The 72089-nt window shown below is 38.6% G+C and overlaps 1 protein-coding gene and 1 long non-coding RNA gene across 2 annotated transcripts; one reads left to right on the plus strand and one right to left on the minus strand.

Annotated features, from left to right (window-relative positions):
- Positions 1 to 29934: 29934 nt before the first annotated feature.
- On the minus strand, positions 29935 to 33213 carry pou3f1 (POU class 3 homeobox 1). Its single transcript, XM_038301258.1, has one exon. The coding sequence runs from the start codon at positions 33149 to 33151 to the stop codon at positions 32024 to 32026; it is 1128 nt and encodes a 375-aa protein (XP_038157186.1). The 5' UTR covers positions 33152 to 33213; the 3' UTR covers positions 29935 to 32023.
- Positions 33214 to 34498: 1285 nt separating this feature from the next.
- Positions 34499 to 50220, plus strand: LOC119793939. The gene is made up of 3 exons (XR_005282157.1): positions 34499 to 34965; positions 44345 to 44406; positions 46791 to 50220. It is a non-coding gene; the product is annotated as an uncharacterized LOC119793939 (long non-coding RNA).
- The last annotated feature ends 21869 nt before the right edge of the window (positions 50221 to 72089 follow it).

Genomic DNA, 72089 nt, shown 5'->3' on the forward strand with positions numbered 1-72089 from the left:
ACCTGTGACCCCTGTTTCCATCCAGGGGGTTCCTGTTGACTCTGTGGAGGAGTATAAGTACCTGGGAGTGTACTTAAACAATAAGTTGGACTGGACTAGAAACACAAGAAGGCGGTCTACAAAAAAGGCCAAAGCCGACTATTCTTCCTGAGGAGGCTGAAGTCCTTTAACATCTGTGGGGCAATGCTAAGGATGTTTTATGAGTCTGTTGTTGCTAGCACGCTCTTCTTTGCTGTCACATGCTGGGGCAGTGGGCTGAGGGTCGCTGAAAACAACAGACGGAACAAACTGATCAGGAGGGCTGGTGATGTTATGGGGGAGCAGCTGGACACCCTGACCACCGTGGCAGAGAGGAGGATGCTATCCAGGTTTCAGTCCATCTTAGACAATGACTCACATCCTCTCCACGACACATTGGTCCAGCAGATGAGCTCCTTCAGCAGAAGACTCCTCTTACCCAGATGCACCACAGAGTGCCACAGGAAATCATTCCTACCTGTGGTCATCAATCTCCATAACGCCTCCCTCAAGTGATTCAGCACCCCCCCGCCCGTAATTTACATTTATGCACTATTTTTGCACGCCACGCAACACTTTACTTGGATTTCTCACTTTACTTGGATTTTCACTTTATTTGGATTTAGTTTTTACATATGCATAGATATACATACAGATATATATACAGAAGAGCTATATGTATATATATTTTATCTCTTTTTATTCTTCTTTTTTATCTTTATTATATTGTATAGTTGGATGTGTGTATATATTATATAAAACTGTAAATGGAGTGTGTAACAAAAGTAATTTCCCTCTGGGATTATTAAAGTATTTCTGATAATGATTCTGATTCTGATAAAAAACTTTTAATCAGTTTGACTGTATGATCTGGTTGAATTGTCTCTGTAAAGTGCTTTGAGGTGACATGTGTTGTGAATAGGTGCTATATAAATAAACTGAATTGAACTGAAATCATTCTTTAATATTTTGTATTTCTATTATGTAATGGATACCAAAATGCTTTTAAAAAGAGTATTTTCTTAAAGTATTAATTGATATTTCTGTGATGCCTGGAAGGACTCATACAGAAGAAAATCAACAATTAGAAACTTTTATTCACATGAAAAATATAACCTTTGTTACTTAGGTCCCAGTGGAAGATGCAATCATAGAGCATTATGATGCTATGATTGAGCAGATGAATTAAGATAGATACATCTTCCTTCCTGGGGCCTGACATTGGTGTTATACTGAAAGCAGAACAAGTAAGGGAGCCAAATGGAAACGAGGATCATAGTCGAGATGGGGGAGGATGGTTGCAGATAGATGGAGCAGAAATACCATTAGTGGAACAGTCCTTTTAAAGCAGAGTTTTAGATGATTATTGGCCATAGAGGAGGCTTGGACTGGGCTGATAGGGTTGCAACAGCTGAGCTGAGCATCATAGGGCGGCTAGATGAAAGCTTGAGCTGATTTACATATTCCTGTCTGAATTTTTGCCAAAACTTCCAATTGACCCTTTACCAGTACATTGCATATATGTCAGGGAACACTTAATTCACTTGCCTGTAAAACATCAGGACAATGATCAAGCAAAATAACAAAGACCATCAACCAAACCTAACTGATTTTATTAATTTTTTTTTGAAAGGAATGCTAAAACATGAAATAAATTGTTAGTGTTAATTCATTTTTAGTACTCTTATGGCTTGTTAATATTTTGACTTTTGCAGATTGATGCATTAGAGATGGGCAGTTTGATTACAGTTTTTAATTTATAGTTCAGAAGAAGTCCTCCGCAGATGCTCTAGATATACTGTGAAAAAAGGAGAATACATTCAATGATTTGAATCACATCTGTTCACAAGCTACATGCATTTATAAACTCAAACTGGCCTGAATTATGAAGTAGAAATTGGTATCACCCGTTGCACCTAAAATTTGTAATGATTCGCAATAAATAAATGAACAACAACAGAACTGCAGCGTTGAAGCAATTGTTCACTTGTTTTAATTTTGGGTTTTCTTCCTTTTGACACCCATCCAACCCACCCTTTGCTCTCTCTTCCTTTAATGTTTTTCTCTTTTAACAGCTGCAATCTTTCCTCTTAGTGGGTTGAAATTTTTTTGGGTTGTTCCTTTTATTTACATGATGTAACTTGTGCATCAGGGAAGATATTTTCTCTGAGGCCTTCATAGTGGTGGTCAAACGAGCCCACAATCATATTTTTTATTTGACGCTCAATGTTCAGCCCATCATTGTGTGAGTGTCATGGCCATCCTAACTCTGTATTAGTACACTATAGCCAACCAGATCTGTACTGTTTGCACAGGCTGTCAGAATAGAACACATGTAAAGCAGCATGACAGAAAAAATTTAATCTTTTTTAGTTCATCGGCACATTGGACTATTTTTGTGTGTAATTTAGGCTGACTTTATCTGAACGAAATCTATGACACTTTTTAAAGTTGGTGTTTATTATCATCTATGCAAGTACTTCACGTTCAATCCAAGGTCATGCCACCGAGTCCCAGAATCAAACATTAAGCTCAATACAACAGAATAGAAAAGTCAGCAGCAGAGGTTGTTAGACTAAAAAAAAAAAGGATCAGAGGACAGGGAGCATAGGGGCAGGCTACAGCGGAGTAGTACAATGTACCTTTCAATGCTAATCACTGAGTCATCTATCAGAGTTAATATGTGGGCGCTAAGCAACCTGTACATGCATTAGACCTACCCAATTATCATAATGGGTTCGTTTTTAATATGGTTAATAGGTTGGCACGACCTTGCCCATTCACTGAAAAGGTACATGAACCCCGCTGATGTGGTATAGACATATTTAGAGACTAAATGACCATTAGAGACTTAGCTGTTATGTGTCTTAAGTAATGCATGTGGAAAGGGGAAGCTAGATTGAAGGACTGCCTGGTAGATGACAAACAGAAACATTTATGAGATAAAGTCGATGAAATGAAAGTGGTGGAAAAGCAAAAAGAGTGACGTCTGCTGAAGTGAAAGGATACTAGGGCTGCAACTAACCATTATTTTGCAAATTGATTAATCTATTAATTATTTTTTCGATTAATCGATTAATAATCGGATAGCCAAAGGTTCCTTAAAGAGGATTTTTCATAAAATTAAAACGTGTGAAAATTAAACTTTTCCACTTGAGAAGTTACGGACACAGGTTATTGACAAATTTTTTTTTTTACTTAAATGCAAAATTTTTATATATTGTTTTATATATTTTTTTATATTATTACTGCTCTAACTGGGTTGCTGTCAGCTAAAGGCCTAATTTACAGTCTCTATAATCCAGTTAACGATTAATTGATTACTTAATTAGTTGACGATTATTTCAATAATTGATTAATCATGATTAATCCGATTATTGTTTCAGCCCTTAAGGATATTACTGTTAGTTTGCTTTTCTAAGACTAGAACAAAGTTTTTACCCTTCAGCCATCTTCAGATCTGAGACTGCTGCTGTAGGAGCAGCCTGTGGGCACCAATGGGTGATGTACGTCAGTGTGGGTGCAATGTGGTCCTGAAAGGGCGGCTGGGCACAGAGGAGAAGTGGCAGAATCTGAAATATGTGCCTACGCAAATCCCCGGGAGGGGTTAACATTTTGGTTTTCTCTCAGCCTTTGTGTTGGTGAAAAAATGATCCCAGGAGCCGGACAATAATGTTTTTTATGGGACTCTAAATGTTGAGCTCAAAGAGGTCATTGTGGGAGTGTAATGACCAACACGTGGCCAGTCTTGAACTCCAGCAGTCTTACAGTTGGTCTGGGGGGCAGAGGGGAGGAGAGCAGGTGGGAGTGGAGCACAGAGTCGCCCCTCTGGTTTCTCTAACAAGTCTTCACTTTGTTCTTAAGGAAGACAAGAATCACTCAGAACAAAGTACATGGATGTTAAAACTATGCCAGGCCTGAGTAGACTTGGTCTCATAAACTACTCCAGAGAGATAATGTTTCCCTGTTGCTGATCTGTTCCTGGGGGCCCACGCATTGGTAGCTGGTGAACAATACCCCTTTCCTGCTTCAAACAAAAATCCTTTTCTCAGTCTCTCTTGTCAGATTTTACTGCCTATCTCTCTCCTCTCTCTGTGTATGTGATTTATCTGCTCGTCAGCCAGGATAAAAGACCTCACTGTAGTTTTGCTATCCACTATCTTCCTATCCACTTCACAGTGATGTAAGGAAGCTTTGTGTACACTGGATGGAAGGTGTTGATGCGCCTCATTATTAAACAGAAATGCTGTGTCAAGCAAATTAAGGTTTAACTTTGCTGTCAACTCAAACAACAAACAACTCCTTTGGCATTCCGTAAAATTCAAAAAATATCCACTGGACTTGGTTTTCAAGATTTGAAGACGTTTCGCCACCTCTCCAGGAAGCTTTCTCAATTCAAATGTCTGGGTCCGCAGTGAGTTTGAGTCTTATATAGACAACGCCTTGTATCGCTTGGAAGCATGCAATGGTAACCGATGAATGGGTCGTTAGTTCCATCGTTAGCCTGTAATATCTGAAACTGTCTATGATTCTAGGGGTCAGTCGTTAAAGGGGGGATTGCCATTAAGGGGGGGGGGATTGTCTCCTGTAATACCTGAAACCTGTCTATGATTGTTGAGGGTTGGTCGTTAAGGAGGTATTGTTCACCGGCTGGGGCGGGTAGGTCCCTCGTTCCTCTGTGATGGGGTGGGGGGTTTGGTGATATCTGAAAGGGATCATGTCTATGATTGAATTGTATGTTTTTGGAAGCTGGAATCTGAGTCCACCACCTCAGATTCCTCAGATTCCCACCCCATCACAGAGGAACGAGGGACCTACCCGCCCCAGCCGGTGAACAATACCTCCTTAACGACCAACCCTCAACAATCATAGACAGGTTTCAGGTATTACAGGAGACAATCCCCCCCCCCTTAATGGCAATCCCCCCTTTAACGACTGACCCCTAGAATCATAGACAGTTTCAGATATTACAGGCTAACGATGGAACTAACGACCCATTCATCGGTTACCATTGCATGCTTCCAAGCGATACAAGGCGTTGTCTATATAAGACTCAAACTCACTGCGGACCCAGACATTTGAATTGAGAAAGCTTCCTGGAGAGGTGGCGAAACGTCTTCAAATCTTGAAAACCAAGTCCAGTGGATATTTTTTGAATTTTACGGAATGACTATGACCTGGATGACTGAGAACCTTCATCAGCAACTCCTTTGGCAAGATCCACCCTTGTTTTTCATCTGGGGAGATCTCTCTCTCTCACGTTCCCTTTTGGGATCCTCAGACAGGGTCAATTCAAATTTATCAATTTATAGCACCTACCTCCTTTTCCTAGCTCCAGTTTCTTTATCTTTCACTACACTTTAATGCTTAGTAAAAGAACTTTGGACTGCTGTGCCTTAGGGACTCTCAGTACAGAAATACTTGTGGATGCTGTGAGTCAAATCTGGGTCTAGAAAAAGAATTGCTAAAAAGCAAAAGTAGTAAACGGTTGAAGCTCTCCATTATAAAATCCAAAACATAAAATGGTCTGTACATTTGCTTGTGTCACAAAGAGTACATGTGAATAAAATTTTAATTTTTTTCAATTAAGATGGCTGTGTCTATATGTCCTGTCACACAACAACACAACACAACAGTTGGCAACCATATACCTCCTATTCAGGGGGTAGCAGCATTGGGTCCCTATGCTAAATGCGATGTCGGCAGGAAGCATTCTATATCCTTTTCCTTCCTCCTTCCTTAGTGCCAGCCCTATCCAGAGAGCACTATTATGCTGTGTGTCCTTAACCATTAACCTGATTTGGATTACCTCAAATTTTCCTCTTTTTGCTTTCCTCTGGCATGATAACCTTTAACACAATGATAATAGAAGTAGAGTATGTATGGTTGCTCACTTGTTTAAGGGGAGCACAGACGGTTGTAAAGTGTTGGTCTGGGTCACATGACCCATTCAGTGATTGGAACAACCCTATTAAGTTACATAAGAAAGTTTTTTAAAGCACAGAGCATCGATATGCAATAAATGTTTTGTATTCACCTGAAAAATCTTTAAGATAAAACTTGGGTCTAAAGTTCCACGGTGCTTCATTAATGTATTTCTGAGCTTTTTATTGATAATTTGTAATCACCAAATTACATCAAGTATATAAAAGTATCTATTTACCAGATTGATATAAACAGAAATTACTTTTAAAATAATGTTTTCACGAGAAAGTAAATATTTTGGAAGTGGACTGTCTTTGTTTTTTAAGGACCTTGGAACCAACAGTCCTACTTAGACTTGTACATATTGTCCTGTCCCTGTCTCGCAGTTTCAACTGCTATCAGATTTAAATCTCCCCAGACACCCCCTGTAACTCCTCTGGGGGGAAAACGAGGCATTCTAGGGCTAGCTGAGAGCCATAGTCCCTCAAAGGTGTGCTTGGCCATCCCCTGGATCTAGAAGATCTCCTGATGGAAGCTTCCAGGGGGCAGCTGAAACAGATGTCAGAGGCACCTCAGCTGACTTCACTTGGGAAGGTCTAATCAGAGACCCTCCTGGATGGCTAAGTTCTCCCCTCTATTTCGTAGGGAGCGCCCAGCTCTCCTCTGACTTGAAGTGGAAGGTCACCTTTTCTGGTCCAGAAGTATGGCCTCAGACTTGGAGGAAATTATTCTCTGTGGAGTTTTTTGAACACTTTATTGACTTCAACATGGGTGAAGGAAAGGTCTGGCTCTTAGCACCCAGTTTCTGCTTCCACCACGAAAGGCATGCTGGGGAGATCTTCAAAGTATTCCTTCCACCGTCCAACAATGTCCTCTGTCAAGGTCAGCATCTCCCCGCTCCCACTAAAATGGTGGATGGTTTCCCATAATTGCTTTTATGTTGACCGATCATTCACCATTGTCTCCTTAAACTTCTCCTAGGCCCAATGTTTTGCCTCTGTGATCATTCGTGCAGCAACAAGATCAGCCTCAACGTACCTACTTGCAGCCTCAGGACTTCCACAAGCCACCTGGGCTCAAAAAGTCTCCTTCAACTTGACAGCACCCCTTACCTCATCCCTACATACAATACACTGCGTGTCCAAGAAGATATAAAACATTTAATAAACAATCACTGCTTTGACCAAAGTAAATACGTGAAATTCTGCATGTTAATTCTAAAGAGTTTAGGAGAAAGGCTCTTGAAACCTAGTACAATTCTTACAGGATATCTGGCATTCTGGATGAAAGCAGTAGACTTTATACATTGATTAGTGAGTGAATACCTTCCAATATTTTTACTTTACAGCTCTGAATAAATACAGGTATTGATAACTTGAAAATTAAAAATTATCAAAAGTTTGACTGTATCAAGCAGATATGACTTCTGGTATGGGTATAAATTTGCCCAAAAGTTGGACTACTTGTTGGTGGACACAAAATTGCTAGGTTTTCATGTGTCAATTCAGTCCATTCCTAAACACATCTGCTTGATTGTCTGCCGCCGCTTTAGAATTACCCACATTAGATACAAAGACAAGATAAAGATCAGTTTGATGTGTCCTGATCATTTTAAGTCTTTTAGCTTAACACTGTCTCATAATGGCTAATACTTTCAGATAATATCTACTTTATTCCTGCTAAAGTTGCTGAAGGTTCCATTATGTTTGTAATTCCCGGTAAGATATCATCAGCTGCACTAAAACTATTTGTTTTCATGTAGCTAATCATGTGACGGGAATCAAACTATACAAATCCAACAGAATTCCCCTTCCCTAACAAGGCTACTGAGATGAAGAAAATAAATTATTTCTTTATATCATTATTTCAAGAGTCTGTTTTGTAATGTGGAAAAAATGTGGATCACAAAATAATTCTGATCTGATGGACTTTTTCCATTTTCCTTGCAGAACTTGGAAATCTTAGGACAAAATTTCTTGTTGTGAAGGTTTGCTGTTCCACTAATAATCAGACAAAGCTTAAATTTGTGGCTTGGCAGGTGTGCCCATTCAAAGTCATATGAGGTTATTCCTGTGATCAGTCAATTGTTTATTTGTATTGGTACTGACCAACAATTAATCAGGACGAATAATGCCAAAGAATTTATATTGGAGAAAACCACATATGTCTTTGTATGTTGAGACCTCTGATGAAATTATTACCTTTTATCATTTCGAATTAGACAGTGCATAACATTCATATTTCTCCATCCCTGACTGCTGTCTCCACTGAGAGAAGAAAAACAACTAGCTATTTTCACAACAATTGTATTTATAGCATATTAAAAGCATAGAAAATCTCTGATACAGGTGCTGGTCATAAAATTAGAATATCATGAAAAAGTGGATTGATTTCAGTAATTCCATTTAAAAAGTGAAACTTGTATATTATATTCATACATTACATACAAACTCATATATTTCAGATGTTTATTTTGTTTAATTTTGATGATTACAAATGACAACAAATGAAAATCTCAAATTCATCATATCAGAAAATTAGAATATTGTGAAAAGGTTCAAAATTGATGGCCCCTGGTGCCACACTCTAATCAGCTAATTAACTCAAACCACCTGCAAAAGCCTTTAAATGGTCTTTCAGTCTAGTTCTATAGGCTACACAATCATGGGGAAGACTGCTGACTTGACAGTTGTCCAAAAGACGACCATCGACACCTTGCACAAGGAGGGCAAGACACAAAAGGTCCTCGCTAAAGAGGCTGGCTGTTCACAGAGCTCAGTGTCCAAGCACATTAATAGAGAGGCGAAGGGAAGGAAAAGATGTGGTCGAAAAAAGTGTACAAGCAAGAGAGATAACCGCACCCTGGAGAGGATTGTGAAACAAAACCCATTCAAAAATGTGGGGGAGATTCACAAAGAGTGGACTGCAGCTGGAGTGAGTGCTTCAAGAACCACCACACACAGACGTATGAAAGACATGGGTTTCTGCTGTCGCATTCCTTGTGTCAAGCCACTCTTGAACCACAGACAGCGTCAGAAGCGTCTTGCCTGGGCTAAAGAGAAACAGGACTGGACTGCTGGTGAGTGGTCCAAAGTCATGTTCTCTGATGAAAGTAAATTTTGCATTTCCTTTGGAAATCAAGGTCCCAGAGTCTGGAGGAAAAGAAGAGAGGCACTTCATCCACGTTGCTTGAAGTCCAGTGTAAAGTTTCCACAGTCAGTGATGGTTTGGGGTGCCATGTCATCTGCTGGTGTTGGTCCATTGTGTTTTCTGAGGTCCAGGGTCAACGCAGCCACATACCAGGAAGTTTTAGAGCACTTCATGCTTCCTGCAGCTGACCAACTTTTTGGAGATGCAGATTTCATTTTCCAACAGGACTTGGCACCTGCACACAGTGCCAAAGCTACCAGTACCTGGTTGAAGGACCATGGTATCCCTGTTCTTAATTGGCCAGCAAACTCTCCTGACCTTAACCCCATAGAAAATCTATGGGGTATTGTGAAGAAGAAGATGCAATACACCAGACCCAACAATTCAGAAGAGCTAAAAGCCACTATTAGAGCAACCTGGGCTATCATAACACCTGAGCAGTGCCACAGACTGATCGACTCCATGCCACGCCGCATTGCTGCAGTAATACAGGCCAAAGGAGGCCCAACTAAATACTGAGTGCTGTACATGCTCATACTTTTCATGTTCATACTTTTCAGTTGGCCAACATTTCTATAAATCCTTTGTTTTTATTGGTCTTCAGTAATATTCAAATTTTCTGATATGATGAATTTGAGAATTTCATTTGTTGTCATTTGTAATCATCAAAATTAAACAAAATAAACATCTGAAATATATGAGTTTGTATGTAATGTATGAATATAATATACAAGTTTCACTTTTTAAATGGAATTACTGAAATCAATCTACTTTTTCATGATATTCTAATTTTATGACCAGCACCTGTACACTTTGAATTAAATTATTTAGTTTTAACCTCATTCTGAGGCAGTAAAACTTGAGTTTAATATGCCATAACATAATTCAAGTCACATAACTCAATTCGATAAAACCAAATTTGAGGTACAGTTATGTAATTTTAATTAAAGTGCAAAAGGTAATATGACAACGTTCTGAATTGACCCAAATCATCTATGGGTTAATTGAATAAGTGGATATTCCTTACATGAAGTCATCCACGTTGAAATTAAATCCTCAACAATCCCTCACCTCCAAGTACCGGTATGTTTAGTCTACTTTAACCCTAGTTTGTTACTATTTTGAAATGCACCTGAACTGAATGCAACCAAATGCCCTTTTCATTGCTAACAAGCATTCTAATGAACTGGCTGCAGGCCAGTCTGTGAAAGCATTATAATGCTTTAGTATCTCAGCTTCTTTTGTTTTGTTGCTGTTTTAACATTTTGTATTTGTTGTCATTCATTGATTCACAAATGTTTAAGAATCATAATTTAAAGATTAACTATATGCTGTACAATTAGCCCCAACCTGCTACATTAATGCTGTGGTAATGATCTGAAAATAATTATTGATTCTATGTAAGGTTATGTAGAATTTCTAACTGCACTAAAGAAGATCCAATCTTCTTGGTGTGCCTTATGTTCTAAGTGGCTCCAAAGGTAGGGAAATAATCATTATATGATTATCTAACATTTTGTGACCACTTGAGGGCACTAATATACTCATTTTATTGAAGAATAGTCAGGTGCTTATTGTGTATTTTACTAGAACAAAGCATGTAGCAGAATATCTCTGAGGCATATAATGGGCAATTGAATTTTTTTATTTCTAACTAAGTCAATGTGATCATTATCACAATAAAATGGTGACAAACACCCCAAAATCCTATACTTATATTGTGTTTCTAAACTGAAGCATTTTGTCGTATAGCTCACATGCAATGATATACTATCATGGGGTCTTGAGTTTAAGCCCTATCTGCTCAGCTCTGGTTTTATGCTTGTCAATCTTGGTTAAAATAAGAAGAACTTTAAACTAAGTGTTGTCTTAAATGTAAAAAAAAAAACTTTTCTTTTTGAACCAAAAAAAAATATCAGTTTTTGCCCAGATGCCTGGGGACCATTTAGACATTGTTAGGCATCTTTTTAGTGATTGTTGGGAATGTTTCTTTGTAACTTGCACGTTTTATCGTGTTTCTGTGGTGTCAGATCCCTAATGACCTCTACATTTTAGACTGTTGAACTAGCTATATATGAGCTAATGGACGTACCTGCCAGTCTTTTAGTTTTCCTGTTTCCGTATATGCCTCTGGACCCCCTGTTTTAATAAAAGCTTCTTCATCTATCTCTGTCTATTTTACCTGTCTCCAGCTATTCTATTACATTTTATATATGTGCTTATTCATTGGTTTGCTTAAATATGAAAAACCCAATTCGTCTAGAGCTGTCCTCATGCCTGTTCTTTGCTTAGCATCTCCTATCCCCTTGAAAGGATTTAATTTGAAGAGATGTTTTACTTGTTTTAAACTGCAATTTTTTTCCATTTCAAAATCATTAAGGAAATATATTTTTTTTTAAATTGGGAAAATCTATTTCTTGTGTCCTTTCAGACACCTGTGTCCGGGAACAACCTTGCTGCACAGGTGCAAAAAATGTTCCCATCCTCAAGGCCTGTTTTGAGGCTATCAAAAACAGTTTACTGATGGAGCCTATTGCACACATATCATTGCTTAGTTATGTTTGCATCAGAAAATGGATTTCATGCTTATATATGTTCTGTATTTAGTCCATCCAGTCACACAACTGCTCTCTGAACAGCAGTTTAACATGACATCCTCTTTTTGTCTGTCCTTTGTCTTTTGTTCCTGAAAGTCACATGTTAAGTAAATGAGCCAAAGCATGTCTGTGTGCTTCGGAGGCCCCCGCATTGAGGTCCCCAAGGTAAAGTTGTATGTCGGATGTTAAGATGAGCTGAAGCGCAGGACAGCTAATCAATTGATCAATCATAACATTTCCACCTCAGATCAATTACATTTTGACTTGCTAGCCATATCGGTTTCAATTGGCTGTCCTTTTTTTTCTTCTTCGAAAAATGACCACCAAAATCTAAGGTTTAATTAAGTATCAATTTATCTATTTGTCTCTTTACCTAATTTATCTCTTTCTCTTTTAGCTATACACGGTAAAAAAAAATTAAATGTAAAAAAGTAATTTTTTCATAAAATAAAGGATTTTTTTCTTGAATTGAGGAGGTAAGTGAGACACTTTGCCAATTGAACAAGACAATTTACACTTAAAATAAGAAAAAAAATCAATTGCATTGTGTTATTTCAAGTGCATACTATCCAATTATCTTTTTTTAAGACTAAATATATACACTCCGTTGGCAAATCATCATAAGGGTACATTTTTTTTTACTTATTTCTAGTTTTTTTTGCAGTGTATGTAGATCTAACTGTTCACATCAAAACCAATCTTTGCACATTTTATATAACTGTAACAATAACCCTTATAGTTCAGACTGGATTAAAACTACAGTTACATTTTTACAGATGAAATGATTCAGATTTACAGAAGAAAGAGTGACAGTGACAGTGGTACAAAGAAAAAGACATAAAGAGGCCACTTTGTTTCCAATCTGCACGCATGAGCTTTTTCTCTTTGACCATGTTAAATTCCAGCCATTCAAATGACTGAAGTGCGTAGGCCCGGCCTCCGACGCGTTTCCCCGTCACCATCACAACGGCGGCCATTCATGAGGCTTGACTCGCTGCTGGGACATCTGCACCACAAGTCTGGTCACCTCAGCCACTGTTCCCCGCAGCATACGACTCTGACGAAACAAAACACGCACGAAAACACAGGCTAACACTGCTGCTTGCATGTATACATAAAGCAAACCTCTACTACTAAATGTCAGCAGAGAGAATCAGTGGTTTTCTCTTTTAATGCCATCCAAGCCAGAGAGTTTGCTCAGTACACAACAGGGTTCCTGCGGGGGCGGAAAATTGTTTGGCCCCCTCGGGTGTTTCACAATGTTTTGAAGGGATCTTAAAGTTTTGAGTTGCCCATAGTAGTGTAGGCAGGCCAGGTGACCTATGAGCTGATGCATTTCTCTAATATTTCTTCAATCCTGCAGTTACTTCATACATTTAAAGACATTTGGTTTTTTAATGTATAAACTAAATTTTATATTTATACATAGAAAAAAATCTTTGGCTGCATCATTTACTGTTAATTTAGACCAATTTGTTATCATTATTTAATTCCTATATAAGTTCTACTCTTCTGCTCACATCAGCTGAACAGCTTCATTTAATCGCTTACAAAATTAGGTGTTTTGGTAATGTTCTAAAAAAATTTTTTTTTGGGACTCTTTCATTAGCCAGTAAAAAGAAATTCTTTATCATAATCAGGAATTAATTAATTCATTACTTTTAAATGTAGATAAATAAATAAATGCATTCAGCGCAATAAGAGGACTGCAAATAGACAACCTTAAGGTGTATGGAAATTTGATCTTTCTTTTAACAGAAAAAGCTATAGAATGTAAGACTACTGTTAAGACACCCCATTCCACCAGAATGAAAAGCATGACAATGTTTTGGGAAACAGTTTTTCTGCGGCTGTTTACATTTTAACCATAGCTTGTAGAACAAGTATCATTTACACAAGCACGTAAATAATGCAGCTCCCACTTTATCCCAAACATTATTTTTGTATGTTTTCGTTTTTTTTAATCGGTCCCCGTGTTGGGAGCTGGAGTAGTACCATCTTTCTCCAGCAGAGTCCGCCGTGGATCCTCCTGAGCAGAGCCTCCTGCACAGCTGCTGCTCATTACCATCATCAGAGGATCCACTATATAAGCTGTCTTCAGACCTTACCTCAATGCCGCAGTGTTGTTCCAGTTGGTCAGCTCTAAAGCCTAGATCTTCGTTGTTTCTCCATGACTTTGAATCCAGGTTGGATTCTAACCACTATCTCTGTTTTTCCAGGAAACCCGTGCCTCCTCTGTGAAAGCTCAGGAAGAGCTAACCAGCCGAGCCGACCCTCAGAGCCAAACCCTGAAGATTCTCTGAGAACCTCCAAGCAGCTCTGGACAAGAGCTGGGAAACCTAAGCCAAGGTCTGTTCAAGCTAGACGTGAGACGCTGAAGCAGCAAACGGACTCTGCTGTTAAACTCTTCTCCAGAACCAACAGTGACTCTCCTAAAGAAAACCTCAACGGCCCTCGAGACTCCGGTGAAACCAGAATCCAGGCCCGAACCAGAATCTGTACATTCTGTGTGTTTGTGCTAAATAAACTGTCAAACTTTCCATCCCTGTGTCCGTCAGAGGTGTTCTGCATAATTGGGTTACCTCCGAGTTCCAATCATGACACCCCGTTTAATTCATTGGCAAAATTCCCCTATTGTCCAAAAAAGAACTTAGAACAATCCAGGTTTTTCGATCCAGCTTTTCACCATGCTCTACAAGATCTCTTTTAAAGGTTAAACTTTGGGAGATGTAGAAATTTACAATTTTTTTTAGACACTTATCAAAAGAACACACATAAACACAATTCTAATCCAAAATGAAGAGCTCCAGACATCCAAGTCTGGATCAAAGAGGACATCTGCCAGTGTTCTATCTGAACGTGACCTCTGTATCTAGATGTGTATCTAACCAAAAGAGATGGCTCTAAGCAGCTGATATTACAACATGTTGTAAGACCTACATACACTGATGAGGATACCAGTAGATTCTCTGTTGATCTGTTACCATCTCTTGTTGTACAGCTTGAACTTCCCCTGTAGACTTAAAAAGGTAAATAAGAAAAATGCATTACTTGATTAAACATTCTTTCTCTTGAAATCTCATAATCAAACACTTCAGAATATTTACATCTTTAACCAGCTTGTTGCAAGCTTTTTGGACCGATTATTCCTCAATAGGTGTGTAGGTTTGAAATATTTTGTTGCAAAGCAATTAAAGCAATAATGCGTAATGTTGACCCAAGTATCAGCTTCATTTAATACATTATAGGAATAATTGATCCCATTTGAAAAGTCAGGAATTCATCTTTAGGTGAAATAGATTTTATCAACAAGTCCTAATATTTATCTTTCTGTGTCCTGGTTAAGTTGTGGTCATTAAAGTCTATCAAAGTTTTGTGAATTTCAAAGCTGGCTCTTTGGTCGGTATTTCACAGTTTTGAGCATTGGGCGTAAACACAGAGGTTTGCTGGATAAACATCCAATGCTGAGTAGGAGCGGCAAGCATCACTGTTATTGTTACTGCTTAATGCCATGCATCGGCATTGTTGTTTTGCAGCAATCAACACATACATATGTAATAAAACTGAGAGGCAGTGAGACAATGCAAGCAATTGTGACGCCTCCAACTCAGATCAGCACAGAGCTTTGCCTTGCTGTTTTTTTCAGGGCTAGAAGCAACAAGTTCCCTTCTTGAGATTAACAAACAAAAAGATTTCCTGTTTAATCTTGCTGGGTTTAAAACCATCTGTTGGAAACTCTGAAATTTTGTAAGCAAAAAAAGCAGATTGATGGTGTTTAGAGTTGAATGGAGAACAGCAGAGGAAGTGACAGGACATTTTGGACTCATTGCTGTACATGTGCTATGCTTGTGTCTTTGTGTGTGTGTTCCACATGTGCATTTCTAAGGGCAAACATTGATGGCAGTGTCAGCAATGAGTGATAACCCAAGTCTTTTCAACACTACAGGCTAGGTCAGAAGGATGTGATGGATGGTTAGCAGTCTGGCCCTTTCTCCACGCCTCCTACCAGCCGGGTGTCTGAAGCTCTGGACTGAATAGCCTGGTAGTTGGGGGTGATCACAGTTGATTGTTTTTTTAGACAAAGGTTGTATATCTGTCTATAAGATATAGTGTTTAACTGTTTTAGCTAAAATGTTGATATCATTAGCCAATCCATTGAAATGTTATTATCGTAAAACTTATCAATGAAAGTTCAGGAGCTGTATTTTTTTATAAAGCTGAACAGCAAGCGTCCTAGAAAAAAATTAAATATAAAGATGATTATTTCAATAATTTTGTTATAAGTTTCACCAAAGGCACAGAAACTTTGTAACAACAGAGGATTAAGCTTTTTAAAAGAGAACAGGTTTGGGAAATTGGAATTAGTAACTCTGTGGAAAGAAAAAACAGGTTAATAACTGACTAACTAACATGTGCAGCTCATGACAAAGAGGACAGAAGTATTGGAAGTATAGGATTATTGGAAGGGTATGAACTTGGTCTCAACAACTTAAGACCAAGGAAAGAAAATGTTGGATCTGTACCGGAACAAGGCTAGCGATAATCTGGCAGTGATGCAAGAACTTTTGAAAGCTTTCCTAACTTGACTTGTCCAACTCATAGCCTAGACAAGCAGACAATTAAAGCCGGGCATACACTGCGATTTTTTCAATCGTTGCACGCAAAAACAGCTCGCACTGTACAACAAAACCCTGCGGTTTCGTCGTACAGTGTGAGATCACAACTCACAACGCATGTTCAGTCCGATGCTCTGATGCAATCTACCTGATAACACTGTTTGTCCAAAAACCACGTTGGACTCAGCTCTGCAGTGAGATGGAGATACTCTGACTCATCTATCCAGAAGCCAAATGAGTAGAAGAGGGATATGAAGCTCACTAGAGAGAAACATGCTGCCTTGGCAATTTGTGCAATTTTGTGCTGAAAGCCCAAAAAAGAAAAGGCGACGATGTATTTGGACAAAGGCATGGCTGAGCAAAAGTGGCTACTACTGTCTGTCAATTTTACCGAAACTCCTTTTTACTTGCAACCCCACCATGCTTCTATGTTTACATCTGAGAGGGAGAAGAAAAAGAAGAATGTTTGATTTTCTCCCGACCTTAAGATTCCTGATCGGGAGGTGGTGGTGAGAGGCTGATCGCCCCTCATAACCCCCTGTATACTACACAACACACGATGCACGATCAGGCTGAAAGACGGCCAAATCGAAAAATTGTCGCACAACTGGAAAATCGCCCTGAAAAGGGCAAAAAATCGGGCATTGTAAGCCCGGCTTAAGCATGGTTTAGATGGGCTGAACATGGCTATTTAGAGAGACTTGGCAGGGATGGCGAGGCAAAAAGGGGAGTCATTTTATACCATAAATTGCAGACGTTCAAATTGCCACCGGATCTTAGAGAAGTAATTTAATGGAAAAAAAATATGCAAGATATACAACTGTAAAAATAAGAGGAAATAAGTTTGAAAAAAAAATCCAGCAATAGAGAAAGGTGCTTACAGAAATCTGCCATGGAGAATAAGTCTCTGCCCCTTTGGTTGCACAGTTCACCTTTAAGCACTCTTATATTTTGTTCTATCAGCTGTACCAACAGCAGGAGCTGTTCGGTTACTAGGCAGTCAATCAATTCCTGACAGGTAAGTGGATATTACTATTAAATGAAAGAAGAATAAGTAGTAAATGACCAGTGTGGTTAGTAAATATATAAATAAGTAAATCAAAACAATGATGAGAATATAAATATTATATGGTCAATAAAACAGCTTGATGCTGTGTGACAATTATGGTAATTTTGCTCAGTTTCATCTTCTTGGCACACATTTTGTGAATTAAATTTTTGCGGTTTGTTGATCTCTGTATGTTGTGCTCAGCAGTATCACGTAAATGTTTAAATAAAAAATTTAAAAAACAGATCCCAGAGTATCTGTTCAGGTCTGGGTCCAAAATAAGAGTGACTATGCTTTCTGCTGACCCCAGTGGTCAGAGACTATTTAGGCTTCAATGGTAAGAACTGGCCAACACAGAGACAATTGGACAATATGAACAGCTCACAGTTAGTGTAGTTAAATGTTCTGCCAGAATATAAGCCTTTTTACATTTTTTCATCCTTCCTTACCTCTGTCAGAAAAAATGCCAAGTTTGAGCAAAAAAAATACAAAAACATGGCAATAAAGTTCTGATCTTGATATTGATTACATGTGAAGTGAAGTGAAAAGTAGAGAAGGCATTGCTTTAATATTAGAAAAAACTTTTCTCATGACTCTACCTTAGTTTCACCAATAATATAAAAAATTAGGTCCCTTTAAGAATAATGAAAAACAGGAAACTATTTCTGTGAAGAATGGGTAGGACCATGACTGACCTTTTATCTTATTTAAAAACCAAGAAGTGTCACTGCTTTGTCCAAGTGGGAATCAAGCTTTGCTTGGTAGAGGACGCAGCTCTGATGGAGCTTGTCTTTGAGCAAATCCATGAGACCAAAGATGACCTTTGAACTCATGGGGCGAAGGGTTGGTTCCTGCCAAAATTTTCCAGTAGAAATCAAGCTTTTCTTCTGTGGTTCAAACACACAAAACCTCCCAAATCCTCCTCCCTGTAATGATTTATGGGGCAGGGTGTGATCGACACTCCATTAGCCCTTGGGATGAGCCTAAATGGTAGTTTTGACACCCCTGAGAGAAGAGGTTAAAGGTGATCAATAACAAGCCACTGAAGGAGGGAAGGAAAGAGGGACAGACAGAGCTCAGAGGAACAAGGGAGTTAGAGGGGCAGCTCTTTTTAATTGGCCCCTGCTCATTAGTCAGATATTTGTCCATCATCACCCCTCTTTATGTACATCTCCTCCTTCAGTTATGGAGCAGATATATGAAGGAGGGTTTTCTTCTAAAGCTGAACACTAAATGTAATACTGCAATCTTTGCACCTGCATGGAAAAATTAAGCTCCAACTTTTGCTTTGACTATATTCCAAGTCATTTTTCAGCTCATGATAATCAACTCTAATTTCCCATTCTGGTTTTCACTGTGGTTCTGATACCAAGGTTAATATAGAGAGCCTTATAGAAGTATTATGTAAGGCTATTTAATGTTTTCTCGTATTACATATTGACAAACTCAGATTGTATTTGTGTTATATTTGATATACCAAAGTAAGGTAATACATAATTGTATAATCTAAGGATATTAATGCATTTATAATTCACCCATTCAGTGAATTATAATAAGGATCAGCTTTATTTGTTGTTGCAATCATGTTTTCTAGTAATTTCTGTCCTCTGTATTTAACCCATCCTTAGAGAGCAGAGGGCAGCTTTTTGCAGCACCCTCTGGGGCCAAGGTATACCCAGTGTAGACTACAGTATGCCTTGTTCCCTAACCACTAGACCACCTCACCCATTGTCTTGTTTTATTCTAATGCAATTAGAATGTTAATAAAAAGAAAACTTTTTTTCCAGTAAATCAAACCACTAAAAAATGTTTAGTAAAATTTGTTCTAATTCTAGAGCATACTATGTGAAATAAAACCCTTTTGATAACAACTCTCTACCCACTGATGTAGCCACAGTGGGTAGAGAGTCATAACTTTGATTTGGCCATTCTAACATATGAATATGCGCTCCATAATCATGTACTGCATATTATGCATTGATCTAAACCAAATCAATATTGATATATCCAAGTCTGAAGTCTGTCAGTCTTGTTTACTGTGTGCACTTTCGGTGCTGTTTTAAATTTTCACTCTTTTATAATGCTTTATGTCTGCCCGTCTTTCTGCTTTGTTTTATATGTCAATGTTTAGCTGTGTATGCACATATTTCTAGTTTATAATAAGTAAATTGCTATTGTGGAAAATAACTTAAACGGGGCAGACACAGATTTAGCCCTAAGCTACACTCATTGTATAAATAAATTGTGTGTTTTCGTTTGTCAACATATGCTGTCCATTATTTAATAATTCAAAAATATCCACATATTTTTCTGAGTTTTTAAGAAATGTTCTCCTAGGATTGTGCTGTATTTTTCTGCATCTGTCTTTCAATTAGATATGACCAGTGTTCCTATCTTTGCCAAGGAAAACATTCTCCCACCATGATGCTGCCAAGACAAAAACTTCACATGTTATCTTTGCATTAATAATCCCTTTGCCTAGTCTATTTAGGTTCAATGTCTTTTCTAGGTTGGCTTTTCAGTTAGGGCTTTTCAATTTGATGGATTAAACTGTGATACATGAGATGCCCTGATTTAAACTTCTCCACAATTTTATCACTGTCCTGTCTGCTCTGTGCCTTGGTCTTCTTCATTCTGTTCTTAATGTTCTCTAACAAACCTCTGAGGCTTTTAAAAACAGCTGTTTTTTTAGAAACTGAAAATTAACCATCCCAATTTGGAACCAGTTGCACTGATTTTTATTGAGGAGTATCAGATGGAAAGGATACTGAATAACACTGTATTTAGCATGTATCACTTGCTTTATAGACATGCCAACTGCAGTATCTAAGAGCACTGCTTATGAGTCATACTGAATAGAGTTATTACCTCTATAACGAATTATACAAAATTGCCACCATAAACAGATTTCCAGTAATCGTATCCATGTTTCCTCTCACTCTTATCTTCATCTCTGCATGTTTAACTGTCTCTGTAGAGGTTTTTCTGGCATATCCTCCTTAAACTTGTTGTGATAGTAGAGCAGAAGTGTGTAAGTCCCTCTTTACATACACACTCACACACACACACAGACAGCAGTGAAGCAACTCTCTGAAGTGAGCTGATTAGGCCCAGTACTGGGGACTGCTTTGCCTAATCATATCGCTGCATCCAAATCATCTGTGTACATTTCTAATTACATGGTGGCATGCGGTGTCCTTGAGCACAGTGGCAGGCCTTCATTTCATCACTCTGCTGTGTCTATCCCCGCCTACTTGCCTCGCCAAGCCCCCCTTACATGATCCTTATTTATTCCCATCATTCTTATCTTGTTGTTTCGGTTGACTGTGTGGGCCGAGCAGCAGCACTCATTTGCCCACCAATCTATGTCCTTTGAACTGAGCATCATGGGTAACAGCCAGCTGTCCTGGGCAGTGGAATCATTTTTCTGATCTTTTCTAGTCTGCATCCAATTTACTGTGGTTCAGAACATTACCATCTAGTCTTACATGCATAAAAAGAGGTATTGGTGGACAAATGTGAGGAATGTCAATTCTCTAGTAAATTTTCCATAGGCATACTCAACGAAACAACAGGCTGCTTAATGTATGCAAAACTATATATATAAATTTTTTTTCAACTGATATGACTTCTGAATAGGTATAGCTCTCATTCTTTTCACAGGCGTTTGATAGAAGGAAGACCCTGAATATCTCTGTGAGCTCTGGGGTTAGCTGACCTTCATTTTTCTTTGCTGGTGTGTGTCTCTTTACGGTGAGGCCACAGCTTTTCTTTTCCTTTCTGCAGTAAACCTTGTTACTGAAGTCAAGAGACATTGCAGTGCCTTTTGCAATAGTTGACAAAAGGAATATTTGAAGGTGAGGAGAGGGGACAATATTTTACATGAGACTGCCACGTCCTTTATTGGTGCCACAATTATCTTTGCAACCTTGTGCAGTAGTCTTAAAGGTCTACGCCTCAGCTGTGTTGTATGATTTCACATGTGGCACAAGGTCCCAAAAAGATATTGCTAAATGACAACTTTGTTGTGAATTGTACCTCATGTTTCCTAACAGGCAAAAATATTTTTGTTGTGTACATTTACCGTCGTAAACTTCACCAGCAAATGTTTATTTTAATGCGGTCATTGAGATAAAATTCCTATCAGATATCAGCAATAACTTAAATAATCAAAACATAAAAATAAGTCAAAAAAACTTTTTGAATAAATTAACTGACATATAATAAAGTAATTGAAAATATTCCACAACATATATTTTATGACAAGTAAAAGCAAAGTTTTTGCAAGACAGTGATGGTTTTTGTTAAGGGCATACAGTAATTCAAAACTTTCTTTGCAGGAAACACCTTCAGGTTATGTTATGATAGCCAGAATTTAAAAGTGGCAGGCAGACAAAATATTGCGTTTGATGAAAATAAGAAGTCAAAAATATGACATCAAAATGCCCCAAAGGATCATAGCTATGGGCTTGACTTTAAATGGGACTAACTGTACGTCCTCTCTTTCATCCCTTTGACATGAAAATAGGCTCAAAGCTTGTCTGCTGAACATTTTCTTTCCCTGACAAAGCCACCTATGGAGCTAGTTTACCATTTCCTTCTCTAACATAGAAAGTGTTTTAAGATCAGTGCTTCCATGTTTGTTATTTATGTCTGTTTCTGTCTCCTTAAACCCCAGCAGATAGCTGCTCATGATGAGCCTTGTTCTGCTGGATCTTCCTTCCTTTTAAAAGAAAGTTTTTTGTCTCCACTGTTGCTACATACATGCTCCTAGCGAGGGATTGTTCTAAATCAAGTACAATCAAAGCAGATACCTACTGTCACCACATGCTCATCCAGATAGAGTATGTCCTCCTGGATAAGTCAATAACTTCATGCAATCAGATGGGCTTCATTAGAAATTTTATTAACTGGTAACCAATCTGACCATGGCTGTGTCTGAATGTCTGCCCTAACCCTTAAATCCCTCAATCACTATATAGAGCAGGGATTATATAGTGGATTTTATACACTACTCAAAAAAATTAAAGGAACACTTTGTTATCAGAGTACAGAATCAAGTTAATTAAACTTCCGGGATATTGATTTGGTCAGGTAAGTAGCAAAGGGGGGCAACAACGAGACAACCATCAAAACAGAAATGGTTTTCCAGGTGGAGGCCAATGACATTGTTTTTCCCTCCTCATCTTTTCTGACTCTTTTTCACCAGTTTTGAATTTGGCTAGGGTCACTGTCACTACTGTTAGCACGTGGCGCAACCTGGACCCTACAGAGGTTGCACAGGCAGTCCAACTGCTCTAGGATGGCACATCAGTACGTGCCATTGCCAGAAGGTTTGCTGTGTCTCCCAGCACAATCTCAAGAGCATGGAGAAGATTCCAGGAGACAGGCAGTTACTCCAGGAGAGCTGGACAGGGCTGTAGAAGGTCTACAACCCATCAGCAGGACCTGTAGCTGCTCCTTTGTGCAAGGAGGAGCAGGAGGAGCACTGCCAGAGCCCTACAAAATGACCTCCAGCACGCCATTGGTGTGAATGTCTCTGACCAAACAATCAGAAACAGACTTCATGAGGGTGGCCTAGGGCCCGACATCCTCTAGTGGGCCCTGTGCTCACCGCCCGGCACCGTGGAGCTCGATTGGCATTTGCCACAGAACACTGGAATTGCAAAGTCTGCCACTGGCACCCTGTTCTTTTCACAGATGAGAACAGGTTCACCCTGAGCACATGTGACAGACGAGAAAGGGTCTGGAGAAGCCGTGGAGAACGTTATGCTGCCTATAACATTATTCAGCAAGACAGGTTTGGTGGTGGGTCAGTGGTGGTCTGGGTAGTCATAGCCATGGAGGGATGCATAGACCTATACAGGCTAGACAACGGCACCCTGACTGACATTAGGTATCGGGATGAAATCCTTGCACCCATTGCACGAAAATGCCTGGCCTCATGTGGCACCCTGGAGGATGAAGGAATTGATAACATTGATTGGCCCCAACCCTCGGCTAACCTAAATCCAAGAAAACACCTCTGGGACAATATATTTGATTCCATCCAACGCCGGCAGGTTGCACTTCAGGCTGTCCAGGAGCTCAGTGATGCCCTGGTCCAGATCTGGGAGGAGATACCCCAGAATGCCATCTGTCGTCTCATTATGAGCATGCCCCGACATTGTCAGGCATGCATGTGGGGGCCATACAAATTATTGAATACCATTTTAAGTTGCTGCAATGAAATATCAGCAAAATGGACTAGCTTTTTTCACTGTAATTTTTCAGATGTCTTTCAATTCAGCTCTCTGCAGGTTGATCATTTTCATTTCCATCAAATTATGTGGCATCCTTTTGTTCCTAACACATCACCCAGTCCATATCAGTATAAATTAACAGCATGATTTTTTCCCCGTTGAGATCTGATGTGTTTTCAGTGTTCCTTTAATTTTTGGGAGCAGTGTAGTAAACTCAGTTAACTGACCTTTCGGACAAATGATCACTACTTTTCGCTCCCCGTTGGTCACGTAACTCCACCTCCCCGCATGCCTGTGCCATCTTTGTTATTTGTTGCCACTGATGATTACTACTTTTCAAGGTGTATTGTGGGAAATTCTAAGTGTACTACTTTTTCATCCACTAGACATTTGGACACTCGTAAAATGGCATAACGACTATATAGTGCCCTAAATAGTTAGGGCAGACATTCAGAAGAAACACTTCTCCAAATTCATAAATAGTTTTAATAGGTAACATATATATATATATATATATATATATATATATATATATATATATATATATATATATATATATATATATATATATATATATATATATATATATATATATATATATATATATATATATATATATATATATATATATATATATATAAACGTGTTAGACCAGACTTAAAAAGGCACTCTCTACATATTCTTCAACATTTTTCTGAAATTCAAACAGCTCATCTGGATCTGTTGAAATGAACACCAGCGCAATAAAACTGTGTGTAAACTGGAAATATCACTTTAACAAAGACTGTATGTGTAAGTCTGTTGCATTTTTGTGCAAAATGTGCTTGTTCTTCATTCACTGCCGTTACCTGCATTGGATAACGCACATCTCAACAGAGGAGGTGGTCTTAGACATAAACTTTCATCAACGTACTTACAAAGCACTTTTACAATACTCAGAAGATTCACCTGTTACCTGCCCTCACTCGACTCACACCTCTTTGAGGCATGTGACCAAAACCTCTCTGACGATGGAGTTAACTACCCATCAGAAACCCCTAACGACCATCAACCCCCCAGGTGACCTCCTTTGCCAATTCAGTGGGAAGGATCAAAGCCACCTTTTGTTCCCCCTAATTCTTTGTTACACCTACACTATATTAATCTCAGTGCTCCCCACCACTAATTAGAACTGAAGAAGCCTCTTGGATGAGAGCCGAAACATCTTCTAGAAAACTTCACGTCCACCTGCCTAAACTGAACTTTTCCAAGCTTGATCTTGACCTGGATGACTAAGAATCTTCACAGATATGTATTTAGAAATATAATTTTAGTGAGAATTGTTGTAATATAAATGTACTACCCCCTCATATTGGAGCTCATTTATCAAATGCCACTGATGTCCAAACAATGCAACACTCCCCTAAAAGTTTTAAGAATTTATTTATTTATTTATTTATTTATTTATTTATTTATTTATTTATTTATTTATTTGTATGTCAAAATACTGTGTTTCTTATGAAATTCTGGTATATATTTAATACCCTTACTGAAAATACAAGGTAATTAAAAAATATTAAGTTCTTTAATGCCTAGATTCCCTACTATTTCCCTTCTGTAGTCTTGTTGCCCTTTGTGTTTAAATGAGCTCCCACTGCTCTCACAGCCATCGTGTAATATCAGCTAAATCAAAGAATTTTGTGATAATTACATTGCACTAAAAGTCTTCAAAATACAACTTCTTTTCATTGTAAGACCACCAATTGTAACATCCATGTGCAGTAGCCTGAAGGCAAGTTCCTGAGATATTAGCTCTCCACTCTCAGAACTGTTAGTCACACTGACAGCCACCTGAGGCGATATAAAATGTCCCTCAAAGCCATGAAAGAGGGAGACGGGCTACTTCTTTTCTTTTAAAGCTCTGAGTGAGGAGCAAAGAGATACAGTGAGAAGGGGAGAGTTGCTGCACCCACCCCCCCACCCCCCTGTATATGGGGGCCATACCTGGGAGCCAACATAAGGGGGGAAACCATATAGCTACACGGTCCAGTATCATAAATAACACAAGACTTCTCCTCTGCCTTCTCCATCTCCTTCACTCCACTGCTGGAGTGTTTCATATGGTAACTAGGTGTTCACTGTGTGGCCACATTGTTGCCCATCTTTCAAGTGGCTCAGAGGAGGGAAACCTTGAGGTAGAGGAATAGAGGGAATTTTTGATGAAAAAATGCATTATTCTGTTCTTCTTTTCCAATCTCCAACCCGCTCTTTTCATTGCCACTTACTGTGGGAGAGGAGTATTTATTACATAAACGGCAAAAAAGGAGCGTAGAGCTCAGTGGGAGGAGGATGTGGTAATGGAGGGGCAGAGAAAGCTCCTGGCTCCTTTACCTGTTGGACTGATAAAGAAATATAAGAACATTTAAGGAAATTCCTTCTATAAGTATCGGGTTTAGTGCCAGCTAAAATGTATTCATGTTTTATTGCAATCAAACTTTTAATCTCTGAGTATCAACCAGAAGGTTACATTTTTTTATGTTTCCAACTGCTCTGCCTGTTTTTGTACAATAAAGCCTAATTTAACAAAGTGAAGACCAGTTTTAATTCGCAAAGCTTACACAGAGGGATTCTCCATGGTATCTATAAGGGAAAAACAACTACAAATATTTTAGGACATTTGCACAGAAAAAGATGAATGTAGCACAGAGAAATGCAAACAAAACTTAAAAAAAAGGAAACAAACAGGCAAACCAGTCCACTAAGAGATGGGATGAGTCTCTCTGTTAGAGGTTTGGCTTCCAACTTCACCTGTTCGTAAGAGGCCACGAAGACTTGTCCACCAATTAAAAGCTAACTTGCAGTAACATTATATCTTTGTCACTTTTTACAATTGCTAAAAAAAATAATTTAGTTGTTTAGTTGCTAAAAAACACCTTTTACTTCGGAAGGACACTTCTTTTCCCTTCATAATGCTGATTGTTTTAGTTATAAGAACTTCTGTTTCTCAGGACTTAGGCAGTTTTAATAAGAAATATATTTTAAATATGAATAGTTTTTAAATGAACCCAATTTCATTTGTAAGATATCTGTATTTTTAAATGCAACAGTGTTAGTGTTTTGAAATGGGAGCTCAATATATGTGAGATTGATAGTTTGCTTCAACTAATTATTAGTCTGCTAAAGTATCTAAAGTGATAAAAAAAAAAAAAGGAAGCTCTTGAAGAGGTATGGTTGAATCCAAAGTGCGTGTACTATACATAAAGCAATCAATCATTCTGGCTACTTTTCACATACAAACCTTTACATAAATGGCATACAGATGCCTGACAATCACAATGACTGAAATATTTCTTTTAAGCCTATTATTTCTGACCTCTGTTGCATCATTCTTCTTTCTACATAATGAAATGAAAAATCTAAGAGTCCCACAAAAACATAAATCATCTGCTTCTATTATTTCCATAATTGCCAGCATTGTAGTCCCGTCTGTAATGTCATTAATAACAAGCGTTTCCTTATAATACGCTTAATGTTATTTATCTGTTGGCAGATAGCTTGATGCTGCTAATCCTCATTCATTTGCTGTGGATCAATGCAAATCCGCTAGCATGAGTGAAATCCCGCCCCTCCCCTTTGCCAGAGCTGACGGATCCTAATGTATTTTCCCACCATTAACCAGCCATAATCCCTGCTAATCATCACTAATCCACATTCTTCTGTGTGCGATGATACTTCCCTGATGAAGGAGGCATTGGTGCTCACTGGTGCACAGGCAGTGTTGAAGCTGGAGCTCCTCTAGAAAAACTGCTGAGGGCCCGTTCAGTGCAGGAGAGCAGGTTGCAGGGATGAGAGGACAGGAGAGGATGGACTGATGTGATTAGAGGATTGAATTTTTGAAGAGTTTTGCAATGTGCTCTGCTCATGAATTACAGCTTTAATGGGACAAGAAAGCTTATGTACCTCTACAAAGTGTAAGCTAACATACTGCACAGTATCAGAAAATAACAGCTAGTGAGTATAACAATAATCTATTTAATCTGTTCCACTGTACTCCGCCATGGACTCGTTTTCTTTAACCATTTAGTCAGCTCTGTAGTACTCAAATGTTTGCTATCAGCTTAAACCCATTCTTTTCATGTTACAGTGATACACAAAGTTTGAAGGCTTGTCCTTCATAAATAAAATATGTAAAATGTCTTCTTAGACTTAATGCCAATTAAGCTTCACTGCACCTTTCCATGTCACTGCCTTTTGCAAAAGGACTTTAAAGTGGTTTTCCTTTTCTGTTACACTGTCTACATTCTGATCACAGCTGCACTTTATGAATAGTAAAGTCCATTTCACTGTTGAAGCTGCTCATTCGCTGTTGAAAAGCTGTATGCTTTGAAATGTTGTTTTGTATACACTCTGTGCAAGCAAGATGACAATAAAGTTGTCTAAGTCTAACAACAAGAATAGAGTATAGTTGATGTTCCAGGTTCCAGGTTTTTGCAGATGATAAGCAGATATCTAATATTACATTTTTCTACCGATTCAAAGAATCATTGATGACTGTTTAGAGTGTCTCAGAAATCTAGACATGCTCAATTAAGAAATATAGATCAGACATGGACCATGTGATTCTCTGAAAGGAACATTAGGTGCTTAAGAACTTAAATGTTTTATATTTAGAGCACCACCAAAATACAACTAATTATAATTCTAGTAACTTTTACTGTAACTTTAAGATTTCTGGGCTGGAGTTGTGTCTCTTTCAGGAATAATTATATTATTTTACTGGTTAATGAGTCTAACATGTCTTTAGGCTGAAGTCTTTGTTTGTTATTACTTTGACTTTTGCACATCCCAGACCACTCAGACAGACACATTTATTTATTTTATTGACAAGTAAAAAACAAAAAAACAAAGAAAACTACCTTTAACTATTATGAAGGATTATTATGGATTGTTTAGGAACCTGATGACAACCAAGAAAATTTTAAGTTATACAAGCAAATCTCTAGTTTTGCACACTTTATATATTTCTCCTTAGTTTAAGGGCTTTGAGTAACATTGTTAATAGATGTATGAAACTAAGATAGCTAAATAAAGGGCCTGCTTAATTGGCTTGCAGCATCAATTTATGATGATGATGATAACAGTTACAATTTATATCAAATTATTCATTTTTATTTTTTATTATGGTATAAATTACAGAACAAAAGTAAAAAGAAACTTAAATATCTGAATGGATGTGGCGGTGAAAATGCTGCCTTTCAAGAACCTGAGATTCAGGTTCATTCTGAGGAACCATAGTTTACCAGAAGGTGGCGCTTTAGACTCGCTGTTGTTTGGAAAACTGGCGCCCACCTTAACGTGGCATCTTTAGGCAAACTGACCACCTCACTCGTTTAAAAAATACGCATTTTTAAAACTTGGTTTCCAGAGACATAAACTGTAGGGTGTACCTTTATGTAGTTCTTTGGAATATCAACTTGTTGGCCCAAAAGATGAGCAGAAAACCAACTTTGAACATAAATAGAGCAGGGCCACCTGAATGAAGAAAAGATCCGCGGATTATGAGTTTCATTTCATAGACGCACAGATAACTCCTATATTCAAAATATGAAGTTAGTTCCAGATACACTTTCAGCCAATTTTCCGGTCTGAAAATTTGCGGAGAAATAAAACAATAAATGTTCACTTAAACCCCCCAAACTTTCCGAAATTCAAAATGTCTTTTAGTTTACACGCTTCTTTTCATTTGTTTATGTTGCTGTTGCTTTTAGTTTGCTTTATTTTAATATTTATATTTCCACCTTTGCGATTTTCCCCCCTTTTGTGTTGTTTTTGAATGAAAATTTGAAAATGTGCATGAAGAAAAATAAAAAATAAAAAATAAAAAAAACGAGCAGGGCCTGTAGTTTATTAAGTTTGGTGTTGTTTTTTGATTGATTGTTATCTGCGCTTATGTATTTTATTAATTTGTTTTTCTTTTTGTATCTCTTTATCCAATAAATAAATAGAAAAACACCAGGCTCTAACGTCGTGCTCCTTTAATTTAAGGTAAATGATTTATAAAGTAGGCCTACTAGAGTTAAAATCGCTACAGATTGTAAATCCCTCTTTAAATCCTTTAGAAACTCCAGGCCTTTACTTGCCTTTTTCTCACTCTTTGTCTTATCTGATTTAACGCCTCGAGGTATTTTTCTCTGTCAGATCAAAGATTCATCACAATTATCATTTAAAAGCCTAAAACCTATCATTTGATTGTTTATAGAGGGAGAAAAATACTTACAATTGGAGACTGTCTATCCTGGCCTTTTCTAGAGGATATTATTAAAAGCAAAAGAATAAGACAAAAAAAGACAATAATTTCGTATTAATATTGCACAATTTAATTCTGCGTTTACACAAAGATTTGAAGAGCGTCACAGACTGAAGTTAGCAGGGAATGCCTGAGGTCAAATACTGTTGTCAGTTCCCTTAAACAGCACATGTACACACAGCTTCTGCTTTCAAACGATGCCTTGTTACATAACCAATCACTGCTACCTAAAGAAAAAAAAAAAGGAAAAAAAAAAAGTCTGATCTGCCTCAGCTTCATGTTTGCCTGCTGATGCTCTACAATAAACGGCAACAAAACAGCGACTGCTTTGGATCCCAATGAAGACAAAAGACCATTTCTTGTATATATGTTTTATGTAAGTAATAAAATATTACTATAACATAAATATAAACGTGACTTTGCAGTCTACATTTAGCAATCAACAAACAACCAATGTCATTAAGAAAAAATAAAACAAAAAAAGGAAATCCACTGCAACAAAACCATCAACAGAGCTAAACAAACAAAAAGAGCTCCAAACACTTTTAAGAAATAAATATTTATATATATAAATGGTCAGATTCATAAAGGAAATCATATTAAAATATCTTCTTGGAATTAGTAAGTGTACAAAACTGCCCGGAAAGAAACAAACAAAAGTAAAGAACAAAAACAATATCTCAGAACAAATACAAGTTTACATATTAGACATATTTACAGATCGGAAATAATCCTGACAACATTTTCTCTAAAACGTTTCTTTTTAATTATTATTCTCGTTATTTTTTCTTAAAAAAAAAAAAAAGAAAAGAAAGTATCTCTCATCTGTGTTGAAAAGAACTGCTGTATTATTTATTTTCATTCATTTGTTATATTTTTTTTCTTTCTTTTTTTTTTTTTTTTTTTACTGATCCAACACTGAGAAATGACACATCGCATGAGAATTCAGATTTCCTTACAAGTCAGAGGAGAAAATAAAGGTTAAAAAAAACAAACAAACATTGTTTTTGTCGACTTTTTTTCCCCCAAGCAGATCCTTTTAAAAAATTGCTAATTTTCTATGGAACAAAGTTAATTGTGGAAATGAAACCGGACCCAAACGGCAAAACATGTACAGGCGTGATATATTCTGCAGTTACCTGAGTTAGTCCCCGTTTTTACTGTTAGACCAAATGTTTTCTTGAAACGTTTGAATTCCAGCTGATTAGCAGACAGTGTAAGGGGTGACATAAAGATTATTTTTATAAGCAGTCAATAGAATAACAATAATAGAAAAAATGAAAGAATAAGTGCTTAATTTAAAGAAAAAACAATAAAACAATATAAAATACGAATTCAAAGAATTATCCATTTAGCGTCTGATGCAATTTGCACATTTTGACAAGATCAGCTGAAAAATGTTATTATTTTTATTTACTTCTAGCATATTTCTTATTACTAAGGCATGCCTTTGCAACTTTAATCGTTCTGCATCGGGCTTTAACTGAAATGTATCTGACATTTTTAACGAGCTGTTCAATATCGAGAAACGACTTCCCAACATGTATACACCATCAAGGATACAAACAAAAATAAGACAGAAACAGGATGCTCTGATGAACAAATTATGAAGAAAATTCGAAACACTTGCAGATAAAGACACTTGGGCAATTATTGGCAAAAAAACAAAAACGTGTGCACTCGTATTTAGAAATCTGGTTGAGCAATTTGAGCCTGAAAAAAAGCGCAAAAAAAGTTAATTCATCTCCAGTGTTGATCATTTTAAATGATCACCTCATTCTGGTGATGTCCAAGAGTTCATGGTGCACCAGGAGGAGGAGATCAGGTTCAATATTTCAAAACTGCAAACTTTCCATCAGATACATTTCTCCTCTCTTTGATTTTTGTAAATATATCTTTGATTTCATTTAACAGGAAATTTGATTTATTGATTTTATTTCAGTTTTCCTATCATGATCCCGTCTGATATTTATTTTATTGGACTTAATTTCCGAAAACTAAAAGGAAAAAAAAAATTGATCCAGTGTCGTTTTTTTCTGTCTCTCAGCAAAACAGTTCAACTTAAATACTGTAAAACTCCACGTGTCCCTTTCTCTTTTTTTTTTCTTCTTTCTAAATGCTCGGATTGTTCATGAAAACAGTCACTGCACAGGACTCTGTAGTGTGCGGTGTAGAGGAGGGGTCTCTGCCTGGGAATAAACGTCCTCCATATTCGGGTGCGGGACCCCAACTGGTGTCATTCTTTTCTCTTTTTGTCTTCTGTTGCAAAACCAAACGCGGACCACTTCTTTTTCCAGCTGCAGAGTGCCGGCTAAAGTGCTGATTTCATGAGCGGATGGCTTTGGGCATTTCAAGAAGTGGTTCTCCAGCGCCCCTTTCACCCCCACCTCAATGGAGGTCCTCTTCTTTCGTTTCCTGCCCTGCGCGGCGATCTTGTCCAAATTGGTGGGGCTGCCGGTGTTTGAGTCTGTCTCCTCCAGCCACTTGTTAAGCAGTGGCTTAAGTTTGCACATGTTCTTGAAGCTGAGCTGCAGCGCCTCGAACCTGCAGATAGTGGTCTGAGAAAAGACGTTTCCGTACAGGGTGCCCAAGGCCAAGCCCACGTCCGCCTGAGTAAAGCCCAGCTTGATCCGCCGCTGCTTGAACTGCTTGGCGAACTGCTCCAGGTCGTCGGAGCTTGGCGCGTCCTCGTCCGAGTGGTCCTGGTGGTGACTGAACGCTTGCTGGGGCGATTCCATCTGGTTATCGTGGCTGCCCGTCTCGTCGTGGAGCGGGTCCCGCATGCCGTGGTGGAGGGCACCAGGCTGCGGGCTTAACATCGCGTTGAGGTTTGTGTATCCGGGCTGGGAGTAGACCAGCGACTGGTGGCCGTTGGACGCAGGGGACAGCGGAGACAGGTGGTGCGTCGTGGCGGGCGCCCACGAACCGTGGTGCGCGCTCTGCGTCTGCTGATGCACCAGGTGAGATCTGTGGTGGAAGCCGCTGCTCAGGTCCTCCCTGCTGGCCTGAACCCCGGCTTTGTGCTCTTGCTGGCCGATGTGAGTACCGCTGGACCAGTCGGTGTTGGAAGTGGGCAGCCACTGGTGGTGCGTGAGGCTCATCGGATGCCCCGTATTGGTGGCCGCGAGCCCCTGCAGGTACTCGTGGTGCATCATTTTCTGCACCTCTCTGTAGGTCGTACCCTGGTGCATCCTGTCCGAATCCGGATGCATGAGCGGGTTGGACGGTAAGGAGTTATTCCTCGGGATGTACTGAGCTGTTGTCGCCATGGCTCTAACTTGGAAAACTGACGAGCGCTTCGGAGGTCTGCGGACTTTAGAGCCAAAAACGCAACAACCTGCTCTGGGAGGTCTTCGGGAAGAGCGAAGACACGCCTCCCCTCAGCTTGTATTGGCTCCTCTCCGACTCAAACTCACTGGAGAGATACTCAATAGGCGCACGCTTTCAGAGGACGGTGCGCGATGGATGGAGGTCCGGTGTTACATATGTTATAGAAAAAACATATGTTCTACTTATGAAATGTCTCTTTGAGTTTCAATACGCACCTGCTCACATACTCTGCGTGTCTTCTAAACGTTTGCAGTATAGTAGTTGGGCAGGAGCTGTAGCAGCGGTGTCTGATTGGGTTTCCACAGGTTTGGATCGGTTGTTTTGCAAATAACCACGTGGGGGAGTAAGGAGATCTTTTTGAACCCCCCCAACCACCACCCCCTGTCTCTGAAACACACTCACACACGCGTGCACCTTTACAATAGGTCACTGATGATTATAGCGCTCCTCATTTGAACCAGATTATAAGCGCAATCCTCTCCAGCTCTGGAGCCGACAAAAAAAGCGCACAAATAAGCTGCTGTGATGCGTCTGTCTGTGCTTTTTGGAAAAAAAAAAAGAAGAAAAGCATGAGAGCATTTGCTCTGTTTAAAAAGGCTCAGCGCTGTCATTTATTTGTATTGTCTCCAGTAATTTTCAGTGTTGTGTGATCTGATGATCACCACCCACTTAGAAATGATAGGCAAGATGCTTACTCTGTTTTGCGCTCTTCCCTCTCTGCGGAGAGCAGGTGAAATGTTTAACAGGAATTAAGTACACTATTCAGTCACTGGCATCACCTCGGGGTGTGGGGTAATGGGGGGTAAGAAGAACCCTTTAATATCGATATGCATAATATTAATTTTTAAAATTATTTTTAATCTTTACAAGGGAGAGTGTAAGCTTGATAATGTATCTGATTTATTTACTTTCCTCCAAAGTTTCAACTTTTGAATGTTCCTTGAACTCCGACCTTTACTAAATAGCAGCATCATAAAAGTCTTGAAATTGCATAATGCTGTGCCACCCAAACATTAAAACAGGCTACCATCTGCACACTTCCTGCATGCGCTCCTACATGTTTGCACCGTATTTTTAAATGGAGGTGAAATTATAACAACCTAATGAATATTATCTACAAGACAATATAATTAAATTTTCTCATAATCTCCGACAAGATGTTCAACTTGACTCTTGCAAATTAAATATATATTTATTTACATATATCATGTGTCTTTTGAAGCATTGCGACTTAAAGACATAAATCCTTTTTATTTTTTTGTTTTTTGTGTTTTTTTTATTTTTTTGCTCCTGGCTTACTCTTCTCTTCCTCACTCGGTTGATCTGATTATTTTTCCCTTCACATTTTGTCCCAATAGCAAATTACCAATTCTATGAATTGCAAAGCAGCCTCAGAGACGCTGAAGGGGTAGAGAGAGGAGGGAGAGGAGGTGGTGGTGGTGGGGATGCAAAGATTGAAAGGGATCTTTGCAAACACAATCACGTTCTTAAATGGAAATGCGGGGCTTTAAACAAATCTTACATCTCTCCTCTTCCATTCGCCCAAAACTCTGCAATCAGGCGCATGTTCCGCTGCCTCTAAAAGGAGCTGCTTTTTTTGGGGAAGGTCCCATTTTAATCATTCACCTAAAAGCTATGTTGTTTTTTTCTTTAGCCTTTTTTATGTCAGCCCCATGCGACTGTTCTTTTTTTCTGTTTACAGGAGTTACTCGGCTCTGCTGTTCATTTTAATCCGGAGCTTCATGACTAAACGGTAAGTTGTCTCTTTTCTGCTGTGGATGCGTCCTCGCTTTACCCTTGTCTCCTACATTAACTGTGTAGAGTGCATCTGCGAATGTGTGTGTGAGGGTGTGTGTGTGTGTGCAAAACGTTGGCCGGGTCACAGGTGCTCGTCATCATCTCCTGAAAGGCGTGGGTTTTTTTTTTGCCCACGCATCCTTTACAGACATTTACTGGAATATGAGAGACACTTCATGTATCTTTTCGCGTTTTACGCAAATTATAAATTGCTACCTAGAATCGTTATCCTTACAGACATAGGTCATGCGCTTACTTTGCTGCACAGTCCACTTTAAAACCAACTGAAAGTGTCAATTTGTGATTTTTTTAATGGAATAAAATAAAGGTAAAAAGCCTTAAATATAGCACAATCAGCTGTTAAAAAACAGAAATAATGTAAAATATTTCCAAACGTTCATATTTTGTGATTTTTAAAACAGCAAACTTAAGAGTTTGTGCGTAAAAACCCCTAAGGGACCTTCCGAGTTCCTTTCTCTGAGGGACCCACAGCTTCACGCAGCTCTCAGTTAATAAAGACGCGTTTGCCATTCATCCACTCTTGTCTCCTCTAGTCTATAAAAAGCGCCGGTTTCTGCCACACAGACCCAGACTTGTGCTTTGCCATGCCAGTGACGGGCTGCTGGAAAAGAGAAAAGCTCCAGATGCTTTGGGCCCTTTTTGCAGAGGAAAGAATACGGCCTTGTTGTTGTGCTGAGGTGCATTTTTGCCAGGACGCACAAGGTTTCCATGGTGCGCCCGATGAAAAGGGATCACACAGAACTCAGCTGTGAAGGGACGGGCCGCACAGGGAAAAGAAGGCTACAAATGAGCGCGATATGATGGGTTCAAAAAAAAAAAAAAAGAGTGAATAAAGGATGAAAATACTGAGCGCTCTGAGTGTGAACCGCGGAGATGAGTGTTGAGGAAGTTGGGTGACCTCCTTGAGGAATAATAAGTATCCTTTGTATCTGTATGACATCACGATTTTTGATTTAGTCGTTACTTTTTATTCAGATTTTCCCTGTGCCACAGATGTAGGAATTAGTTAGTAGAAGATAGCTGTGTGATTCTGGAAATTTATTGTTATTATAATGCAAATGTTTTACAGGTTTCTGCAATTTATAGTTTGTATTTCAAAAAAGCTTATTTTTCGTTGTCGTATTAATGTCATCACAGATTCTGACATATTCAGTTATTTAAAAATAACATAGAGAGGTAGGAATCAATCTTGAAACAAAATACCACCTTTATTCAAAATGTACAGCTTTTAAACCCTCAATAAGCTTAAATATTTGTCCACTGACATAACTAAAGGAGTTCCCCATAGTTATGGCATATTTTGGCTCTTTTCTGGAGTGCCCTTTTCACAATATAAATTCAATTATGTACCTTTTTTACTTGCATAAGGCAAAACTAAGAAGGATGCACAAATGGGAATTACCTGAAAAGAGGCCAGGAATGTGGACAGTAACAATTTGCCAGAATATATCGCCACAGGTGAACCTTATCAGAACATATCTGAGAAGGCACCTTCTCCTACAGGAACAGGGCCTGCCAGGAAGCTTCTGTTTTCCAGTCATTCTTGAGCCTCAGTTGGCTCCATGAATGTAGCTCAGATTTACTGAAACAGCAGCATCCAATTTCTGAAATTCAAATATGATTTTTTAAATTTGGTGTAGGCCTACAACCCATCAATCCCCCCTTAATCTGGTCACTACTTCTCTAAACTTTCTGTAGGGGTCCTTGGACTCAGCTTCAAAGTAGATCGATCATACTTTTTCTTAAGTCCATGGGGGGAATTTGGGGCAGCAGCAGGAGTGTGTTTACATTTTAAAATTCATGTGATGTACCTCCTGCAGTGAGTAGAATAATATTCCAAGTTGTTCAATCAGATAATTGTATTTTGTTTTCACTTTTTTTTTTGACAGACATGCGTAATAGGCACTAAATATGCAATCGGCAAAAGAAAAAGCTGCCGGTTGGCCATCCATTTTCAACATTAAATCTTCTCTTTCTTTTCAGGTAACTTTTTCCCTCTTTCTTTTTTGGCTAATGAACTTGGGCTACTCTGCCAGCATCCCCTTGAGAATGCAACTAAAGAAGCGGAGGGAGGGGGGCTTCTCTTGTGCTAAAAGGTGCGAGATTCTTCCTCTATCTCCCGGCTAATTAGGCGGGGTCTGAACACGCCAGAATGAATATTCATGAAAAGTACCAATGTGCAATTAGGAGAGGAGAGAGTTCCCAACTTCAATCCCAAAACAACGCAAGGCTTGCGGTGGAAGCGGGCTAGAGTTCCCTCCTCCTGCTCCATGTGTCTTTACTGCTGGAGCACTCTTTGAGCCCTCAACTTGTACTCGCAGAGCTTATCAGCCCGTCTCCGAAGCCCCCTCCTCTCCAAAGCAGTCACCATCAAGTGTTTGGACCACTTCATTTGAATCTCCATGTTGAGAATAACAGCTAATCCAATTAGATTTGTCAGGGACTTCTAAGGTGGCCTGAACACAAAGTTTTTTTTTCTGTTATTAAAGCTATTTTAAGGTCTTTGAGTTCAAGTTTTTACACCTTAAATTCAAATTAAATGCATTTTTTTTTTAGAAAAAATACTGTAACTGCACTTTAGATGTAAAATTCTAAAAACTCTTAACTGAGCCAGCATGGGCAGAAGACGGAAAACAACAACAAATATTCATTAAATGAAAAGGGCTGGGTGGCGCCTGTGTACAGCAGCCTTGCTTCTGTCAGCGAGCCCCAGGGAACCCGTGGCTACGATTTAGCTTGCCACAGTGTGTGCATGAATGGGTGAATGTTTAAAGTGTAAAGCGCTTTGGTCAAGCCTCCTGACCTGACCAAAGCATTACATGAGTACAGGCCATTTACTATTTTTTAAATAGTTAAAGCAATGTAAGAAATTAAAAAATCATCAGTTGGAGCAATAAATATGTGTTATTAGCTGAATCATCAGCAAATCAAAATAGAGAGGAAGTAAGCTAATGCAAGCCTTGCTTTGGCCCATTATTAGCTGAGGTATCTGATGCTGCAAATGTCCTCTGAAGAATATGCCAGGTATTTACCATTGTAGCCAAATGCGGTGAGGGAAATGTTGAAATGTTGCTAAAGCAGCCACGTCCAAATTCGATTCTCGAGGGCTGCTCGCCTACAGGTTTTCAATATTTCTTGGCTTCATTAAAGCTGATTCTGATGACCGCAGTTCAGCAAAATCCTGTTAATCAGCTGTCTGTGTTGAAGCAGAGAATCCTCTAAAAACCTGCAGGACAGCAGCTCTCAAGGACCGAGTTTGGAGATGTCTGTGCTAAAGACTTACATCAGCTTTCTTAAATGTAGTTGTCCCTCTTCTTGGCAAAAAACAAACTAAATAACAAAACAAAAACAGTTGGCATTGTCTAAAAGCATGCTGAATATGTAACTTTCGATGAGCTGGGATAGTCGGCTAAAATACAATACCGTAAAATTTGAAAGGCTCTTAGCAAAAAGGTTATTTCACCAAACCGATATTCTATCATATGAAACAAATGTACTTTGCTTAGACATCTAGAATTTAACTTTGTGTTCCAAATAAAAAAGTAAATTATCTGTTATATAGCTCCATCATTTCAAATAAAATGACATACAGACAGATTTACTGACACTCCAGATACACAAGTACAGTAATACTTGTGTATCTGGAGTTAAAAGAATGTAATCTTTCTAGTCTGTGTTATTTAAAACAGGTCAATTTATACAAACTTACAAAAATATTAAATTAATAAATCAACTATAGCACTGTTTACATTTTAAGCCACATAATAAGATACTTTCTAATGTTAATTTTTTAAAACACTGAGCATAAAAGATTTTGAGGAAAAGATGGAACTGGAAAACGACTGCTCATCAAAAGCAGGCAATGACATTTACAACACAGGCTTTCTAAATATTATCATTATACCTCTTGATATCTGTGAGTTTGATTTAATTTGTTTTAATGTCTCAGTGTTTTGTTGTGCACTGAATTTAATTCACCTGTTGATTCATATGAGGAAAGAAATATTACTAATTCGACTAGGGAAAATATGGATCAAGTCTGCGTAGTAAAATAAAGCGCTCATCATAAAACACAAAAACTTGTCATCACAAATAAGCTATGTGGAGAATAAACTGCCATTTACTTTGTAGGTTCTACATAGAGGTACATCAATCAGGCTTTTTTGCTGATAAAACTTTGCAATCTTTGTTTGAGGTTTTACCTGTTGATTCTAATAGACCTGTTTTGGACTATCAGATAAAAGAGAAAATATGCAATCTCTGTATAATTGATTGGTGCAAGCAAATTTATCAAAAGGGGGTTGCATATCACTCGTTGTTCTGGATTTTAGCCAGAAATCAGATAAAGTCTGCACTTTTAGTCAGTTTGTATCAACATGCCACTATTTCAAATCCTTTAAATTGCCAAATGGCCTCAGAGAATATAGAGCCTCAGTCTACCTGTCTGTGTCATGCCAGTCTAAGCCTCAGCCCATGCGCCTGGCTGGCTGTTCGCCTGCCCACCGAGGACCCCCAATCCTCTGCTTTGAATTCAAGTTGATTCTTATCAACGACCCCCCTCCTGGCCCGGCGCGTTTGCCTCTCGCCTCCATAAAGACGTGTTTATGTATGTATGTATGTGCGGAGAAGAGCACGAGGAGGTTTTTCAAGGGTTGGGGGGGAGATAAGCAGAGGAATTTGAGGCCGGTGAATATGGATGGGGTCCCTGCTTTCAGAAAGCACTGCTGATAGAGAGGTAAACAGCTCCTGGCCAAGAGAAGGAAGGTGAGGGGTAGGAGGTGGAGGGATATGTTTGATGCATGCACCGGCACACATCTGGGGCTCTAACTCCCTTTCTTTCTCTCCCTTTCATTCATTCTTGATCACCAAGAGCTGTCTGTCATTATTTTGTTGTTGCAGCCTTTTGGACCATCTTGTGGATTTAGATGAAGTCGGGTGTTTGCAAATCAGAATAATGGCTCAGTACTTGCAAGCTTCCTACTTTGAAGATTTTATAAAAGAAGAACATGTAATCTGTACAGTTAAAGATATCAGATCCGTTGTTTATTCTAATCATACATGTCCTTCTCTGTCTGGATCCCACTTCCAGGGGTTATCTTTATGTCCCTTTCCCTCTTGGCACTAAAAGGCAGTTGGCAGAAATTAGATCCAAACCAGGATTTACTTGGGGGACTTTGAAGCTCCGGAAGTTCATGACTTTTCAACTGACATCTCATGATATTTTAAACATTTGAGCTTTAAATATTTAACATGACGGGAATGGCAACGTTTACATCCATAAATAAATCATTAGAGGTTAAATGTTGACAAAAATTAATAGAAAAGCTGATAGTTTGTTGCTTTGTCTGTATCTTTAGCACCTTGTTAAGACATGTTTTGCCCTTTTTTGCCCTTTCAGCTGTCAGAACCGGGAACAGAAGGACCCGGTATTCAGGCAAGACAGACAGGTGGATTACACAAAAGTATTTATTTAAAACCGACGGATCGGGATAGCAGTGGCGAGGGCGTTTGAGGCAGGAAACTTTGAAGAGAGGAAACATAGGTTAGTGACCACATAAATCTAATGGAGGACGATTATGAACGTGAGTCACTAATATTGCTTATTAGTTCAGTCCGTGCTCGGAGAATGAGGTAGGAACCAACTGATGGCCGCCCAGAGTGTCCCAGATGCTGCAACCCCTGAGAACAAGCGCCTTAAATAGAGGCAGGAGCAGGTGGGTCAGATGAGCAGTGATGAGGAACCTGGGAGGTTTAGGCAGGTGAATAGAGTTAGCAATTAAGCCAGTCATCAGCACCAAGATCATGACATTACAATTTGCGATGTATCAACCACAACATACTGTAATCTATAGAGATCTTATGTAACAGAACAACACAAAAAGTGAATAATTGTGACATGGAAGGAAAAATAATATATTGTGTTGTTGTTCAAAAAGGTGACAGATAAAATTGGAATAAATGTGGCATGTAGATAGTTGTATCCCCATCTAGAATAAAACCTATATTTAAAGTTAATGACAATTAACAAGGACAAAAGTGAACTGATTAGTAAATAGTCTGCTTGCATCTCAGCATACATACAGTGAGCAAACAGCATCATATATATCAAGGCATGGAGCTGACAAGGCTCTGTATTAAGTTTTGGAGAGGTTTAAGCTGTTTTAAGGTTATTTAAAAATATCTTAACCTCTGCATATCTAAAAAATGCACAGTTTAATCTGTGATATGAAAATGGTGGGATAGGCTGAGCAAAGAACAAAACCAGCAAGAGATGTGTGGCTATTATAACTCATGGGGAGATTCAGTGATCAAGGTTCCCACAAAAAAGGAAGAAAGGTACTCTAGTCAAAGAAGACCAAAGGTTCACCTTTTGGCCCACATAAAATATTTTCTAGTAAAAAAAAAACACGCAAAAAAATGCCTAAGACTAAAACTAGAAAACTGATAATACAAGGGAAATGTTACAAGGGAAATGTACAGGTGCTGGTCATAAAATTAGAATATCATGAAAAAGTAGATTGATTTCAGTAATTCCATTTAAAAAGTGAAACTTGTATATTATATTCATACATTACATACAAACTCATATATTTCAGATGTTTATTTTGTTTAATTTTGATGATTACAAATGACAACAAATGAAAATCTCAAATTCATCATATCAGAAAATTAGAATATTACTGAAGACCAATAAAAACAAAGGATTTATAGAAATGTTGGCCAACTGAAAAGTATGAACATGAAAAGTATGAGCATGTACAGCACTCAGTATTTAGTTGGGCCTCCTTTGGCCTGTATTACTGCAGCAATGCGGCGTGGCATGGAGTCGATCAGTCTGTGGCACTGCTCAGGTGTTATGATAGCCCAGGTTGCTCTAATAGTGGCTTTTAGCTCTTCTGAATTGTTGGGTCTGGTGTATTGCATCTTCTTCTTCACAATACCCCATAGATTTTCTATGGGGTTAAGGTCAGGAGAGTTTGCTGGCCAATTAAGAACAGGGATACCATGGTCCTTCAACCAGGTACTGGTAGCTTTGGCACTGTGTGCAGGTGCCAAGTCCTGTTGGAAAAAAGGAAATCTGCATCTCCAAAAAGTTGGTCAGCTGCAGGAAGCATGAAGTGCTCTAAAACTTCCTGGTATGTGGCTGCGTTGACCCTGGACCTCAGAAAACACAATGGACCAACACCAGCAGATGACATGGCACCCCAAACCATCACTGACTGTGGAAACTTTACACTGGACTTCAAGCAACGTGGATGAAGTGCCTCTCTTCTTTTCCTCCAGACTCTGGGACCTTAATTTCCAAAGGAAATGCAAAATTTACTTTCATCAGAGAACATGACTTTGGACCACTCACCAGCAGTCCAGTCCTGTTTCTCTTTAGCCCAGGCAAGACGCTTCTGACGCTGTCTGTGGTTCAAGAGTGGCTTGACACAAGGAATGCGACAGCAGAAACCCATGTCTTTCATACGTCTGTGTGTGGTGGTTCTTGAAGCACTCACTCCAGCTGCAGTCCACTCTTTGTGAATCTCCCCCACATTTTTGAATGGGTTTTGTTTCACAATCCTCTCCAGGGTGCGGTTATCTCTCTTGCTTGTACACTTTTTTCGACCACATCTTTTCCTTCCCTTCGCCTCTCTATTAATGTGCTTGGACACTGAGCTCTGTGAACAGCCAGCCTCTTTAGCGATGACCTTTTGTGTCTTGCCCTCCTTGTGCAAGGTGTCGATGGTCGTCTTTTGGACAACTGTCAAGTCAGCAGTCTTCCCCATGATTGTGTAGCCTATAGAACTAGACTGAAAGACCATTTAAAGGCTTTTGCAGGTGGTTTGAGTTAATTAGCTGATTAGAGTGTGGCACCAGGGGCCATCAATTTTGAACCTTTTCACAATATTCTAATTTTCTGATATGATGAATTTGAGATTTTCATTTGTTGTCATTTGTAATCATCAAAATTAAACAAAATAAACATCTGAAATATATGAGTTTGTATGTAATGTATGAATATAATATACAAGTTTCACTTTTTAAATGGAATTACTGAAATCAATCTACTTTTTCATGATATTCTAATTTTATGACCAGCACCTGTATCTCCCTGCAGCACATGTGTTTGTTTGTCTCTCAAAAATACCCAAATTATTGATTTAAGTTTATATATCTGCTGATACCACTTGGATAAACTAAGGAGATGCTTAGTTTACTTGTGAACTGGATCACCTCTTAGTTAAGAAGTTGTTACTAAGCCATAGGACTCTCCGTCAAAAACCATGTTTAACATCATTTCTCCTCAATTCCTGTGCAAACATCCATGAGTCAAAATGCTCATGTGTGACATCTAAACATATCAATTCAGCAGGAGATGTCAGAATACATAATTTTTGATGCCCTACAAAACTGAATGAATAATAAAACAAACTTTAACTGTAGGAAACAAAATTTTTAAAGGTTTTAAACTGTATTTAGATCTTTGTTACTGTATTGCTAATATATTAACAAAAATATGCTTTAAGGTAGTTGTTCAAAGGTAACTTCAAGCAAGCTGATCTTCCAACATATTCTGAACGTGATGATTGATTAGTCTCTGCAGGTTTTTTTCTTTTATTCCAAAAGTATTTTTTTATTTAGCACTTTCATTTTCACTGGCATCATTCAACAGAACACATCCAACTAAATACGCTGCAAAAAATGTAAATTTAAGTAGGTCTATTTTTCATAAAATAAGTGCATTTTTTTAATGGGGGAGGTAAGTGACACACTTTGCCAATAAAATAAAACAATTTATCTAAAAAAAAAAAAAAAAAAAAAACTTCAGTTAATTATTTCAAGTGCTTAATTTCTAACTATTTTATCTTAAGGGTAAAATGCTCATTCCATTGGCAAATCATCCTATTTTCCCACTTAAAATAAGGGTAAATACACTTATTTTACTCATTTTCTGAACCTTTTTGCAGTGTATAGATTGAAAGGAGTAATATTTCTAATAATTTCTAATTCTATTTGTTATGTCCACAAACCACATATAACATACTGTTCAGTGGTCACTGTCCAATACAAAATGTATTTGTGGAATACATGACTCTAAGTGTTTCCCCATAAAAAGCCAGTTTTTAAGAGGTAGAAAATCATTCTCCTTTGCTGTTTTGTTCCACACACAAACAATTGAGATGTCTTTCCCCCTGCAGACATTTAGGTTTAAGGGCTAAGAACAAGGGGGAAAGAGGTGAATGGGACTTAGCCCCTATTTTCTTCTTCTTTTATCAGTAAAGTCCAGGACACTGATTACCTTTTTCTGCCTTCTTGTCTCCTGACAGACCTCACAGTGCTGAGCTGCTTGCCAGCATGGAGGCCGCGACCCCAGACGGATGCCTCAGGAGTGAGTGAATGTGTCTTTTACACATTGCCACAGCTTGTTAATGTGTGTCCAAATATCCAGACATAAAATAGGAAGCTTTTCATTTTCATTAATCTTAGTTAAAATCAACTGTATTCTGCTTTCCATCAGCCTGATTTTATGATTTCTGGTTTGTGTGTTTTTATCCTCTGGGTCACAGTGGTACACTTTTTCTTCCTTAAACAGTGACTAAACTTAACTTTATTTAAAGATGGATATATTTTTTGCTGCACTCTTGATGCAGACGTACGCCCTCTTTGGCCCTGACTTTCCTTTGGGGCGACCACTTACGTTTACTCCACTCGACTGCTCTCTTGGCCACAACTCAAACACAGCTTTGCTTTCTCAAACACACACACCCTAAACACGCACACTCAGGAGAACTTCCACACTAAGGCCCTACCGCAAAGTTATTAATGAGCTGTTTAATTTTAATTAGATAGTAATTCATGTTAATGCCTGCTTAATGGAGCCAAATAATTCCCCTCGGTCACTCGGGGTCTTTATGCTTCATTTACCAGCCCCTGCAGTTTTTCTCCAGCTTTTGTTTTTTATTTAAAAATTTCAAGTATTTCTTATTTATTCATTTCTTTGAAGCAGTGATGAAAATATTAAATAGTCAAAAATTGTAACATATGGGGTGAGTAAAGTGTGAGTCTTTTGAGAGCAAGAACCAGAAACCATATGTTTGTGCTCATTTTATTTTAAATTGAAATCAGTTCAGCGCTGATTAGAGAAAAACAAACAGGCTCTCAAACAAATGTATAATTATAACTATCCATTCTTACATTTGATCAATGTGAAGTGCTTATCATGATTATTTAAGGTATTAGTCGTCTGTGTTGGCATTAAACAACTACTAAAAGTGTTTTTAACTTTTAGTCCAGGTAAGATATCAACGTAGCACATTCCCTGCCCTTGTTATTTACATCTTTGCTTGCACTCCCCTCCACCAGTATAATAAACAAGATATCACAGCTGTGACTATAGCATTTTGTAACCTCCTTGTGTGTGCGATAGAGATGTACATTATTTAAAAAAATAGCTATTTTGTTCTGATCTGTAGGATTTCCATTTTCCACCTGTTCCAAAGTTTTTCCCTGCTTCTTATAAAACCAAATCTGTGAACTGCTAATTTAAAAAGAGCAGGTGGGCCCTCAAGTTCCATTTTTTATTTTTTTTTTGCATGCATTTTGCATGAAGTACTTTAGATAAACAGTATAGTTCCGACATTTGCTGTTGTTCCACTTACTATTTACCAAACCTTTGTGAACTTCTGGTCCAGATCAGAAATCTCCTAAAAAGATTTTCCTAAAAAAAGGCTTTTTTTATTCATCCACCACAGAGGATCAGACATAAGGCTTCACAGGTGTGACCGCAGCAGCTCAAACCTTTTGTGTATGCATGCGTAAGAAGCACAGTTCCGTCTAAGAGACTTGCTTCTAAGAGACCACTAAGCTGAGTGGCAGAATTGAGTTAGTAGCTGCAGACAGACTTTTATTTGTGGATTGACCAGTCTGTGTGCTGCCCGGCTGGGGTCACTGAGGAGACAGTGAGGTCCCAAGGCCCCAGCTGTAATTTTAGCCACTAATTTTACCCAAAGTGAAGTTGTAAGAGAAAATAAAAATGTGGCTGAAAAACGCAAACAGGCCTTTATTACTATAATGAAAAACAGCCATAAAGTTGGTAATAAATAGATTATTGTTTAAGTTGTGTTATGTTAACTACATAAAGGTAGATCTTTACTGGGGTCATAAAGAATTTGTACAATGGAAAATGCTTTGAGAAGAGAGGAAGTTCTTCTGCAATATCTCCCTTCCTTCACATGTTTGATGATTATAAATTCACTTTTTACCTGTTCCAGCCAATTCTATGCTCCCCATGCAATTCAGTATGGGGGGGGGGCAGCAAAAGCCCATTTTACTGTTTTAGCGGGTTAGCCCATCTCTCCACCACTCCCCTCGCCTCCATGTCTCCTCCTCATGTTCTCGGCTCACAGCAGGTGCTCCTCCTCAGCTAACATTTGTTATCTCTAATCCTGCAGGTTCTGCGCACAAAAAGAGCGTAGTAAACTCTCTCTCAAACCTAATCCCACCACTCCTTTTTTGATGGCACTCCCCCTCGCCCTCCTCTTTTCTCCCTTCACTATCGCTCTTTTAGACTACGGAGGGGGGGGCCCTCCACTTCTGTGATTGCCACATAGCTTTTTATCACTGCGGCCTTCAATTTTGGGGGGCAGCTGTTGGTAGTGGGGGTTTTCTTTTTTTGCAGTTCTTTATACCTCTGATTCCAGCTCTCTTTTTTCTTTCTCCTCCTTTTTGTCCCCCTTCTCCTTCTCTCTCTCTCTCTCTCTGTATCATTTACAGTCATTTTCTGGCAATTAAAATGGAGCGCTGCTGCAGGATTTTCGCCTGCAGTGCAACACTACAGTGCTGATGAATAATTCTTCACCCAGCAAACTGGAAAGCTAGCCTTTCTTTCATGTCGGCCCTTTGTTGATTTACCATTAAAACTTACTGCACCGTGCTACGAGTGGAGGACCCAGCTCTGTGGGAGCTGGCAAAAAGTAAAAATGAGGATGAAGCAGATACGAGTACATGTGCTCCAGGGTCTTTTTCCACAGCCTAAAGTGAGGAAGCCTCTCAGTTACATGTGTGTGTTGTCAGTGTTTGTGTTTACAGTTTAGATTTATGGTACACAGGGCCTCTATATTTATGTCCACTGCCTTTTTCTGTACTACTTACAGTTTATGTTAATTTTTCTTATCAGTGTTTTTCATTACGGGGCCTTGCTGCATTGTGTGAGTGATTAGACGGCCATTTATCTCTGTCCCCCCCCCCCAAAGCCCCCCATCCCACCGCGTGCCGCCCATACACACACGCACACCCACACTACCACACACACACCAAGTATGAGCAGTGACGGATGTGTGGTGACGGAGTGAGTGGGGTGCTCCGGCTGCAGAGGCTGAGTGTTGTTGGCAGTATGTTAAATGAAGTGGGTGTCCAGGCCAGGAAAGCTCCAGGCTGTTTTCTGTTCTCAGTTCTTAAGAGAAGACTCATCAATACTTTAAAGATTTTTGTTTGATTTACTTTTGGTGGCCCAGAAGACAAAAATTTTGGCTAATCAAATACTAAAAGTAAATGCCATGATAGGGATGCTAAAAATTGTACAAACATCCTAAAATGTATGGGTCTGATTGTAAATCAGCTGAATAAACCAGGAGTGATATAGTATTTAACTTACGGCATATTTATTGGTTATCCATTCTAGAACTTTAAATACAATTTAAAGTCTTTTCGACTTAACTCACAAATAACTGCGCTCAGTTTTCTACCCCACAAATAAACCTGTGACTGAATAACACTTAAAGTTTGTATTTTTTGACTATCCATATAAGGGAATTTAACAAGCAAATCACTAATTCCCCATTGACTCGTGAATCCACCTGTAAAGTGCAAATGGTGTGTCTAAACCCTTCCTCTTGGTGTACTAGATTAGGAGTGTGTGCCATTGCTTTTCTTTCGTTCTTTAAAACTTTCTATGTACTTAAAAATGTTTTATTTGGAATAAGCTAACATTGGAAAGCTTAAATACATTCATACTACAAATTAGTTAAAGGGAATATAGAAAGATAAAAATTTTAGAAAAATGTATATACATATGCATGTCCATTGTTACACTCTGCACCAGGGCACCCTAATTGGAGGTTAATGATTAATTTTGGAGTCATATTTTCCTACATATGCAGAATACCCTGGAAAAGGAGGAAGCTGGACAAACTCAGCTTGGGAAATAAAGTCTGTTCTCTGCCGCTATTGTTGATACGGCTTCCTGTAGCTGTGGTTTTAAGTTTTGCAGTGCCTGTTGTGCTGGAAATTCGCAATTGGGAGTGTGAGAGTGCGGCCAGTGGTGGACACTGGCAGGAAGGAATGCTGTCAAGCTGAAGAAGTCCTGCTGAACATGTTTGGCTTGAGGGTATTGAGAGACTAAGTGTAAGCAGCAAGGTTTTGAGGGATGGATGTAGTTCAATTCTAAGTACTTAGGTCTCTGGATGTTGTCAGGCTGTTGTGGCTAACATGCCTCTTCAACATAGTGTGGATGTTTGGGAAATATCCTTGGACTAGCAGACTGGGATGGTGGTTCCCCTGCATAAGCAGGGGGACTGGAGGGTGTGCTCCAACCATAAGAGTCACTTATTAGTCTCTCCGGAAAGGCTTATGCCAGGGTGCTGATAAGGAGAGTCCAGCTGACTGTTGAATCTTGGCGTAGCTTGGTTTTCATCTTTGGTGGTTTTGGGGGGGGCTCGATTGGAGGAAGATGGCTTGTCCCCGTCAGACTGGAGAAGAGTTACAGCCTCAAGTGGAGGAGTTCAAGTATCTTCAGTTGCTGTTCACAAATGAGGGGAGAATGGAGTGGGAGATTGTTAGACGGATCGGTGCGACTGCTGCTATAATGTGGATGCTGCACTGTTCTATTCTGGTGATGAAGAGAGAGCTGAGAGAAAAGACAAAGCTCTTGATTACCTGTTGGTCTTTGCTCCTACCCTCATCTATGGTCATGAAATCTGGATCATTACCAAAAGAATATGACCTGGGATACAAGCAACTGAAATTTGCTTTCTCCACGGGGTGGCTGGGCACTCCCTTAGAGATAGTGTGAGGAGCTTGGTGATCGGGGAGACGACACAAATAGCAGTCCCTCACCCGGGACTCTGGGAGCTCCTCGGATTTCCCAGAGTCCGGGGTGAGGGAAGTCTGAGAGTCCCTACATGGTCTTGGATAAAGCTAAAATGATGTGCACAAGTTTGAGGAGAAATCTATTTGCTGTGATTAACACTGCAATTACTTTACAGTTTTGAAACTAATGTTTTTTTTTGTAGTTTATTATATAAAACTGCGTCCAGAAATCACTTAACATAAAACCTGCAGATCCATTATTCCTCTCACCAGTAGGGTTTCTTTATTGATCTTCTAACTCATCTCCCTACATATATGTTATTTCCCCAGAAAGCATTTTTAAGTGCCCTGGGAATAAATGAAAATGTATTAAATGACTGGCTTGCCTTCATTCAAAAATGGATTAACAACATGAAAAAATGCTGAATGTCAACTGAAGAATACCCTTCAGAATATAAATTCAAACTGACAGCTATTGTCAGTTTAATAGAAGTGAGTTTTAGTTGGTTTTAATTTAATTGTATCTTTGTTTAAACGATTCAGTAGAAAACACAATCACCCCTAAAGTAAAAATACATAACAATGTCAAACTCTTACTCATCAATTGTACTTGAAGTCTTGGTGGCCATTTGGTATTTATGTGCTCTCCTGGTGGAACATTTACCGTGAATAAAATATAATGTTAAAGCTACAAAGGAAATTCAGCCTGATAAAAGTCGATCACCTACCTGAATGTCAAAACTTGTGCTTTTCTGATTTGAGACATGTAGGTTCAGGTTGGCCTCTGGTATCCTGAGTGTCACTGTCACCAGCTACTTTCTTATTAGTTTATTGTGCTTTAGGTGTGGTAGGGTTAGGGTTAGACTGAAAATAAGGTAGGCATATAATGTACCCAGTGAGTTCTTGATATGATCATAAAGAAGTGTAATAAGTAAAAATATTAAATTGGTTTGTTATGTTTCATAATGCCTCACTTTTCTGTTCAGCAGTTATTTTAACAGGAGACTCTTTAAATGTTTTCTACTCTCTGAATAACTGCCAAACTAGATGTTGATAATCTAATGTTATTATTCAACAGTTACTCAATACTCAAGTAGCCTTTTTACTGAATATTTATTAAAAAAATAAAACTGAAAGTAGTGCCACTCTTACTTGAGTACAATTTTTGTGTACTCTACCCACCTCTGCCAACATGGGAAGGAGTGTCTTCTTGTCATGTAGTTATCCCCCAGTCAGTTATTAGGATTTCAGTACACTGACCAGCAAATATGAACACACACTCAGTCCCACCGACTGACAGACACACACACACAGAGACACACCAACACACACACAAGCATGCAGCAAGTAAACAAACACTATTTTTCACACTGTCACACTCACATGGACACAGTCATGCACTGAAGAGATAATGGTGGCCAGAGGCGATCTCAGTGCGCTCCCTCTCTCTCCCCTGTGTCTCAGAGGCAGCGAGCGTGCTCCAGTCCTCACTGTCTGTTAGATTTGATCACCATCACCCAACTGCAACGGACAGCGCGCAGCTCAGCTCAGCTGACGGCTCATTGCAACACGTACACATGCACCCAAACACCAGAGGATATTACATGCAGTGTCTGACACCTCTAAATAAGTGTTTACTCTTTCTCTGTGTGTGGGTGAGAGAGTGTGTATCTGTGCATGTGTATTTGCCTTTTGCATTTCTTCCTCTATAGTTACCTTTCCATCTATGCCTCTGTATGTTTGTGTGTTTGTGAAACAGACACCAGCATGCCTCTGAAATGTATCCAAAATGATCATGAGCTATTTCTAGCTTCTACATGACTTTCTCCCTTATTAGCATAAAACGTGATTCCCTCATCTACAGCTGTTCATATGAACCAATAGCATGCTTATTACATGTTTAAGCAGGAAAGGAATTGATCTTTGTAACGATGAAGCAAAATAACAAATAAAAAAGATATTACATAAATTCTGTTGTAGATGTTTCATTTGCGTGAATGTTGTTTTCTTTAAATAAAAAAAGAGATAATGCATTGGGATAAAAAACATTGCATTTTTATTCATATTTCATTCATAATATTGCATATAACTTCAAATTATTAAACTGCACACAACGGGTATCATCACATATTCAGCTTTGACAAACGAAAGGCATTGAGTTGTTTGTGTGCATATACATATCACAGCCTGTCTGCAAGGAGATTTTAATAACACAGAAAAGAGGGGGTACAGTAAATCCTACATCTGAGCAAGCCCATCTCTGAGACCCGAGGGTGCATGCTATGATTGACAGGCCTCCTTTCACCGGCGCTGTCGGACGCGGGACGGATTAGGGCCGTCTCGCCCTAAAGGGCCATTGTGGCTTCACGTCTCCCAGCTGCTTCACCGTTCACCCCACTCCAGGGCTGAGGAGGGGGCTCCCGCAAGTGTTCGTCTGTATATTAGGGGGAGATGGTTCACATGGCATGGGTTTGTCTGACCCTCTGTCGTAATTCTCTGAGCTGTTAAAAAAACAGGATAGACTGAGCCTTACAAAAGGTTTTAAAATTCTTGAGAATTCTTGTTTATAGCTTTAAAACAATAAACTTTAAGTATTTTAATAGGAATTTTTGTATTAATGAACTCCAATGTTATATTAAAGTAAAAACAAAAATCTAAACCATTCCAATGCAGCTATGGCTGCATTTTTTCGGGGCGTTGTCCTGCTAAAAGACAAAAAAATAAGCCATGCTTTCTGAGCTGTGCTGCTTCTAATGTTTATTTCTTTTCCCAAAGTGTTTTTCTGTATTTAGCTACAACCATTTCCTCTCAACACCAAGCAGCTTTGCTGTCCCTGTTAAAAGTAAGCAACTCCCATGGCACCATAGTCTCTCAGTGCACTAAGTTTTTTTCTTCACTCAAAGTGTTTGGTATAAAAGTAAAATTTTTGATTTTTATCTGACCAGATCACCTTTCTCATGTTCACTGTGTTCCCTAATGGATCATAAAGGCCAGACTTTTAATTTGGAAATTTTTCATAGTTGTTCTGTTTTAAGATGTTGGACTGATTCAAAGTTTTGGATGTAGCTCAGAAACCACCCAACTTGACAGGGTCATGGGGGCTGGCGACTATCTCCACAGGGTTTTGAGCAGCGATAAACCCTGGACACATTGCCAGTCACAGGAGAACCCATTCAGGGAGGACATTCAACCATGGACACACACTTACCAGCAGTTGGGAGTCACCAATCCACCAAACAGTCATGTCCTTAGATAGTTAAGGAAGCATGATTACCTACAGAGAACCGATGCTTGCACTGGGAGGGTAGGATTCAAACCCTGGACCTTCTTCCTGCCAGGAAGTAGTGCTATAGACTAACCCACCATACAGTCATTTCAACAGCCGAACTCTGTTGTAAAGTTTACTCATGATCTGTCTGATGTGTTCATTAATCTTTATCATTTTGGTTTTTTTTTTCACTTATTTTCTTGAGCAAACCTCCACGGCTTTCTCATAACAGCTCTATTTAAAATGAGTCACACACAGCTGGATTCTAATATCATAACTACAAAACACAACTGATTCTACTTGATTTTGTTACAGGTTTTTTTGAAGGGGCTGAATGCAAATACACACTTTATAGGTTTTTATGTGTAATATCATTTGGAAACAATTCATTTTTTCCTTTCTTTTACTGCCATTATGCAAAGCTTGGTGTAACTTTGTTGAATAAAACCACACAAATATACAATGAAGAGTTGGCAATTCTGTGCTACTACATTTCGCTTAGAAAAATAGTTTTCCAAGCATAAATATGAGCAAGGAACTTATTTTTAGCATTTTCTCTAACATTTTATAGTGTAATTTAAATTTTGCTTTTAAAACAGGATTTTCACATTGTGTTTTACGCCTATCTGAAGAATATCTTTCAAAGACATTTGAAGGATACATTCAAATATGACAAGCAGCAGTAAAATTGTCTTAAATCCCAGGTGGGTTACTGTGGGTGCCAAAACCTTTAAATCTTTTTGGGTGTGGATAAAACAGCGCATAACTCCAGATGGAAACCAGCCTTAGATCATAATCTACTGGCATGTTTGCCTCAGTGATTAACTGCCCCTGTTAAACCGGTTTTGTTACCTGTTTAACCCTTGATAGATGATAAAATCTCAACTTTACATCCTTTTAGACATTGCAGATTTGTCACAAATTCCTTCTCTTGATTTTTCTCTAGTCAACTAAAAAAAGCATTGTAATGAAATATTTATTCTAAAAATATTCTAAAATCATTAGGCCATTGAACATATTAAAGGAGCATTATGTAAAATACCCGTACTTTTCAGTGTTTGTTGCTTTCTTTGATTCTCTGATGGAGGAGAACTATTTTATTTGGTTTCTCCAGGTGTTGCTTGGATATCTTTAGTTTGTTTGTGTCAATTTTTTTTCAGTTTCTTCATTTAAAAAAAAATAATTTTTCATGTTTTGTTAAGTTCTGTGATGCATTATTTGCTGTGGGACTTCTAATCAAGGTCAATAGCCCTTAAATTTAAATTTGAGTTTTCATGGAAAGCTTCGAGGGACACAACTAATCTCACCCTCTATTTTCACCAATAATATTTATTGTTGCAAACAACAGTTTGATTACCATCCATGCATACACCTACTATAAACTCATTGCAGGGCAGGCAGTGCTGTTAACAGTATCAACTAGTTTTACTAAAAATAATACAACAAACTAGTGTGCTGTTTGTTTACAGTAAAAGCTTTGTGTTTTTTTATTCCAATGGGTACATTTAACAATACAGATTTAATAAATAATAAATTAAATTGTGGAAAAACTGACATAATTAGGTCTATTCCAAAATAAAATATCAAGCCCACCATTCAAGTGGGCTTAAGTTTACAGTGATTTTTTTCATGTCTAAGTAATAATTTCTTCATGATGAAAGATATATTGATTTAAAAAAACATATATCAGCATATTTTTATATAAATCGTTGTATATGCAAAAAAAGGCAAACCATTTTTTTATTCATTGTGTTCCCTAGTTGCCCTTGGGCCCTAAGCAGTTAATTAGTTGGGCCCTGGACATGTTCATATAACTTAATGGCTATCATTTTGATAACATAGGAACAGGAACTTCAACGGCCAGAAGCCAATGCTGTTTGGGCTCCATTAGCTTTTGGCTATTCCGAACCCAAAAACAATCACATAGAAAATTTAAAGAAATATTCAGTTTAAAATGTTTTTTTCTTACTTTTATTTACATTAAATTTGGAGCTTATGAATATCAACTAATATAATTTAAAGACTGTATTATAATCCAAGCCAATGGCAAATGACAAAGAGATCAAACCTCTTTCAAGTGTGTGTGTTGTGGGAGGGCTCAATGTTTTATGTATCTTTAAAGATAAAAATCTACACTCCTACAAACAGTTTGTCGCAAAAAGAAACAGGCAGTTCAGAGCCCTGTCAGTGTGTTTGTTCTTACATTAGTTGTTTTTACATAGTAAGATGGGAAAACAGCCACAATATTTAAATGCAACACTGTGCCCCGTAGAATAAAAGACATGATCTTGTTAGCAGCTTATGATATTTTTGGAGGAGGGCACATTGCATGGCTAACAGGAACATCTGTGCAGGCAGCATTAATGCTGAGCTAAATGCCCAGATTCTGGCTCAGCATATGCTCCTATCCAGATTATGTATTTAGGCAAGCTGTTAGTTATCTGACAATAGGGAAACTCAAACTGATTCTGGATGTTTTACAACAGCATGAATCAGTGCTCAACTGGCCTGCCGGTAATCCAAGTCTGTCACAAACTAGGACACAAAACATTATAAATGAAAGAATTGAGAATAATTCTAATCAGATCTATGATCTTATTTAAAATTAGACTCCTTACAGCCTCATATCCTTTTAATATTTTTTTTTTTAGGTTTTGCCAGCTTACAAGGGCTTTTAAGAATTAATCTGATAGGACAACACAAAGAAGTAGATTATTTAGAAGAATGGTTTTAGAGATTTCATACAACTTAAAAAAGAACAATTCTGCTGATTCACTTTTCCCAAAATTCACATGGTAACAAATTTAACCTATTTTGTTTTAGATTAAAATTGTTTGTTTTTTCCATAGTTAAAAATGAAAAAAAAAAAAGCAAAGTAAAATGTGTTTCAGTGTGCCTTTGCACAGGCGCGTATGTACCATCAACCTGACCTTTCCAACCTCTCTGCTTCTTCCCTGGGGTTTCCCATCCGTTTCCAGTGAAGCCTTGTAGGGAGTGCGCATCATGGGGGATTGTTCAGGGTTATAAGCCCCCTAGCATTGATGCTGAGTGGGGCGGGCTATCACTACAGCAGTCCTGGCATAAAGTTTTGGCAGGATCGCAGGAGCCAAAAGCCTGCCACATTCCTGCTGAGATTCTCCCAGAAAATTAGTCTGCTACAGTGTTGATCAACCATCTGAATGGTGATGCAGTGGAATGCCAGGCAGGACCAAGGATTAGCAGAGTCCACTAGTTAGTTTTGGCACATGACTGAACAGCTGAGCATTGACAGGAAAATTGATTCTGGGTAAAGCGGGTGCATCTGTAACATGTCCTTCCAGCTTTATTCCTTAGCATTTATTCACAAAGGGCACACATAGAGATGAGTCCTTGGATGGGATTTGTGCAAAGGGTGAAAAAAGTTGCCCTCCTTCCATCCATGTCCCTGTCACCCCAGCGGAAAAAGAAGTGGATCACTCTCACTCTCAGTGTCTCTTTTCCTTTCTCCTCTCTCCATCTTTCTGTGTGATAAAAGAGGAACTATGATCGCTTCAACAACAAAGGGCCCAGCTGCTTGTGTTTGGATGAGGATCTCCTTTCTTCTCTCCTTCTTCCTCCATCTCTATCTATTCCTTCTTACCCCCTCTGATCTCCCCTACTCTCTCCTTACCCCCACCCCATCCTCTCTCTTCCCTGCTCCTCTATCTCTCCCTGCCTGATGCCACTCTACAGCGCTGCTGCTCCATTCTTCGTTAGGGCCTTGGCGATACAATCAGGGTATGGAATTAAAAATCAGAAAGTGTCCTTGTCGAGGAGACACCCGGATGGTGCACTTTGATGTCTCCTCAAAAATTTGAAATTCATATGTTGTCACACTTGATTTTAGTCTCCTTCTCTCTCTCTTCTGCTCTCTCTCCTTTGCTTTTTCTTCGTCTTCTTCTACACCATCAAGTGCCATCATGTACTATTCAGTTAGAAAGGGCGAATCAAGGGAAACAGAAGAATGCAAAAAGCATTGTAAAAGGGTTTCCTAAAACCCTTTCTTTTATTTTTTATGTTTTTACTTAGTTGGGAAGGCGGGAAGACACAATGAATCATTTAATTTCCTTTTGATTGTAGGTGCTGGGGTGCGTGGGCTTGGAGGTGGAACATGGGGAGTAGGGGACCATTTGATGGGATGGAGATGTGCTGGTAGACCACTTTGATGCCATTTCAGAGCTTTACACCAGTCATTCAAAGCTGTGAAAGAGTGAACAAAGAGTTGCCGTTATAAAGTACATACAATATTTTTAGATAGACGATTTATTTGTTTGGTCAGCAGCCTTCTTTAGCTTTATAATCATAGATAGCAGTCTGGATGTTATGCCTTTTTGCAAACAACACTTTTACTAGCAAATTATTGGAATCACATTTTTTTTCACCTTTATTGTACTTAACTCTGCTCTTATTATTCTGTGTTGCAGGTTTGGTCAGAGGTTTAAAAACAGTGCTGCTATCCATGGATGTCTGTACTACTGAGCTTTTTATTTTCTCCCAACTTTGAGACAATGTGGTTGTAGCATTATGTCGTGGCACTGTTTACTGGAAGTTTGCATAATTGGATAAATCAATTAAGCAACAAGACTTCAACTTCACCTCAAATCCAAAGCTAAAACTGGACAAAACTGAATAAGCTACACCCCCTAAAAGAAATTAACTTTTAAAAAAGCACAGAACAATGTCATCACTTAATCCAACAGATCATGCTGATTAGACAAACACAAATACAAATAAAATAAAACTGGACACATTTATTTGCCTTAGAATGCAGACAGTAGGGTTTAGTAAATGTGAAATCTTTTTAAGCAGCAAAGTTTTCTAAGAGTACAAACTTTTAAACCATTATTATCTGCATTTGTAAATTGTTTCACAACTCGTTTTTATATTTATTTAATGGAACATCCAAGAGCCTCTGGCTAATATAATTGCAGTTTCTGGAAAGGGCCTGTTCCATGTTAAGCTATACAAAAACTGAATAAATCTAGGTTTCCATTTTGTATTCAACTGTAGGACAATGATTTCAGGTATTTGGGCGCTTGTCATTTCATCCCTTTGTAGTCTGTGTAGCTTTGAACCTGAAAAAGCCAGTTTAACAGAGCCATCGGCTTCAGGATGTTTTCTACCTGAACTGAAAAACAAAAATTTAAAGTAGTTTTCTATACACTTTCTAACTCTTAGCCCATTAAAGTGAAATTTGCTTTTGAAAAAATGCCAATAGTACTTCACATAAACAGATCTGTTTTTTTTTTAAGTTTACTATGTGTTCATAGAAGTCAAAAGATCCAAACTGGGGTCATAAACAAAATAAATGGAAATAGAGTCATTTATTATTAAGTCTCCAAACAATAATAAGCTGTTATAATTCATATGAACATTTATCTCCAATACATGACTATAAACAAAAATAAAGAAATGCAATGTTTTACGTGTATTAATATTAAAAGGTGTAATTACAGGAAATAAGTGGCTGTATAAAGGGATGAAATGACAAAGGTACAGAAGATTTTAGTTTACATACAAGTAATTGTAATAGTCAGATTGCAAGAGTCAATAATCTATATTATGATTTAAAATTTAGTGGAGAGAAAAAGGGGCTTGCCTTGGCTAAATGCCTCAAGCAAAAAAATATGGTTTCACTTACATCTGTGCTTAAGAATTGATTGTTCACATCAAGGTATATTTTGTTATAACAATACAAGGGCTCTAAACCCCACAAAAAAGAATCTGGGGTAATTCTACATTTAGTTCATATAAATGACATAATATCTTGTATCCAAAGATACTTATATCAGTGGTAGCCCTCTAAAAGTATTCCAAGGAATAAATTTGGGTAGACACGGTTCTTGCTCCGTTCTTCAGGGAAACAAAGGGACACTCCAGTGAGTCTGAGCTGCCCCTCCCAAGACAGTTATAAATGGATACACAGGTGGGGGGTGAGGACAGAAGGATGGGGAAGGAGGAAGAGGGAATGAGGATGGAGACAAGGATGGGTTTTCCCATTGGTCCACTATATCCCAGATTCACCATTAATCACTGGAGCTGAGCCCCTCCAACTATCTTGCTCCTACTTGCTACTGTTGTCTCATAGCTTTAGAGACCCACTCTCCATTGTGCTGGCAAGCTATCCTTGGGTAACCCCTTCCAATAGTGAACAGCACTCATAAAACGTAACCTCAAAACAACAATTTCTTTCATTTGGCACCTCAACCTAGTCATCCCTGTTTGTCTTACTGTTTCTTTCCCCTTACTGCCCCTTTCTCCTTTCACTCTTCACCAATATAATGCCCTTTTTTCTTTGTTTTCTCTCTCTCTCAGTGACAAATGGGTTTTAATAAAAGCTGACAGAGCGATGAAATTAAAGGAGTGCATCCCATAGCCAGCTGCAGCTCCAGCCTTACTGTGGCACTGACATATTTAAAACAGGGCCTTAATTCAGTTGCTAGCAAGTGTTTTACCAACCCTAGGAGTCCTCAGTGTAATCAAAATCATTATTACTGCTTGATACTATGCTGTTGTACGAGAAAAGCAGTTCAGCACTACAATTGGCATCAGAGGAGATAAGAATTCATCAGTTACTTTGTCTTTATGCCAACTGTAGACAAATCAAACTGTTTATTCCTTGACCCTATTAGGATATTTAGGGCCCCGTCTCTCATCTCACCTCATTATATATTTCATAAAGAGAGGGGGTTGGGACAGAGGAAATGGTCAAAAGCAGAAAGGGAGCGGGCGTCTTTTCCGAGGGAATCCCTCCATAAGGAGTAACTGACACAGTGGACTTACCCACGCCTCGAGAGCTCTCGCTTAACGTTAGAAAGCATTGTTTTGTTGGATTACCGGGCTAGGAGGGCAACCTAATCCCCTAATTTTTAATCTCTCCTGATTCTGGAGGGATGGAAGAGATACTTGGTGGGGGTGGGGGGGTGGGGGGGTGGCGGGGGGGATGGTGTTCCTTGACACAGTTTGAGGTGGGCTGCAGACAGGATAGGGTGGAGGAGGGCTGAGGCAAATAAAAGGTTTCTTAACAAAGAGAATGATGTATTATTGATAGGATGGGACTTGGTTAGGTTTGGTTAGCTTGTCATCATGGTAAACCTTCAACTATTGCAAAGGAGGGATTTTTTTTTGTCAAACTGGAAGATGAAGAAATCCCAAAGTTTATTAGTAAAGGGCAAAAGTTTCTAAAGTTAAAATTCAACTCTACTTGTAACTAAAACAGGTTGTCCTTGCAGGGCCATAGGTGAAGCTGGGCCTATTGGGTAAGAGCCAAAGTAGTCTCTATGGAAACATGCTCCAAATTTGAACATTTTATTATACAGTTCAATATACAATAGATTTTAACAAGTTATATTAGCCCACTGGGAAGGAAGGAAGGAAGGAAGGAAGGAAGGAAGGAAGGAAGGAAGGAAGGAAGGAAGGAAGGAAGGAAGGAAGGAAGGAAGGAAGGAAGGAAGGAAGGAAGGAAGGAAGGAAGGAAGGAAGGAAGGAAGGAAGGAAGGAAGGAAGGAAGGATGGATGGATGGATGGATGGATGGATGGATGGATGGATGGATGGAATGGAATGGATAATATATTTAGTAAATCTAAGGATAATCCCAAACTTATTTAGACCTCAAAACCTCAAAATCAGACCTCAAATTCCATACTCTAGTATTTCCCAGTTCCTGTACCCTCTGGAAAAATTACAGTTTTTTCTGATTGCTTAAGCACATTTTTTGTAACTATTGGCTATTTTTGCAAAACTCTACACACAAATAAGAAAACCTTTCACCCAATTATCAAAACATTGCAGTTCTCTTGCAAAAGCGAACACAGCTATATTAACTCTTCACACCTTTGTAAAAATGGTGTTTTCGTATCAAACAGTAAACACAAACCATCATCTACTAAGCACACAATGTGCCAACTACACACTGATGGTATGAATACAAAACACATCTGGCTTTCCCTTTCTCTGTGTACAGATGTCAATTTGAGGTCATACTTTTGTCATAGTGTCATGTAAACATACAAGGATCCAAATTTCAAGTATTGCTGTTTATTCACACTCATCAAAACCAAGACAAAGTCAGAACACAAAATAGTAATTTTACAAAAAACAAAAAAACAATCAGCCTACATCATGTCGTCTTTCTGGGTCCGGCCACAAAATTTCGTCCACATCGCATGTGACATCCTCCAGTCCAAGGCACCGGGGAAAATATCTCCTTGAATTCCATATCCAGGCCTGACATGATGCCTGGTCAATATCTCCACATGCCTCCTCCATTGTCTGTAAAAGGGCTACCTGTTGATGAGGATAACATTGTCCCATATGATGACATATCGGGTACTGTATGCTCTGGTCTCTGAACAGTGAGCATGTCATGTAAGGTGTCCAGAAATGCAATAACGTGTGCAGTGTTACAGTTTTTTTGGATTGCTTACACACTAAAGTTAAAAGTAGTACACTATTAGCAAAACCTTACACTCAAGAAGCAAAACATCAGCCCGTATTTGCACAACTATAAGCACATTGTCAACCTCACATTTGTTGCAAAACTCTACACACAGTGATTTGCAAAACACTAAACACACTTAACATACATTACACACAAAAATCTATTATGAAGTCACTTCCTTGCAATACCAAAGCACTGACTGTCAAATTACTGCACCTTCCAACCAATTGATTCAACACAGTTATCAGGTGTGCAAACACTTGTTTGCTTAATTGTAGACACACCAATCAGGTGTATAAGCACTATAAAAAGCAGCAGGTGAGTTCATCGGTCTTCAAGCACAATGGAAAGAGTCAGAGAAATAGTAAGACGAGGTGGAGGAGAAGGAGGAGGACAAGGACAAGGAGGAGGACGGCCTCCTATGTTCACAGAACAGCAAGAGAGGGAGATAGTAAACAGGGTTTTGGCCAACAATGCTATAACCCTCAATCAGCTCCAAGCTAACATTGTCAATAACCACGTCGGTTTCAACAATATCCATCAGGTCTCAACATCAACACTGGCACATATCCTAATAAAAAACCATATTCAAATGAAGAAAATTTATCGACTGCCTTTCGAGCGCAATTCCGAAAGGGTGAAACGACTGCGGCATGATTATGCAGAGGTATGTATTCACCTAAGCATTGTGATCTTGCATACTGTCTAATAATCTTTTACTGTACTGTAATATGTATACGAGATCTACACTGAACACAATTTTGCCTGACACTGTTCTTCAGAGAGTTTTACAAATGGATGGAGAGGAGATCCAGCATGAGTTTATCTACGTAGATGTGGCTGGGTTCAACCTGATGAGAAAACGAAGGAGGGGAAGAAACATCATTGGCCACAGAGCTATAGTCAATGTCCCAGGGCAACGTGGGGGTAATACAACACTCTGTGCAGCCATTACACAGAATGGGGTCCTCCACCGCCATGCCCATATGGGCCCTTACAACACAGCACTCATACTTACATTCTTGGACCAATTGCACAACATAACAGAAGCAAATCAAATCGATCATATGCAATACATTGTTGTCTGGGACAATGTGTCTTTCTACCGCTCTGCTCTGGTTCAGAACTGGTTTCAGCAACATCCACATTTCACCGTCCTATATCTTCCACCATACTCTCCATTTCTCAACCCTATGGAAGAGTTTTTCTCGGCATGGCGGTGGAAGGTATATGATCTCCGTCTCCAGGCTGAGGTACCTCATCCAAGCCATGGAGGAGACCTGTGACCAGATGGAGGTAGCAGCAATGCAAGGATGGATTCGTCATTCAAGACGTTTTTTTCCAAGGTGACTTGCTAATGACAACATTGCCTGCGATGTTGATGAAATTCTCTGGCCAGATCCAGCTAGGCGAAGAGACAATGTCTAGTTTTTGTTTTGTTTTTACAGTAAACTTACAGTACAATACGTAAAGTGACATTTTGTTACAGTATTATGAATCTCCATGTCAACATTTTGGGCATGTTGAGAAATAAAAGAGTTTCTTCAGTCTGCAACATTGGTCTTGTGTAGTGTTTAGTGAATTTACATTATATTTGTACTTTGTTGATGGTAGCCAACTCTAATCATAGGGAAGTAGAAGTGCTAAAAGTGTTTTAGATTTATCACAGCAGAGTGTAACTCGTGCAAACAGAGTATAGTAATGTGAAACGTGTGTGTTTCATATGGTAACAAAGTGTGGTTTTTAAACAGAAGTGTATAGTTTTTACAAGAGTGTTTAATTATGCAAAGGATCTGTAGTGTTTTGCTAATTGGGTGTGTGGTTGTGCTAATTGTGTGTAGTGTTTTGAAAACACGGGCCCTGTTTTTCAAAATCGTGCTTAAGCAATCCAAAAAAACTGTATATGGGCCTATGGTTGTATGATGGTGAACAACACCATTTTGGCTTATAGCTAACTCTGTAAATTTGTTTCATTCTTATTCTGTGGCGTGCAAGTACACGACTTCATGAAGAAATGCTTATTGCCTGTTTTGAAAGATGGTGTCATTATCAGTTATTATTATTTATAGTGCTTAGGCTGATTGCAAAGTGAACTAATTATCTAAAACAGTTTTCACATGTGAAAGTGTGCCAGACAGTTGGCAAAATAGTGTTAATGATAGCCATACATGTGTATAATTTTGCTAGGAGTGTGTTGGAAATTTGGTAATAGAGTGTTGTGCAGTGAATTATGCCTACAGTTTTGCAAAATGTGTGTTACAAAATTGCAAACTGAGTGCAATGCGGTGTTTGTGCTTTTAATTTCGCAAACTCAGTGAGTGGTTTTGTTATACGTATCAATAGTTTTAGAAATTGTGCTACAAGAATCACGATTAGCGCTTAAGCATTCAGAAAAAACTGTAACAACTTCAATCCTGTTCAGAAGCAAATTCTAAATCATTCTGTGACAGAGATAACATATCCTTCTCATAAAAAAACATTTCTGCCTTGTCATTTTATACCCTCACCTCCTCGTGTTTGGGTGTGTGGATAATTTCTGAGACAGCTTATGGTGACAGGCTTTGGGGACAGAGGGATAAGTTGTCTGGGAGCTCATCCTTATAATCTGTGAAGGATACACAGGGCCTCCCCAGGCAGAATACAAGAACTGCTCACCTGCAGCTTTAGCTAAATAAGATTAGTAGCTGGACTGGAACCCAAACACTTGCTGTGAGCAAAAATATAAGTAAACATAACCATATACAAATTCACATAGGGGATATGTTTGAAGATTTGAAGCTGAAAATGGAGTTAATATTCCTTTCCATGTGGTTTAAAATCCTGTTAATGCACAAAATGCGGCAATAACCGAAGGTGGATCTCCATATAGCCTCATCTGAAGGCCTTTTCCAGACATAAAGTGAGCAACAAGGTCAGGAATGGGGATGGAGATGGAGGGTGGTCTCAACAAACAGTGAAATTTAAAACCATTGTGTCCAATCTGGAAGTAACCTTGGGCAGCTTCCAGCACAACTGAGGGAGTGAGCGAATGACTGGGCCTTGGAGCCCAGCCAAGGAGAGCCTTTTGTGCCAGCAGCCGCCATATTCCAATCAACTGCCTTTATTTATACCCCAGGCCTAATTGAGGCTTGTGAACCATCTGCATGCAGCCACACTCCATCTCCCCCTTCAATATGCGCACACCCTCAAATACACACAGAGACACACATACGCACACTCCCTGGTGCTTTATCGTCCCAAACACAGCCAGCTTTGACCCAAGGCGAGAAGGCCAGGGGTGCTGCATCTTTCACAGTTAAAAACACAGGAGGCTAATAATGTCAGTGACTTATGGCAAAAGCAGGAGTGGAAAGGTTGGAAAGGTTAAAATAAAAGTGTGTTTCTGTGTCATGATATTTATCTCCTGTACTGAGAGGCAAAGTGATGATATTTACTGAGTTAGCCTCTGGCCTATGCAATGACTAATACCTTTTTTTTTTTTTTTTTTATAGAGCTGGCCAATGTTTGTTCTAGAGTCAGTTCTTCCATGGAAACAGCAAGGTTTTATTTTCCACAGCCAGGCTGCCACCATAAATCCTTATGTAACTCAAAATATCTTTTCTAGCAAATATTTCTTATTCCGTCTGAAAGTTTATGTTAAAATACTACAAAATATATTTAATCAAAAAGATGCCCTAAAATGAAAGGCTGTTTTAAGGTGCAGTCTGTGCAGTCTGCACTCTTTTAAATATAGTTTGCAAAACTGATTCATTACTATAAATGATGCTGTAAATATTAGTCAATGACTAGTGCCACTTACTGAGTATTTTGTAATTGTGTTAAATTGATTGCTAGCTTTATTCTGCAATGGATTTGCAAAGTACATTGCACTTTTTACACGCAAGTGTGAATATGTCCCTGAAGTCTAGCAGATGGGGGCAATTTGCATCCGTTTTGGATCAGCTGATAGATTTTCTTCTTTTTTCAATCACAAACACAGTGAGTGGAGTGAGGTTACCAAATGATAGAGACAAAAAGTCATTTCTATTATTATTTTATTACCATAGAAACTAAATACATAAAAAACTAAAACAAACTACATGTTTAGGGAAATAAACTTTAGTTGTATGTAACTAAAGCAATCAGAAAATTATTAATCTTGTTAATAACGCAAAATAAATAAAAAGGGTAATTGGATTTTATCCAGCAGGTATTTTCTGGTTGTGTTCTCACTCACTGCCGTTTGCCCTCAGGGATTAATTTCTTTTTTTCCTGTGTATTTTCTTTAGACACTACTGCTTAGATGTTCTGCAGTTACCGGTACATGTTTTCTTTTAGTTTGTATAACAAATTAAAAATATTTTTGTAACATTAAATAAATAATTTTTGGGGAAAAAAATTCAGCATGCAGAAAGTTGTTGTCCTAACTTGGACCCATGTATATATATATATATATATATGCATATAACATACCTACCAACAGAACCTAGCAAACAGGATAATCAGTGATATTTTTAGCTCAGGTTGTTTTAGGTGTAAATCATAACACCCCAGTTAAACTGGACTGGACAGAGGCCAATATGTTGTTTGTTGACCTTCTAAACGATACCCTCATTTTCAGAAGAAAGCAACATCTTACTAAGGCCCAGGAAAAGTTGCATTTCTGCTTGTTCAATTTCTGTTGGTGGAGTCAGTGATTTGGCATTAAGATATAAAACAAAACAAAATAAAAGCAAGATGACAAAAAAAAAAGAAAAAAAAAATCTGGCTCAGGTCTTTCACTGAAACCGGTTTAGTGGAAGAAACACTGACAGAATCCAGGAGTTACAGCCTTAGTTTCCATTATGAGATGTTGAGCTAGAAATTACATGTGCTGCTACCGGGGTTCATGAACAAATAGATCCTATAAAGAAATCTTAAGGGCAAGATCCTCTTGCCAAATTTTGAGATCCACTAGTTACCTTTTGACCTCAATTTAAAGGTCTTCCATTTTTGCCATAACAAGCTCCAAAACCTTTCCTTGCTGCCACCCATCTTTTATTCTTAATGAAATACTGATCACAGAAGTTTGTAATAGCTTATGTCCAACTCAGAGAAGATAGGCATGAGAACTTGACTTTTAATCTAGCCGTAATTTTGAAAAAGTGAGCGAACAACTCTGTATTAAGAAATACTGTTCAGCTTAAAGGCTCTGGCAGTTGATAAAAAGACTCAGGCACCTGTGTGAGATAAAGGACTGGATGATTGATTACCGCCTCCAGCAGAAAAATGAGCAAGCACAAAACCAGTCGGTAAAGTTTGTGTTATGAACATTTTCTCACAGTTTCATCCTTTAAGGTTACTGTTGTATTGCAGGCAAGTGTTGAAAAATAAATTAAAGCATAGTTTAAATCTGAAATTGTTAAAAGTAAGCTAGAGAAAATTATTTAATTACTATAGTAAAGTAATGGGTTTGGGACTTTCAGAAAGGAATTACTGAAAAGCTAAGAAATAATCTCTAATGATATTATTTAAGGATTCAGCCTAAATCTAATCTTAGATCTGTTCAAAAAAAAACCAAAGGTGACTCTAATGACATATCTCCGAATGCACCACATGCTACTGGGATCGGGTAACTAACCACAGAGATTAATGAACAGTTAGATCTGTGTTTTATCAGTTAACGGGACAGGCTGATGGAGTTTGCAGCAACGCTGAAGAGCGTGTTAAAGCTCTCGGCGGGCATCCAGCTGGCCCCAGGCTCATCCATGGGATGTGTCAGGCCTCCTCTGCTAGCTGGCAGTGAAACACAAACCGCGCCATGTTCATTCATGACTGGCATCTCCCAAAACTTGCGAAAAAACCTTGTGATTTCTGAATGCTGCTTTCAACAGACACTTTAAAAAGGGAGGGATAAAGAAAGGAAAACTAAGGTAGAAAAAAGAAAAAAAACTGCGTTTCATGTGTTGTAAGACAAGGACTTTTAGGACACCTCAGTAATTTCCATTCTAAATGCATGCTGCATGAAGTGCTGTCTACTTGCCTTGCTGGGAATAATGAGGGAAAAACAAAACAGGTTTGGAATATTCCAACTTTTGTTTTCTTATACGTTAACTTAAAACAAACTTTCTACCTTTTTTGAAACTCTTTATTAAAGCATAGAAATATGAAAACACAAGGTGAATTTTTTTCCCAATACAAAGCTGTAAACAACAGCCGTATATTGAAAAGTTATCATCAAATGGATATACTGTGATAAACTCAAATGGATACATGGACTGCTAGAAGAGATATAAACATATAGCTGATTAAATCTTTTTGGTGAAGGAGCACCATCAAACTTAAAAATGCACTTTAAATTATGTGTATTCTTTAGCGAGAAACATATATCATCTATGTTGACATAATCATCTTTATTGCATTTTATTGAAAAACAAGTAAAAATATGTGAATATGAATTAAATATTTGAAATGTCGTTTTACTTTTTAAAGTAGATCAGACAACCAAGATGTGTAAATGACGTAAAACATGTAAATATTGTTCTGCGATTTCCTGTTTTCTAGGGTATTATTATGAAAAACGGTACAATTTTTCCTAGAAAGCCACTGATCACATCCAAAGTCGACCAAGCGCACGATGATGAGGAGCTCCTTTCTCTGAAACTAAGGGTTCAAGGCCAAACTCTGAAAGCCAAAAAACATAATCCTCCCTTCTCCACTTTAAAGGAAAAGTCCGGTCAGCAAGGAATAATCAATGGATCATTATTTATATCTAAAACAAATACGTTCGCTGTGATTTAATGAATTTAGCGTTAATCAGTAATAACATAATACAATTCATTTTCGTCTCAATCACTGAGTTCGGGACAGGCCATTTTTACCCAACTATAGTAACACCTCACTCCTGACATCTTCCGGCAGTGATGTCACAGTGCGGTAAGCCAAGTGCCATTCTCCCCGCTTTACCAGCAAAATCAATGGGAATTTCGATACACGCCTGCAATCAAAAACAATCATTTAAGATTTCGAGAGGACTTCACCATTGAAATTCGTGAGAGCTATAGTTAAACTGACAATGCCCACGTGCATGGCAGTTGGATGTTGTAATACATCGGGTAAAAGTGAAAAAAATAAAAATAAATTGTTATTTCACCTTTCCGATTCATGGTCCACCACGGACGGGTTTGTCGTTGGATCGCCAACATGAACAGAGAGGACTTGCCATCGAACTTTTGGCTGTAATATGTAGCACATAATATGTAGCCAACATTTCGAAGAACAATGTTTTCAAGATGACTTTGATAATGGTGTGTTGTGACAAACACCAGATACACCACTGGGACTTGCTCAACAGCCGATACCGCACCGTGACATCACAAACTGGTAGGTGGCAGTAGTGTTCTTTGACAAAAATGGATGAAAGTAATAAAAATTACACTTAACTAAAACACTTATTATTCATTGAACAGTATGTAGTACTTTCTTTCGTTCTAATTCTGAATATGCCCGGACTTTTCCTTTCAACTTGCTAAAATGGCAATTAACAAGCCCAGATTCATTCATTGCAAGACAAGAAAGAATTGTTTAATACTCAATAATCTGCAAATTCAAGTTTTGGATTAATAACATGTGGAATGTAAGGAGTTGAAGACCCTTGGTTTAAAAAACATTGTAAATATATATATATATAAAAAAGAGTATTTTTTTTGTGTGTGTGGGCTCATCTGTGTTTAAAACACAAAACAAATAGATGACACCTTGTTGAGGATTAATTTTTTGTTTGTTTGTTTGTTTTAAATAACTGTTATATCTGTTGATTTCTATATCTAGTCACTCTTCTGTGTGGGTCAGCCAAAATGGACTTTCTTCTGCTGACATATGTTGGCCAGAGCGGCTCCAGCATCATCTTATATGGTAATACTGTTGGATGTGTAATGACGCTTTGGAAGAGACCCTTCCTGGCTGACTTTTATATAAAATGGGAAAGTGGGCAGAAGTTCTCTACCTTTTCAGTGGGTTCTCCCCTGAAATTGTTGATACATAAGGGCCTAATAGAAGACAAGATCTCACTCTGCAATTTGTGCTTGTATCAATGATTTTGATAAACATGACTGGAATAAATTCTGTTAATGCTTAAACATGTTTCCTCCTTTGTGTACACTATCTGAGAAACAATACCTCATTGGAACTAACTCGGGGTAATAAAGGGTGAAACAACAAACAGAACATGAACAACCTTTATAACTTAACAAGGTCATTATATGCTTTTGCATTATATTTCTTATATAAATGTACTCAGTCATCTTCAGTGTAACATGATCATTTTGTGAATCCACATTGCTTATTTAGATTTAACGGTATAAGGGACGATCTTTCATTTCCGGGTGGATCATCTAAATAAGTGGTCCTCCTAACTGTCAATCATTCTGGTGATATGTTTACATAAGGCCGTCCTACGTGCTTGTCCTGTCAGCTTTCTTTTTCTGCGCATGTGCACTTTCATATCTTATATCTGTGGTGTGCTATGGTTTCAGACAGTCATTCAAGTTCACCCATTTATTTGCCCATTCTTCCTCAAAAAAGAGCTGGAGCTCAGTGAGGTTGGATGGAGAGCATTTGTGAACATCAGTTTTTAGTCCTTTCCACAGATTCTCAATTGGATTTAGGTCTGGACTTTGACTTGGCCATTCTAACACCTGGATATGTTTGTTTGTGAACCATTCCTTTGTAAATTTTGCTTTATGTTTTAGATCATTGTCCTTTTGGAAGATAAATCTCCATCCCATTCTAAGGTCTTTGCAGACTCAAACAGGATTTCTTATTTATTTTTGCTCCATCCATCTTGCCATCCATTTTAACCATCTTCCCTGTCCCTGCTGAAGGAAAGCAGGACCAAACCGTGATGCTGCCACCACCATGTTTTGCAGTGGGGATGGTGTGTTCAGGGTGATGAGCTGTTTTGCTTTTATGAATGTTTATGAATGTTTATTATTGTTTTGAGTTGTTGCCAAAAACTTTGACTTTGGTTTCATCCGAGCAGAGCACTTTCTTCCATGAAGACTCTGAGGACTCTTCTCCTTGTTTGAAAGTCCAGAGGGTCAGCTGGGTCTTTGTCGATAGATAGATAAGCATTTTTCTGATACACTTTCTATTTCAATATCATCAATATTATTATTGTATGATATTATTATATAATATTATTATTATGCATTGTGCTCCTTCGGATGTTTAAAGCTCCCAATCCAGCTTAAAACTTCTCCACAACAGAGACGGCATCCATCCCACTTTGGATGGTGCAGCTCTTCTTTCTAGGAATCTGGCCACATTTATTAGTCCTCCAAAACCCTGACCACCCAGGGTGCAGACCAGGAAGCAGAGTTGTAGTTTAACACACATCTCTGCAGCTTCTCTACTGTTACCCACTCTTTACTCCATCCAGACAGTGTCTTGCCCACGACCAAAATCTAATAAATTAGCAAAGATTCCCAAAGGAGTAAATCATGATAATCTAATTAAAATCAAAATAACTCCAATTGGGGAAAAAGTTAAAACAATTAAATGCGGTCTGTTTAACATAAGATCGCTTTCCTCTAAAAGTCTACTAGTTAATGACTTGATTTGTGATAATCACATTGACTTGTTTTGCCTTACAGAAACCTGGCTGCAGCAAGAGGATTATGTGAGCATAAATGAGGCCACTCCTTCAAGCTATTTAAATTTTCACATCCCCAGAAGTTCTGGGCGAGGAGGAGGAGTAGCAACAATCTTCGAGTCTGACTTACTGATTACTCCCAAAACAATTAATTCCTACAACTCTTTTGAACATTTAACCCTTAATTTCCCTGATCCAAATTTCAAGGCAAGAAAACCTCTTCTTTTTGTAACTTTGTATCGTCCACCAGGTCCTTACTCTGAATTTTTAGATGAGTTTTCAGAGTTCCTTTCTGATTTGGTATTAAATACTGACAGGGTCATCATAGTGGGAGATTTTAACATCCATGCTGACATTGAAGGCGATAGCTTAAGAGCAGCCTTTAATGCTATCTTAGACACTATTGGCTTTGTTCAAAATGTGAATAGTCCCACGCATTCTCATCTTCATACTTTGGATCTTGTGCTGACATACGGCATAGAATGTGAAGAAATAACAGTATTTCCTCACAACCCTGTCCTCTCTGACCACTTTCTAATAACCTTCAGGATTACTTTAACAGAGTTCTCCTCCCCCAAAAGAAGGTTCAATTTTAGTAGATCTTTATCAGATAGTGCAGTTATAAATTTTAAAGAATCTGCTTCACTTTCTCTCTGCTCTGTGTCACTGAGCAGTGCTGCAGAGTGCAAAAGCTTAGCTTATTCCCCTTCACAGGTTGATGATTTTGTTGAGGGGGTTGCTAGTTCTCTGCGTATTGCCTTAGACAACGCAGCTCCTTTGAAAATGAAAACCGTTAAAAATAGAAAGCTTGCTCCTTGGTTTAATGCAGAGCTGCGTACTTTGAAGCAAAATGCTAGGAAACTGGAAAGAAAATATCGCTCCACAGGCCTGCGAGAGTCCTTCCTAGTCTGGAAAAATGGTTTACTGCTGTATAAGAGGACCCTTTGTAAAGCAAGAGCAGCATACTTCTCCTCATTAATAGAGGAGAATAAGAATAATCCTAGATTTCTTTTTAATACAGTTGCCAAACTCACCCAGAGCCATAGCTCTGTTGAACCGTCCATTCCACCTGCTCTTAGCAGCAATGATTTTATGGGATTCTTTATAAATAAGATTGATCTTATTAAAAATAAGATCATAAGCACTCCTCTATCTGCGATTGTACCTGAGGTAGTCATGGAATCTGAACCGGGTTTAGACTGCTTTGATCCAGTTGAACTCTCTGAATTAGCAAAATTATTGTCTTCATCTAAGCCTTCAACTTGTATGTTAGATCCAGTTCCAACCAGGTTATTTAAGGAGGTATTCCCTTTGATCTCCTCCTCCATTTTAGATGTGATTAATCTATCTCTGTTACAGGGATATGTACCTAAAGCTTTTAAGATTGCTGTAATTAAACCTCTGCTTAAGAAACCGTCTCTTGACCCAGATGACTTGGTCAATTATAGACCTATATCCAATCTTCCTTTCTTATCCAAAATTCTTGAGAAAGTAGTTGCCAAACAAGTTTGCGATCACTTCCACCATAATGAACTTTTTGAAGAGTTTCAGTCTGGCTTTAGAGCTCGTCATAGCACTGAAACAGCTCTGGTGAAAGTCACTAATGATATTCTCATGGCCTCAGATAATGGACTTGTATCTGTGCTCGT

This window comes from Cyprinodon tularosa, unplaced genomic scaffold (genome assembly GCF_016077235.1).
Source record: "Cyprinodon tularosa strain WSP-4 unplaced genomic scaffold, ASM1607723v1 ctg464, whole genome shotgun sequence".
Classification (NCBI taxonomy): domain Eukaryota; kingdom Metazoa; phylum Chordata; class Actinopteri; order Cyprinodontiformes; family Cyprinodontidae; genus Cyprinodon; species Cyprinodon tularosa.

Excerpts from the sequence above, each read along its gene's own strand:
- pou3f1 (XM_038301258.1), bottom strand. The coding sequence starts at position 33,151 with ATGGCGACAACAGCTCAGTACATCCCGAGGAATAACTCCTTACCGTCC.